Source organism: Anomaloglossus baeobatrachus, chromosome 10, assembly GCF_048569485.1.
Source record: "Anomaloglossus baeobatrachus isolate aAnoBae1 chromosome 10, aAnoBae1.hap1, whole genome shotgun sequence".
Taxonomy (NCBI): domain Eukaryota; kingdom Metazoa; phylum Chordata; class Amphibia; order Anura; family Aromobatidae; genus Anomaloglossus; species Anomaloglossus baeobatrachus.
Window position 1 is genome coordinate 172,938,862 of NC_134362.1, and position 72,089 is coordinate 173,010,950.

Sequence of the window (72,089 nt, forward strand, 5' to 3'; positions counted from 1 at the left end):
CAGCAAGAAGAACTTAAACGGCAATGGTGGCGCGAAGGGCAATTGAAGCGGTGACGGTGAGTACAGTTAGGTTTTTTAAAGGGTTAGTCCATGGCTCCAAATAAGTCCCACCCCACCCTAGAAATAGTGCCACTCTTGTTCCCGACTGTATTTGCTATGGCAGTCCAGCTTGAAAGAATAACTATTTTCTTCTTGGGCTTCTGATTCCGATAACCCATTTTCGAGCTTCGCAACGCCACCTTGTTCCGAGCCAAAATTCGAGCTATTTTTGCATGCTTTCATCATTTCCCAGCAATGTCTCCCTAACGGAACTGAACACATATCCCATTGCATCTCCTTCTGCCAGAAAGCAGAAGAACTTTGTGCTCTCTACACAATTTCTTTCAATATCGTATGCAGACTTCATGACCAATCAGAGGTCCACGTCTCAAGTCTTAAGGAGATGCAAACATCGTATGTGATACTTCTGCTGAGAATGTTATTCTTTGGCTTCAGCCTTTGGCAAGATAATTCAAGCTGACATGCAAGGGCTTACCTAGTCCTAATATACGATGCATACTAATTGCTGCCAAAGATATAATAAGCTTGCATTAACTTTAACTGTTTCTAAGCATAGGACGCCAATTTTTGATGACACCGTCCCCTCCGGTGGCCTATATAATGTTGAGTTGATTACGGGCTAGATATTTATCGGCAATTAATTGTACTTCAGAAAGTGTCACATATTAAGATTATTTATGGATGGGATTAACGGGATTCTGCTCTTATTTATCGGAACATTTACTGAAAAACAAAATATACCTCCAATTCTGTACTGGACACCAAACCCCAAAAATTCTAAAAGTCAGAAAATCTCTTCAACATACAGTGTCTTGCGAAAGTATTTGGCCTCCTTGAATTTTTCAACCTTTTCCCACATTTCAGGCTTCAAACATAAAGATAAAATTGTTAATGTTCTGGTAAAGAATCAACAACAAGTGGGACACAATTGTGAAGTTGAATGAAATTTATTGCTTATTTTAAATGTTTAAAAAAAATAATTAACTGAAAATTGGGGCGTGCAATATTATTCATCCCCTTTACTTTCAGTGCAGCAAACTCCAGAAGATCATTGAGGATCTCTGAATGATCCAATGTTGTCCTAAATGACTGATGATGATAAATATGAGCCCCTGTGTGTAATCAAGTCTCCGTATAAATGCACCTGCTCTGTGATAGTCTCAGTGTTCTGTTTACAGCACATAGAGCATCATGAAGACCAAGGAACACAACAGGCAGGTCGGTGATACTGTTGTGGAGAGGTTTAAAGCTGGATTTGGTTACAAAAAGATTTCCAAAACTTTAAACATCCCAAGAAGCACTGTGCAAGCGATCATATTGAAATGGAAGGAGTATCATAGCACTGCAAATCTACCAAGACCCGGCCGTCCATCCAACCTTTCATCTCAAACAAGGAGAAGACTGATCAGAGATGCAGCCAAGAGGCCCATGATCACTCTGGATGACCTGCAGAGATCTACAGCTGAGGTGGGAGAGTCTGTCCATAGCACAACAATCAGTCGTACACTGCACAAATCTGGAATTTATGGAAGAGTGGCAAGAAGAAAGCCATTTATCAAAGATATCCATAAAAAGTGTTGTTTACAGTTTGCCACAAGCCACCTGGGAGACACCAAACATGTGGAAGAAGGTGCTCTGGTCAGATGAAACCAAAATCGAACTTTTTGGGCACAATGCCAAATGATATGTTTGGCGTAAAAGCAACACAGCTCATCACCCTAAACACACCATCCCCACTGTCAAACATGGTGGTGGCAGCATTATGGTTTGGGCCTGCTTTTCTTCAGGTGATGGGAAGATGGATGGAGCCAAATACAAGACCATTCTTAAAGAAAACCTGTTGGAGTCTGCAAAAGATCTGAGACTGGGACGGAAATTTGTCTTCCAACAAGACAATGATGCCAAACATATAGCAAAATCTACAATGGAATGGTTCACAAATAAACGTATCCAGGTGTTAGAATGGCCAAGTCACAGTCCAGACCTGAACCCAATTGAGAATCTGTGGAAAGAGCTGAAAACTGCTGTTCACAAACGCCTCCATCCAACCTCACTCAGCTCCAGCTGTTTACAAAGGAAGAATGGGCTAGAATTTCAGTCTCTCGATGTGCAAAACTGATAGACACATACCCCAAGAGACTGCAGCTGTAATCACAGCAAATGGTGGTGCTACAAAGTATTAACTTAAAGGGGATGAATAATATTGCACGCCCCAATTTTCAGTTATTTATTTTTTAAAAAGTTTAAAATAAGCAATAAATTTCGTTAAACTTCACAATTGTGTCCCACTTGTTGATTTTTCCCCATAACATTACAATTTTTATCTTTATGTTTGAAGCCTGAAATGTGGAAAATGGTTGAAAAAATTCAAGGGGGCCGAATAGTTTCGCACTGTATATGCCCCAAATCATAATTGTATTTACACCTGTTTTTATTGACCTTTTTATAGTGTTTTGCACCTTCTTTTTTTATTGCAATGAATTCGTCTTTTCCTTTGCACCTTTTTTTTGTTTATTTTATGTATTTTCCTGTTTTGTTTGTTTTTTTTTTGTTTTGTTTTTTTTTAGCTCACCAGATTTGTCAGGGCTGAAGGAACTGGCGGGGACTCCGCCCAGGCTGGGGGTTCTAGTAATCGTGTCACCCCCAACCGGTTCACTTCATGAAAAAGGGGAAATGTCTGTAGGGGTGGTAGGAGAGTACCAGCTCCCAAGGGTGCTGCAGGGTTTGCCTCTGGGTTCTTATTCAGTCACAATAAGAGAGAAGCAGACTCAGGTGTCTTACTCAACGCCTCTGTGGCGCCCTGGACTAGCCAGGTCATCACAGGTAACACACACACACACCCACCCCCACTAGCATTAGCCAAACACAAAATCCTTGTTGCCTCCCTTCAGGGTCTGATGTCCACACCAGGTAGGGCGGAGCCAAGTGGTTGGCCCCACCCACCGAGGAGTTCACAGTCCTGGAGGTGGGAAAAAGTGACAGCTTTGTCCTGGAGGTTGAAGTGAGAGGAGTAAAGTGGAGAGTGTCTGGGTTTGTGGCCCAGGCACTGACAACAAGGTTGGCAGACGGTGGTGGCCGTCTGTAGGAGTGGTGAATCAATGCGGAACCGTAGGACCGGGGACGGCCGGTGGCCCACCGGTACCGACCCGGGAGAGAAGTAAAGCTAGCACACACAGGCAGGGCCATCAGACCCTGACTAGGCTTGGAGTCGCCGTCAACAGTCAAATCCGAGTGTGACAGGAACCCCAGGGGTTTCCTAACAGCCAAAGACCTGTTAGAAGTAAACCGTCCGCACCGTGAGGGTATACAGCTACCGCCTAAGGCTAGAGACCCAAGGGCCAGCGCCTGCGGGCAAACGGGCTCCTTCGGCATCCATACACCGGGGAGCGGGCTACCGTTGGAAACCCATCGTAGTCAAACAGTACACAAAGGTGCAGGGAAAGACAGCCGCAATCACCTGTCCGGGGAGAGACACTGCAACCGGCTGCGGGACCCGTCCATCCAGCCGTTTGGTTTACCGAGGACTTTGTGCATCTTTTACTGAGTGAGTACACCCGTGCCATCCGGCACCGCACCACGCTGTTCCTGCAACCCTGCACCTCACCAACCCTGCCTCCCCGTCACACCACCGGGCCCCGGGACCACCGACCCCTACCCACGGAGGGGGAAAACAACATCCCAGCTGCTCCCTACCATCGCTCCCGGGATCCCCGTCACCAGCAGCAGTGGTGCCCATCTTCACCACAACCCGTGAGTGGCGTCACGGACTAAATCCCCCAAACCAACCACCCTTTTCACTCACAGGCGAGGAGCGCCGCTCGAGCCACCGAGCAGCAGCCGCAGCAGCGCCGGACCCGAGTGTTAGAGAGCGCAGCAGCGGCGTCCTCCCCGCCCGCGACACCTCCACTTTATTTGATTTGCAAACATCTCCATATTTCGGGACAAGGCACGCTTTCTTCTTCGGACACATCCATTCCCTCACTACTCTCAAAATCCCGGCTGTCAACGTTTTCCATCGACTTCTTGGATTACATCTCCCTTTCCCTGTGGATACAGGTGTTCTGGCCATGCTGACCTCCCTCTTTCCAGGGAACTTCAGCAACATCAGTCCTCAAACCACAGGGCGGCCTTCTCTACTTCAGGAACCGACTAGCCTCCACTCCGCATTACTTTGCAGTCTCCTTCTTTCTCCACTCCTTTACTATCCCCCTTCTCCTTTCTATTCCCTCTTTCACCCGTGCCCTCCCCTAACTACCTTAAACTCCCCCTTCCCCTTCCTGCAACAAAGTATCGGGTTCCTGTGCCCTCTACTGATGAATTGAGTAACTCCATTCCAATCCACCTTTCTACCATAACAAGGGTCCAGATGTTTGGTGTTTGGCTCCTGTCACCCCCTTACAAGGGCTAAGGGTTTCCAGATTTTTTTGTCTAATTCATCATTTATCATTTTTAAGGAAATTGGTGGCAAAACGCGTTGTATCATAAAGTTACCCTCAAGGAATCTTTGGATTGTCTTTTCTCCATAGCTGTGATAAAAGAGATGGAATCTCTGAAACGCGTTGTATAATAAAGTCACCCTCAAGGAATCCTTGGATTGTCTTTTCTGCACTGTTCTAAAGAAATAGATGGAATCTCTGAAACGCGTTGTATAATAAAATTACCCTCAAGTAATCATTGGATTTTCTTTCTCCATGGCTCTGATGAAGGAGATGGAATCTCCGAAATGCATTTTATAATAAAATCACCCTCAAGGCATCATTGGATTGTCTTTTCTCCATGGCTCTGATGCCAGAGATGGAATCTCTGAAACGCGTTGTATAATAAAATTACTCTCATGGAAGCCTTGAATTGCCTTTTCTCCATGGCAATGTGGCGTTAACCCTTTCTGTCACTGTCTACAGTTAGCATCTGTGGCGCCCCTGACCTGGTCAGGCACCACTGAGTAGTGCACCCATGCTGGGACAGTGCTTCTAGGTAGTTCTAAAGGCCGGAAAGAAGTGTGTATGCACAGACACATAGCAACCATGTCTCCCACACCATTAGATGGGACCCTTGGGCAGTCTCCAGAGGGAGCTGGCCTTCAAATCTTGTGAAGGGGTGTAGTGGAGGGGCTGGGAGCTAAGGTGCAGAGGCTGACAGGAAAGGAGTGGTGCGAGCCAGTCTGGTAGTGATGAGCGGCGGTTGCTAGGAGACGCAGACACGCGCTCACTCTAGTCAGACCCTGCACGTGGAGTAGCCGTTAGCGGGGGAGAACGGTTACCAGCCAGTCAGTCAGAAAGACAGAGAGAGAGAGTCAGTCGAGTACGGGGACAGCTGGTGACTAGACACGTACGTGGAACAGGTCCCTAGAGTAGACTCAAGTTTAACTATCTGCTAAACCTGCCGGTGAGGGGAACTACCAGTCCCACATCAACCATACAGAGTCCGAGCCTCAGCAGCAACGCAGGGACCCATAAGGAGACAGAGCTTGAAGCTAACTCACCTGGTCCATGCTGCCGGCAAACGGTCCAAAAAGGGGAGAAAAGGCAGTAGCGACTTCCGTGGATAGACCCCATGGTACTTAAAGTCAGGGGTTATACGAAAAAAGAGTGCTAGGAATGCGAGTTAATGGTTACCCGTAGACCGGCCTGAAGGAGCTCCTGGTTTCAACCTGGTTTATCTCAGCATCACCCGGGTACCTCACAAAACAACTAAAGTGAATAAAGATCACTTGAAAGACTTTCTGGACTGAGACTGAGTTATTCTGAGACCCGCTACCTTACACACTCGAGCCCCTGGGGCCAGCCTCACTCACGGGAGGCCACACCATTAGACTGCAGACTCCATCAGCCCCAGATGCTCATTAAACCTGCAGTGGCAGTCACCCATATCCCCAACCGCAAGTCGTGAGTGGCGTCACGACACATATATACAAAAACCGACATACCTGTTTGCCTTGCCATATACTAAAGAAGACCCTGTGGCGTCCTTGAAGCTGGAGCGATATACCTGGGGCGACACACATCCACATGGGTCTACGGCAGCCATGCTTACATATGAATATAAGTGGTTGTGACTTCACAACCCCACATGGTGAATCTTCCAAGATTGTGTCACCCCTGTTGTCATACCCGGATAAGACCCTATATGCGCTCCTCTATCTTACAGTTTGCTTCAACCTAGGATCTTTAAAATGGCAGAATAAGTTATTGTTTAATTTTTTTCTCAGGATTACTACCATTGTTTATCTTACTGGAAAGAAAAATAGGAATAAATTAAAAATAATATCTAAAATCTATAAAAAGAGGTACAATAATATAAGTAATGGTTGTACTAGACTGCCGCCCCTGCAACCAGTTGTGACCCTCTCTGCTGCTGGTGTCAGTAACCACCAAGTTTTGTGCATCTACTCTGATGGGTAACTGCCAAGCTCTGTGCCACATTCCTAAACTGTAAAGGGGGCTTTACACGCTACGATATCGTTAATGTTTTATCGTCGGGGTCACGTTGTTAGTCATTAACAATATCGCAGCGTGTGATACTTACCAGCGACCTTAGGCGACCTCAAAAATGGTGAAAATCGTTCACCTTGGAGAGGTCGTCCCAAACTCAAAAATCGGTAAGGGCTGTTTAGCGTTGTGGTTCATCACTCATGCGTCAGCACACATCGCTATGTGTGACACCGCATGAGCGAGGAACGTCTCCTTACCTGCCGCCGGCCCCAATGCGGAAGTAAGGAGGTGGGCGGGATGTTTACATCACGCTCAGCTCCACCCCTCTGCTTTGATTGGCCGGCCACTGTGTGACGTTGCGGTGACGTCGCTGTGATGCCGAACGTCCCTCCCCCTTGAAGGAGGGATTGTTCGGCAGTCACAGCGCCGCCGCCGACCAGGTAAGTACGTGTGACGCTGTCGTAGCGATAATGTTCGCTACGGCAGCGATCACAAACAATCGCATGCGCGATGGGGGCGGGTAATTACACGCTCGCTATCGCTACAAATTGCTAGCGATATCGCTGCCGTGTAAAGCCCCCTTAAGAACCGAGTCTTGTGTTACCATTTGTTGTGTAACCACCAAATTCTGTACTTCAATTTTGAAGTGAAACCATCAAGTCTTGTATCATCTCTTGTAGTGTAACCATCAAGTTCTGCGCCACTGTTCACTATATACCATCAAACATGTTACCTCTTTCAGAAACTATTACCACAATGCTGAATACCCTCTAGTTCTGAAAACTTTTTCCAATTGAATTAGTTGTGTCCTGTGTAAATCTCTACATCACCTAAAAGGTTTGGTACTGTATTTGGAGGGTCAAGGAAACTCCAGCCCAACATCCTAGTTATGTAACACCCATGCCGACATCCCCACACTGTCCTGCCCCCTCACCCGGTGCGGATGTCAGTTCTTCCACCTGCTTATCCGACCTGCGATGGCTGTCTGGTCCCCGGTCCATGCTGCCGTCTCCAAGAACTTGTGTACATATCACAGGCTTCCTGGTTCTGCCCGAAGGGTGCACACGCAGCCACTCCCTTTTTCTTAAAGGGCCAGTGTACACTGACCCGGAAGTGCCTCTCAGGTCAGTGAGAGGTTGCAGGTACTTAGGGCACCATCCCCTTAAGTAAGGTGCCTGGGTAACGAGTTAGTTATGTTGCTAGTTCTCAGGTCCCTTAGTGTTGCTGCTGACATTTTGCTGAGTGCTGCTGCTGACATTGATTTATATTTCAGTGCTGTGCCAGTTTGCCGATCTGCTGCTGCTGCTACATCCACGCCAGCCGACTACCACAATACCTGTGACTGCAAGTATCCATGCCTGTTGCTGCTACCATATCTACCCATCCATCCTGGACAGATCTGTGTCGCCCAGGCAAGGGAGAACTCGGTCCCGGGCAGTTGCAAATGGGAATGTCACTCTGGTGGCCGTTTCCCGATCCCATGCCCTGGGGCTCCTTTTGTAAGAGGGAGAATTTACAGGGGAGATAAGAGTTAATGTTCATGTGACGCGGTTAGGGTGTAGAACCGCCACTGCTGAATGTGGGTACTCCCAAGGCTGGTGGTGGTTGCAGTAATGATGTTAGGCCCTCCGCAGGTAGGGCTGTGCCTGGAAGATGTGAAGGGAATAATGGAGACCACACCAGGTTGTAATGAACAGTCTCTACTCACTCAGACCCTTGGATTACTGGTTCAGGTCCCATGGAGTATCAGTGCCAATGTAGTGACCTAGGTTGCTCTGTCCCTGTTATTCTCTGTTGGTTGGGTCCCCGTACCGTGGAGCGTTTGGGGCCCGACTGTCCCTTTTGAGGTACAGTCTCTTTCTCCGTACGGCGGGCAGTGCGGACCCTGTGGGGTGGTAAGTGTCCGAACCCCAATCCTAGTTTACTGCTGATGCCCCCAGATTATTGGGTTCGTTGAAGTCCATGAAGGTGTCCTCACTGGGCAGGTAATTATCAAGCTGTGTAAAACTGGCGCTTGATCAAGGGCCCTGTGCCCTGTGCTTGCTCCGGTCCCAGCGGTACCTGTCCGTACCTGCCCTGGCGACCTCTCACCCGTGGCCCTGGGTCACCGTTGCACGGACCCAGATCAGGCACGTCCGCACACCTCTCTGTGTGCCACACTTCTATCCGACTCCTGACCCCTCCCACCAGGCTGGCTAATCCCAGGACTCGGTCCTACCCATAGGCGACCATCCCCTTACTTGGTTAACCCTGTATGCTTGGTATGGAGTGGAGAACTAGGATTTTGGTTGTGCTTTGGTTGTATCGGCACCGGTACTCCAGGTCCTCAAGAGGATGCATTCCTTGTAGTGCCCTGAGTGGCTCAGGGGTGCTACAGATCCACTACTCTACCTGCTGCTGCTTCTACTTAAAGACTGTACTATGTCTGTGGCGCCAACTGCAGGGGGACCGCAGATCTCCTGGGGCTGCCCTCTGCCGGCTGCTTACCTCCGGTGGTAGTAGAGAAGACTTGGCGGCCGTTCCAGTTTGCTCCCCCAGGCAAGTGAACGGTACCTTTGGTCCAGTGGACCCACTAATACAGTGCTATCGACTGTTAATCTATATACTGTAGATGCTGAACAAATCTCATCTATATTGAATAATGGTATTTTGCCCGGTATGGCCTATCAAGATCTCTTTTGCTGAAGAAAACAAGCAGAAAGGAAATTTCTATAAACTATACCATTAAAGCCACTAAAAGTAGAAAGTGCTTTATATGGGAAGTTGGTAGCTAAAAATGCAAAAAAAAAAAGACAGTCAGTAAACAGCTTGGGGGATACTTACTTAATAAGACATTCCAGGCTGGATTTATATGCACCCGAAGGCATGTTTGACATTAATAATTTTGCAGTTGGGACACAGCAATGATCAGCAGCTCTATGTATAAGGACAAAAATACAACTCAGCGTCTATTAATAAAACAATTGCAATAGTATAGTAGTATTATAGCTTACATGCCACTCCTTCGTGCTTCCAGCAGCTATTTTCAGAGATTGGGGTCTCTTGAGACTTCCTATAGTACAGTTAATAATGTCAATGATAAGTGAAAATATTCCATATTGGTGATTACCTCCGCAGCTCCAATATCCAAGGGAAAAGGTCCAGCCCAATCCAAAGTGTGACTTGTTGTTGATGCATTGGTCCTGAGGAAGAGGTTGTCACCTTGAAACGCGTAGACCTATGAAATAAAAGAATACTCATCTTCATCAACATTATACGTCTTCATTTGGCTGATGCGCAGCATTAACCCCTTTTCTGCCTTATCTTGTATAATAATGTCAATGAGACATTACTAGCAGAGATGAGTCAATTTCTTCAAGTAGAAATGAATTCTCTTTGAATTTTACAAAAAATTGGACTCCCTAGAACACAAATTTTCGCAATTTGCTCTGTATACAATTCACCTGTCCTGCCACTCCAACAGACTGGTCCTTATCTTTTGCCTTCTTGATCGCATGCATTCTCTTTGGCTTGCTTCACTTATGGCACATGCTTTGGTGGCACTGTGACGCCCTGGGCAAGCCAGGGGTCACAGGTCATAATACCACACGCACCCCACATTCCCTGCAGGAACACCAAGGTCAGAACACAAATCCTTGTTGCCTTCCTCCAGGAGCTGATGTCCACACCAGGGGGTGGGCCAGGCGGTTGGCTCCGCCCACCGAGGAGTTCACAGCCCTGGAGGCGGGAAAACCAGGCAGATTAAGTGGAGAGTTCAAAGTGAGAGGAAGGAGAAGGAAGACCGTGAGAGTAGTGACAGAGAAAGTGACAGTTGAAAAGCCTGAAGTTGGTCCGGGTGTGTGCCCCGGACTGAGACAGCAAGGTTGGCAGACGGCGGTGACCGTCTGCAGGAGAGGCTACTTGGAGGTTGCCGAAAGGACCGTGGACGGGTGGTGGCCCGGCGGTACCGGAGCGGTATACAAAGAGAAGCCAGCACCAGTGGCAGGGGCCTTTCGGATCCCGGCAAGGCTAGGAGTCGCCATAATTTGCCAAATCCGTCAGTGAAGGGGACCTCCGGGTCTCCCAGCAGCAAAGTCCCGATTGAAGGCAACAGTCCGACCGTGAAAGGTAGACACCGCCACCGCCAAGGCACCAGTTTCCCAGGGCCAGCGCCTGCGGGCAAGAGAGGGGCTCCTCCGGCTCATAACCAAGCTGGGGAACGGGTTACCGGTGGGAATCCATCGCTACCAAAGAACCGTACTTAGGTGCAGGGAAGTGACCGTCACCGCTAACTGCAGGGAACATCAGCACCGTAGCCGTCCGAGGGACCCGTCCAACCAGCCGTTTGTTTACCGTGAACTGTGTCATCATCCTTGGGCTGAGTGAGTACCTCCGTGCCATGCGGCACAGCGCTGCCCCTGCACCTCCACAGACCCCATAACCCGCCTGTCCACCATCCTGACCTCCCCATCATCGGGCTCCGGGACTACCAAAACCCCTACCCACGGAGGGGCAAACCAACATCTAGCTGCTCCATACCACCACTCCCGGGATCCCACAGAGCAGCGGTGGTGTCCACACAATCACCACAACCGTGGGTGGCGTCACGGACATTAATCAAATCCCCCACCAACAAATCAACCCCTTTCACTCACGGGCGAGAAGCGCCGCTCGAGTCCCCGGGATCCGGCCCATCGCTCGAGCCACCGAGCAGCAGCAGTAGCCGCAGAGCAGCGGCGGCCGGACCCGAGCAGTGGGAGAGCGCAGCGTTGACACCCTCCTCCCCGCCCGCGACAACTTGGCGTCACGAACAGGATCTTACCGCTCTGCCATTGGGTAGAGGTGCGCCTTGTGACCGCCGGAGGTGTCCGGCCAGAAAATTTCAGAAGCCACCATCTTTGGCGCGAAGAGTTCCCGCTCAAGCGTCTTCTTGAGTAGCAGAGGCGCGAAGGCCAAAACCCCGCCCCGATAGAGGAGGGGCCGGAAAGAGGCTAAGGGGGACGGAAACAAGATGTCTGCGCCCGACGGAGCCGCTGGAGGAGCGGTGGTCGCAGCCGCAGTGGCACCCGTGGATGGGAATGGGCCTGCCCAGGTCCCGGCCGTGCTGGTGGGAGGTGCCGCGGCCCCCGCTCTCGCTCAGGTGATGCCGTTCTCCTTGCCCTATGCGCCCGGAGCTACCTGGCTACCGCAGTATGACGGAAAACCTGATGCTTTACAGGTCTTCCGGAAAAAGCTTAATCCGCTTTTGGAATTGTACCCCCTGACTGATAAGCAACGTGCAGCGGTAGTGCTGGGCCAGCTAACCGGCGCGGCTGAGCAGGAAGCAGAGACCTGGGCCGAGGGGGACCGGCTCTCTGTAGCCACCATCTTTGAGAAGATACAGACTGCCTTTGAGACCCATACCGAAGCTGAGCTGAGGATGCAGTTTTACCAGTGCTGGCAACGGCCTGTGGATAGCATTCGGGACTACGCTTTACGCCTGCAAACCGCTCTTCGCACCCTAAAGCGGGTAGACACTATCAATGAGGCGGACAGCAACAAGATGTTAGTAGAGCAATTTGTGCAGGGGATGAGGTCCTCTGAGGATCGCAAACAGCTCCGGCTGTGGGCCCTGGAACACCCTGATGTGGACTTTGCTGTGTTAAAGGAACGGGCCATTAAAGCACTGCAACCCCCAGCTTCAGAAATCTCGGAGCCAGCCCCGTGGCCAATTGAGACAGCCCCCGTTGTGGTGGCCCCTGCTCCACCAGCCGCTCCAATGCCTACAGCTCCCAGCAGCACAATGGAAGAACTGGCAGCCCAGGTCCGCCACATGGACGGAGACCTCGCCAAGATTCTCGCTGCACTCCAACCTTTGACCAGATCCCAGCCTCCAACCAGGATACAGCTCGCCGACAGCCCTGAGGATGTTCCCTGGATGCAGCGGAGAAGTGCTAACAACTCACGGAACAGACCTCCAACCTGCTACAAGTGCAACAAGCCTGGCCATTACTTCCGACAGTGCCCGTTAAACGAGCAACCCCTGGGGCCACGGGCCAGTCCTCAGGAGTAGAACCCCGTGGCCCCCCAGACTGGCGGGACCGGTATATCGGTGCCCAGCCCATCATCCCCGTGGCTGTGGACGGCATACCGGTGATGGCTCTCTTGGACACTGGATCACAGGTAACCACCATACCATACACATTATACCAGCGGTATTGGGGGACAGACGAGCTGGCACCCTCAGATACTAGTATAACACTGAATGCTGCTGATGGACTCCCATTGACCCAAGTGGGGTATAAACAAGTGGCTATGACCGTGGGGCGAGCTGAACTGCAACACCAGGGTATGAATGTGATCATGAATGAACCCAGTGACCATAACCCGAAGATAGTGCTAGGAACCAATGTGATGGAGCACTGTATGGGTGATGTGTTGGCCCTACTGCAGCAGCTGGCCGCCACGGCGGCGGGGAGCCGACAGAGAGCTGTGCAGCGTGAGATCCGAGCCTTGATGTACCACCAGCATGTAAACTCAACAGGAGGAGAGATTGGTGGAGTGAGAGTGATGGATGCTGCTCCATTGATTGTACCCCCTAGGAGTGAGATGATGATTTGGTGTAGAGCGGCAGTAGGGCCTCAAGGGCGTGACTACCCTGCCATGATAGAGCCCATGCCCTCCGAACACTGGCCCACCGTAATGGCCGCCCGAGGGGTGGTAGATGTAAAGAAGGGGATAGTGCCCGTGAGGGTGCTGAACTGTGGGGAGGAAGAAGTCAGGCTTCCCCGGTATGCCACCCTTGCCAAGCTGCTCACCCTAGATCCCCACACGATCCACGAGGCAGCTCCCCCAGTCTCCCCACCTACTACCAGCACTCACCCGCCCCAAGGGGAGTTAAATGAGTGGCACCTACAGCTACACGTGGGCACTGACGATACCCCTACACATCACAAAGAAGGGGTGTACAGGGTGATGCGGGAGTATGAGCAAGTTTTCAGCAAACATCCATTAGACTTTGGGCAGATTAAAGGAGTCCAACACCACATCAAAGAGAGGTACAGGCCTATTCCCCCTACGCATTATCAATGCGCCAAAGATATGTTGAGGAACATGAAGGAGGCAGGGGTTATTCGGGACAGCTGTAGTCCCTGGGCTGCCCCGTTGGTGCTGGTCAAGAAGAAGGATGGCACCATGCGGATGTGTGTGGACTACCGGAAGATTAACCAGATAACGCATAAAGATGCGTATCCACTGCCCCGTATCGAAGAGTCTTTGGACGCATTGAGAACCGCAAATTACTTCTCCACCCTTGACCTCACCAGTGGATACTGGCAAGTGGCAGTGGCACCGGAGGACCGGGAGCAAACCGCCTTCACCACCCCAATGGGGCTCTGTGAATTCAATAGTATGCCGTTCGGGCTGTGCAACGCCCCTGGAACCTTCCAACGGCTGATGGAGTGCTGTCTGGGACATCTAAACTTCGAGACCGTCCTGTTATACTTGGATGATGTGATTGTGTACTCCCAGACGTATGAAGCCCATCTGGAGCACCTGGCCGAGGTGTTTGCGTCCCTTGCTAAATACGGGATGAAGTTGAAGCCCTCCAAGTGTCACCTGCTGAAACCTAGAGTGCAGTACCTGGGGCATGTGGTGAGTGCAGAAGGTGTCGCCCCCGACCCTGAGAAGATCACTGCCATCCAAGGCTGGCCGAGACCAACCACAGTGAGGGAAGAAAGGCAGTTTCTGGGTCTGGTGGGGTACTACCAGCGCTTTATCAAGGGGTACACGAAGATGGCTGCCCCCATGCAAGATCTCCTCGTGGGACAGACGAAAGGTGGTAGACCCATCGGAGCCCCACTGGTGTGGGAAGAAAGGCATGAGGAATCCTTCTGCCAGCTGAAAGCGACCTTGACCGGAGAAGAGGTCCTAGCGTACCCTGACTATGGCTGCCCATTCATCCTCTACACAGATGCCAGCAATGTGGGATTGGGGGCAGTCCTGTCCCAGGTCCAGGACGGGAAGGAAAAAGTGATTGCTTATGCTAGCCGAAAGCTCCGGCCAACTGAAAGGAACCCTGAGAACTACAGCTCCTTCAAACTCGAGCTCCTGGCACTGGTATGGGCTATCACCGAGCGGTTCCGCCACTACTTGGCCGCAGCAAAATTCACCGCTTTCACGGATAACAATCCGTTGACTCACCTGGACACGGCCAAGTTGGGCGCGTTGGAGCAGCGGTGGGTGGCCAGGCTAGCCAACTATGACTTCACAATCAAATACAGGGCTGGTCGTGTCAACATTAATGCTGATGCACTCTCTCGGATACCCCACTTGTCAGAAGAAGGGTGCGAGGATGACGACCTCGAAGAGATCGAGTTGCCTGCATTTCACCAGTCACCAACTGAGAAGGTACATGTCCACCAACAACGGGTGAATCTGGATCTACTGCCCAGTCAGGAGTGGCAGGAAGCTCAAAACCAGGTGCCTGCTGTCCGCCTCGTCAAGACCCTGGTGGAACAAGGCGCTGTTGGAATGGACCCTGCCGCCCCAGCTGAAGCCCAACGCTTGTGGAAAGAACGGAACCGGCTGTATCTACATCAAGGGAAGCTGTACCGTGAGCTGATCAACCCGAAGACTCATGAGAAAATCCGCCAGTTGGTTATTCCCCAAGCTGATGTGCCCACTGTTTTGCAGGCATACCATGATGGTGCCGGACACTTCGGATGGAAGAAGCTGGAGATGCTGTTGAGAGAGCGGTTCTATTGGAGTGGGATGCGGGAGTCTGTAGAGGCCTGGTGCCGAGAGTGCGGTCCTTGCACGCTGAGGAGGAAGGACGAGGCCAGCCAGAGGGCGCCCCTACACCCGATCATTACACATCAGCCGCTGGAGCTGGTCGCCCTGGCCCATGTCAAGCTCACCCCCAGCCGAAGTGGGTATGCCTACGCGTTGACCATAGTAGACCACTATTCAAGGTTCATGGTGGTTGTCCCAGTCAAGGACCTAACTGGTCGTACTGCCGCTAGAGCGTTCCAGGCTTATTTCTGCCGACCACATGGATACCCAGAAAAGGTGCTTACTGACCAAGGCCCGGCTTTTGAAGCAGAGGTGTTCCATGAGTTCTGCCAGTTGTACGGCTGTAAGACGATCCGGACCACCCCTTACCATGCCCAGACCAACGGCATGTGTGAGAAAATGAACCACTTGGTCCTGGGACTCCTCCAGACGTTACCGCTGGAAGAGCGGAACCTGTCGCCAGAGAAGCTACCCGACTTGGTCGATATGTATAACAACATCCCGTCCAGCTCAATGAAGTGCACACCAGCATATCTGATAAGGGCTCGCCTGGAAATGGGATTGGAGGCCCCAGAAGCACTCCCTTCGACAGCTGAATGGGAAACTCGGCGGAGGGTACAATACCGGCAGATTCAAGAATATGGAGAGAGGGGAGCCAGCATGATCTGAAATTGGCATGCATAATATAAAAAGTGAAAATTCACAGATTTATTCCAACTGTACTACAATAAAAAAAAAAATGAGATTTTTAGCAAATAATTGATCAATTTTTTGAGCCACCCCTGCCAACGTCACGGCAAATCTCAATAGGGGGGTCCTACTCTACATTCTGTATTTCATGTGCCATGCGGCCTCCTAGATAAAGTTAAAAGCAGAACCATAATAGAGCACACATACCTGTAACCTGTATATAACCGCTTCTATGTTGCAAAAAAGGCACTTGTGGATAGAGACCAGCCCAGGTCCCAGCATGTGGAGCAAGCTCTGCACCATACCAGGACTATATCAGAACTGATCCTCCCAGTGCCAAACAGCAACCATTGATAAAGGCGAACCAGATCCAAGATGGTGCTTAATTAGCATTGCCTGTGGAAAGGGGTGAGGTAACTGAATCTGAACAGCCACCAACAGGAGGAATACATAGCAAACCAAAATCAGGCATGCAGAATATGTTGAGAAGAACTTGAGTCGGAGTCGGGAACTGCAGGAGCAGCGCTTCAATCAAAAGGCGTCTGCTGGCCCTTTTCAGCCCGGAGATGTCGTACTGAAGCGGAAGAGAAGAACCCACAAGCTGGATGATCAGTGGGAACAAAACCCGTACGTCATACAGCCCACAGGATGGGAAGATGGGAAGGCCTACCAAATCAGTCGTGACCAAGGGGGCACTTTGGCCACGGTTTCCCGGGACCATCTGAAAAGGTGCCCACCAGCCTTAAGAGCGGCGGCTGAAGTACCGGTTCCCCTACCAGCAGAGAAGGCAAAAGAGGTGATCCACACTGCGATGGGAGACTTCCCAGCGGACTGGCCTACACAGAACGGTGCGGTGATTCTTCCAGTGATACTGTTCCCACAACCCGTGGATGAAGAAGTGATGGAAGTGGTCAACCGTGAGTCAGTGCCAGTGCCCAGGGATGAACCTGTACCCAGCTCTCCTATGCCTCCGCCTGCCCCACACGATAGCAGGGAGGAGGAACGGATTGTTCCCTCTACCCCACTGCCTAGCCCTACTTACACCGGACCCCGAAGGTCCACCCGTCCCAACATAGGTAGACCCCCACTTAGGTACAGGGAAACCGTCCTTTAAAAGGGGGGAGGAAGTCTGTGTGTGTTTTGAAAGTTTTGAAAAAGTTTGCAAATGAAAGTTGAAAGATGATAAGTGAAATGGAACCGAGGATTTACCTGATTCAACCGTGATTTGGAAAACCGGCCGTTGCCGGCATTGTTGTCCCCGTGGGGACCATCCACAAAAAGTTGTTTGCATAGAGAACTTTCTATGGACAAGCCCGTGAACTTGCAGGGCAACCACAGACGTTAAGTGGCATGTAAATAAAATATGTTTGTTGCAGCACCGTTACCGCCTCCGGAGAGGCAGGTTGGAGGGAGGGCCCGCAGCAGAGCCGGCTGGGGCCCAGCCACCACCGGAACCGGTGGCTACCCTCTGGAGGGGAAGGACAGATCCCGCTCGGGTAACTTGGTTCAGGACTGGGGTCAAGGGGTGCTGCCTGTTCTTAGAGGCAGCATCAGGGCCAGGTTACTTGGGTGGGAGAGAGCGGCAGCCGCAACCGTTTGTACCGTAACGTTTAAACAAAGTGCCTCCCGTTGTGGGATGATGTTTTTCTATTTGTATATGTTACCTTTTTTTATCTTTTTCAGAAAAAAAAAAAAAAAGGAAAATAAAACCGGTGTTGGACGGGCAGCCCGAGGACGGTCTGCGTTTTGCTAAGGGGGAATGTGACGCCCTGGGCAAGCCAGGGGTCACAGGTCATAACACCACATGCACCCCACATTCCCTGCAGGAACACCAAGGTTAGAACACAAAAAACCCTTGTTGCCTTCCTCCAGGGGCTGGTGTCCACACCAGGGGGTGGGCCAGGCGGTTGGCTCCGCCCACTGAGGACTTCACAGCCCTGGAGGCGGGAAAACCAGGCAGATTAAGTGGAGAGTTCAAAGTGAGAGGAAGGAGAAGGAAGACAGTGAGAGTAGTGACAGAGAAAGTGACAGTTGAAAAGCCTGAAGTTGGTCCGGGTGTGTGCCCCAGACTGAGACAGCAAGGTTGGCAGACGGCGGTGACCGTCTGCAGGAGAGGCTACTTGGAGGTTGCCGAAAGGACCGTGGACGGGTGGTGGCCCGGCGGTACCGGAGCGGTATACAAAGAGAAGCCAGCACCAGTGGCAGGGGCCTTTCGGATCCCGGCAAGGCTAGGAGTCGCCATAATTTGCCAAATCCGTCAGTGAAGGGGACCTCCGGGTCTCCCAGCAGCAAAGTCCCGATTGAAGGCAACAGTCCGACCGTGAAGGGGAGACTCCGCCACCGCCAAGGCACCAGTTTCCCAGGGCCAGCGCCTGCGGGCAAGAGAGGGGCTCCTCCGGCTCATATCCAAGCTGGGGAGTGGGTTACCGGTGGGAATCCATCGCTACCAAAGAACCGTACTTAGGTGCAGGGAAGTGACCGTCACCGCTAACTGCAGGGAACATCAGCACCGTAGCTGTCCGAGGGACCCGTCCAACCAGCCGTTTGTTTACCGTGAACTGTGTCATCATCCTTGGGCTGAGTGAGTACCTCCGTGCCGTGCGGCACAGCGCTGCCCCTGTGTCCCTGCACCTCCACAGGCCCCATAACCCGCCTGTCCACCATCCTGACCTCCCCATCATCGGGCCCCGGGACTACCAAAACCCCTACCCACGGAGGGGCAAACCAACATCTAGCTGCTCCATACCACCACTCCTGGGATCCCACAGAGCAGCGGTGGTGTCCACACAATCACCACAACCGTGGGTGGCGTCACGGACATTAATCAAATCCCCCACCAACAAATCAACCCCTTTCACTCACGGGCGAGAAGCGCCGCTCGAGTCCCCGGGATCCGGCCTATCGCTCGAGCCACCAAGCAGCAGCAGTAGCCGCAGAGCAGCGGCGGCCGGACCCGAGCAGTGGGAGAGCGCAGCGTTGACACCCTCCTCCCCGCCCGCGACAGCACACCACATGGTGACATCAGAGGCACAGGAAGCTCCAATGTAGAGTGAAGCAGGTCGATAAGGATGGATACGTCAAAGGAAAGTAAAAAAAAAAGGCATGGAGAACCAAATGGCAGATTGTGGAGGTGTCAGGACCTCCAATATATATTATGCTCCGGGATCTGAAGAGAGGCCAGTACATAGTAAGAAACATTCAAAATTTCAACATTACTAGCAGATAGGAGTCAGTTTCTTTGAGTAGAATTGAATTCTCCTTGAATTTTACAAAAACTTTACAACGATTTGCATTCCCTAGAATACAATTTTTATCAATTTGCTTTGTATACAATTCACCTGTCCTGCCACCCCAACAGCATACCATGATCTGGTTCTTATCTTTTTGCCTTCCTCAATTGCAAGTGTGACGCCCTGGACTAACCAGGTAGTCACAGATAGAGCCCCGCACAACACCAGTCCCCTAACAAGATGTCAACAGCCAACCATTTAAACCCTAGTCACCTCCCTCAGGGCTGGATGGACACACCAGGGGGTGGAGCCAGGTGGTTGGCCACGCCCACCGACGAGTTCAGAGAGCCTGAGTTTTAGTCTGACAGTGCAGTTTGAGAGTTCAGTGGAGGAGGACAGGCCTGTGTGACAGGCCTGTAGCAGACTGACAGGTGCCAGGGTTGGAGCCAGGGCACCTTTGGCTAAGAGGCATATGGAGGCCTCTGCCTGCAGGAGCCGGGAAGACGGCTCGGTAGAACCGTGGTGGACCGGAACAGGGTAGTGGCCCGCCGGTACCGACCCGGGGAACCGACTGGAAACCGGAGCACAAAGGGGGGTACTCAGACCCTGAAGCTAGGTCCAGAAGCTACTGGGAGCTAGCTAATTCACTGATTGAGGCAAGGACTATAGGTCCTTTCCCACCCGAAGTCCCGACTGAAGACAACAGCCCATCAAGGGGGATAGAAAGCCACCGCTCAGGCAGAAAGATCCCACGGGCCAGCGTCTGCAGGCAAAGGGCTCCTCCAACATACACAAACCGGGGAGTGGACTCATATATTGCAAGTTCAGGTAGTCCATCAACATTCAAACAAGTGCAGGAGAAAGGCAGAGACCACCAACCGGGTGGCGGACCAGACCACTGCCGGCTGCGGGCACCAACCACCATCATCTTGGTTTACCAAAGACTTGTGTGTGTTACTAATCATGAGTACATCAGTGCCCTCTGGCCGCGCACCTCCCTGCACCGCCCAACTACTCCCCCTGGGGCCACCATCCCTACCCACGGAGGGGTTAACATCTTGCTGCGCAACATCTCCCCCGGGTGCCCCGTAACTGCAGCGGTGGTGTCCACCTTCACCACAACCCATGGGTGGCGTCACGAACTTAACCACGGCTCTGACCGTACACCAATGTCCCCTAAACAGCCAGCCCCTTTCCGATGGAAGTGACCACAGGACCCTTGGGTCTGGACACGCTCGAGCCACCCACCAGCGAGCCCGGATCCGAGCTGCTCGGTCACGGCCGAGCCTGGGGCAGTACACATGCATGATCTTTGGCTTGCTTCACTTATGGCACATGCTTCAGTGGCACACTACATGGTGACATCAGAGGCACAGGAAGCCCCAATGTAGAGTGAAGCAGGTCGATAAGGATACACACATCAAAGGAAGGAAAAAGAGAGACATGGAGGACCAAATGTCAGGTTGTGGAGGTGGCAAAACCTCCTATGTTTATTATACTCTGGGGTTTGGAGAGAGGCTAGTGTATAGTAAAAATCATTGAATTTGTATATAATAACTTAGATACAAATCGAATTTCCCCATTAAATTTACAGATTTTTCCAAATTTAAATCTCGGCAGATTACATCACCTTTAATTAATATTCCTCAATACAAGGTTGCACGAGGATTTGCGGCACCTATTACACTTGAGAGAAACTGACCTAGGAATATAACAGTCTACAACTGCTTTTCCTTCACATACAAGTCAACTATGTGCAGGATCTGTTCTTATTCTCATGCCATCTACTTATTGAATAAGTAACATTTTTTTTATTGGCATTCTACCAGCACTATAGGTGTTGGAACTTCTTTTACCCTCACTTTAGTATGCATTGTTCCTTCCATTGACAAATGGCTTGCCGCACCAAACTGAAAGCATTCCTCTCTTCTATTCCTATATGAACATTGACAAACAGGAGATCTGGAGCAGAGAAACAAAGACCTACCCCACGTTCGATAATCTGTATGACCACTCTGCTGCTAGAGGTGTTTAACACTTAATAATAGGCAGTGAACTACAGAATAGCCAGAAGAAAGACAGTATATGCCTGGATATACTTTGACAGACAGCAGAGAAGGAGCAGAGAAATAAAGATCTACCCCCACATTCTGTAATCTGTCTGAACTTTCAGCTGCTTGTGAAGAATTACACTTGGCAATAGGCAATGGCAAACAATTTAACCAACAGGGAGACAGCCATTGCCTATATACACTTTGAGTGACAGGAGGGCAGGAACAGATAGACAACTGAGTTCCACAGACAGGCTCGGGTGTCAACCAGCTGTGTTCTCATTAGGGATTGGGCTGTCAGGAGTTAATTTCTGCTACCTACTGATAGGTCTACCACAACATGTGATCCAAGAGCCAATCACAATCACTCCTCTCTTATTTAAGATGGAGCAGCCTGTCTTTCTATGCTGACTCTAGCTTTACCTACACCGGTCCATGTGCTGCTGTATTGCTATGTGCGTGGAATTGTTGTGAAGTTCTCCTGTCATCTTGTTGTTTCCTGCCTGCTTTTATTTTCCTCCTTATCCCTGTTTGTCGAATACCTGTGTGTGAGTGTGCTGTGCAATCGAGTTTTGGTTTTACCTGTTTGTCCTTATCTGTGGGTTTAATCACTCCTGTCACGGCCCTGCCCTGGGGTGAAGGAGAGGAGGTATTAGATCAGGCCTGTTTGGGATCAGGGGTAGGAAGGCGGCCCAGACATCATCACCATTAAGTGTATCTCTGGGATTAGGGACAACTAGAGCCCCACTAGCCTGAGGGCCAGTTTAGAATCTCCCAGGTTATCCTACCTATCACACCCCATGATAAAGTAATGGACAGCAAGTTAGTCAGAAGAGAGGCAGCCAATATACACTTTGACAGAAAAGAGAGGAGGAGCAGAATGAAAAAAAGCCCTCTTCCCATTTCCTGTTATTCATCTGACTTCTTTGCTCCCAGTGTGTTGTAACGGGGTATGTAATGATGGGACAGGTGACCCTAGGCTGGCCCTCAGACTACAGTTTCTGCGCTGTCCCTTATCTCAGAGGTAGATTTGATGGTAATCAGGTCCAAGCCCCCAGCATGACCCTAATTGCTTTTTGAGCCCGGATCTTACTCCCTGTCTCTTATACCCTTGGGGCGGGGTGGAAAACACACAGATGAAACCCTACAAAACGACACAGACAAGGGAGAATGGAAACTCGTACCAACACTTAAAACACACAGGAGAGAAATTCCCACTAAGGACACCATCTGCAAGGAGTTTTTATGTTCTCCCCATGTTTGCGGGGGTTTCCTCCCACATTGCAAAGACATACAGATAGGGACTTTAGATTGTGAGCCCCAATGGGGACAGTATTCCTGATTTATGTAAAGCGCTGCGGAATATGTTAGCGCTATATACAAAAAAGATTTGATATGATTTTTGATTTTTGATATGTGTACTGGGAATAATGGAAAAAGGAGAGCAGTAACGCACAACAGGGGAATGCTTACACCACTAAGAAGCGCAATACGGATCACCATAAACTGGAAAATCATGAAGACCGGGATCGCTGGAGCTTATGCTGAAGCTATGATCGGCACATACAGGAAAGAAGCCGTGCTTTAAATGGGGAGGAGACAGCTCCACAAGGCAATTAGCACCCTGAGCTCTTAGGTCCTGCTCACTAGTCTGCAGGAATTAACTCCTGCAGAGCTGAAGACCAGTGAATCTGAACCAGCCGACGCCCGGCTCAGGCTAAAAAACACAGGAGCCTCAGGTTGCTTGTCAGGCTCTGTGGTCTGCAGGTGTGTGATGGATTACCCTTGACAATAGGCAGTGAGCATCAAGTTAAATAGAAAGGATTGACACTTTGAAGGCATTTTTTTCTTAGAAAACATAATTTTTTAAATAAAATGGTTTTTAAACTACCTATTTATCTCATAATCTATCAAACAAGATCAAGTGGGCTTTTTATATTATTTATTGTTGTTTTCTCCTTTGTATCTAATCCTGGCTTTTGATTGGTCATTACGGTTACCACTTTTAGTCACGGTAAAGTGTTTTTTATTTCGGAGGCGCCTGGAACTTAATGGGTTATCAGCAAAGGACACGTGCACAGTGGAGTATGAAGAGCAGCGACACTGCGAGGTAGATAAGTCTATGAAAAATAAACGATCCAGCGCGCCTTTCGTTACCCCACTAATGTCTTTCCATAGAATCATTGCCTCAATGTCAGAAGCATTGTATTTCTTGGAATGCATTATTTTGATGTCACATTCTCATGTCAAATCTACAGGGCTTTAAAAGGCACTTAAGATACCGGGAGCCGAATGATTCCTCGGAGCTGTGCAGCGCCAGATATTACCCACTTGAAATTAAGCTATGTGTCTCGCTTCATTAAAATGATTCATCTTCACATTTAGATGCACAGGTTAATTGCAATTTATTACGCTGACATATACGTCGAACGGCTCAGAAGTGTAACCCGGCAGATATTCACTTACCACAAACAGACAAGCTGTCAGATATTTTTATATTAGTTAAAGCTCTATATCAAATCAGCTTAGCGATGGGAACAAGGCTTGATGTCTTGTAGATAAAACAAGGAGAGGAAATTGCGACGTGTATGATATTAGTATAACATTACATTACCGCCATCGCGGCTGTAATTGTGTCGCGCGGATACTTCCTTCACCTTCCTTCACAAATGCTGCTGACTTGGCCGTAAGCTGCTGTATTTGATAGATATATGCTCGTTGTGCCTCTAAAAATACCAATATATATATTTTTTACAGAAATAATTAGAACAAACAGGCTATTTAGTCACCCGTGAGGAATTTTGGAGGTAATTTAGCATTTTTTTTGTACTTTGTGATTCTACTGGGAAAATGTTGTTTTTGCTGTTTTTGGTATCATTAATTCTTGTTAGGGCTTTTTTTTATTATTTTATTTTGTAGGAATATAATTAAAGGAACAGTAGGTTGGGGATTTTTCTAGAAAAGAGGATTGTACAAAGTAAAAAATAAAGTTATAAAACTAAAACAAAATAAGTAAAGACACTCCCAGCATCCACATTCTATGAACAAGTCTTTGTTCCAAAAGTGAAATCCCACACCCAAAGGGAGGTAATTTAGCATTATTTTTTTGTACTTTGTGACTCTACTGGGAAAATGTTGTTTTTGCTGTTTTTGGTATCATTAATTCTTGTTAGGGCTTTTTTTTATTATTTTATTTTGTAGGAATATAATTAAAGGAACAGTAGGTTGGGGATTTTTCTAGAAAAGAGGATTGTACAAAGTAAAAAATAAAGTTATAAAACTAAAACAAAATAAGTAAAGACACTCCCAGCATCCACATTCTATGAACAAGTCTTTGTTCCAAAAGTGAAATCCCACACCCAAAGGGAGGTAATTTAGCTTTTTTTTTTTTGTACTTTGTGATTCTACTGGGAAAATGTTATTTCTGCTGTTTTTGGTATCATTAATTCTTGTTAGGGCTTTTATTTTGTAAAGATATAATTAAAAGGATTTTTCTAGTGAAGAAGAAAAAATAAAATTACAAAAGTATAAATGTAGGTGTTCCTTAAATAATAGCAAATAGTAGAATGCATAACTTCATAATAAGTAAAGACACTCCCAGCATCCACCCAGCTTAGCCTCATTCCATGAACAAGTCTTTGTTCCAAAAGTGAAATCCCACACCCTAAGGGAGGTAATTTCGCATTTTATTATTTTTTGTACTTTGTGATTCTACTGAGAAAATGTTGTTTTTGCTATTTTTTGTATCATTAATTCTTGTTAGGGCTTTTTTTTATTTTTTTTATTTTGTAAGGCTATAATTAAAGGGAGAGTAGGATGGGGATTTTTCGAGTGAATCATGCAAAGTAAAAAATAAAATTATAAAAGTATAATTTTAGGTGATCCTTACATAATAGCAAATAGTAGAATGCATAACTTCATAATAAGTAAAGACACTCCCAGCATCCACCCAGCTTAGCCTCATTCCATGAACAAGTCTTTGTTCCAAAAGTGAAATCCCACACCCTGAGGCTATGTGCCCACGCTAGAATGTCCCTGCGGATTTTTTTGCCTGAAAATCCGCGACTTTCGCTGCAAATCCGCACCCGCGGATTTGCCGCGGATTTGCCGCGGATTTACCGCGGATTTACCGCGGATTTTGATGCGGATTTTATTTTTCTTTTTTTCCCCATTCAAAACCAAAAATCCGCACCAAATCTGCACCAAACAATTGACATGCTGCAGATTTTTCCGGATCAAAATCCGCGGCAAATCCGCAGCGGAAAAATCCGCAGCATGGGCACAGCATTTCCAAAATGCCATTGAAATGGCTTGGAAGTGCTGCTGCAGATTTTCAGCAAATCCGCGGCAAATCCGCGGCAAAATCCGCGGCAAATCCGCGGCAAATCCTGTAGCGTGGGCACATAGCCTGAGGGAGGTAATTTAGCATTTTATATTTTTACTTTGTGATATTTTTACTTAGGGATTCTACTGGGATTTTTTTATTTTTTTTGCTGTTTTTGGTATCATTAATTCTTGTTAGGGATTTTTTTAATTATTTTATTTCGTAGGGATATAATTAAAGGGACAGTACGTTGGGGATTTTTCTAGTGAAAGAAAGGATTGTGCAAAGTAAAAAATAAAATTATAAAAGTAAAAAAAAAAATAAGTAAAGACACTCCCTGCATCCACATTCCATGAACAAGTCTTTGTTCCAAAAGTGAAATCCCACACCCTAAGGGAGATAATTTAGCATTTTATTTTTTTTGTACTTTTGTGATTCCACTGGGAAAATGTTGTTTTTGCTGTTTTTTTGTATCATTAATTCTTGTTATAGCTTTTTTTTATTTTGTAAGGATATAATTAAAGGGAGAGTAGGTTGGGGATTTTTCTAGTGAAGAAGAGGATCGTGCAAAGTAAAAAAATAAAATTATAAAAGCATAATAGCAAATAATAGAATGCATAGCTTCATAGTAAGTAAAGACACTCCCAGCATCCATCCAACTTAGCCTCATTCCATGAACAAGTCTTCGCTCCAAAAGTGAAATCCCACACCCTAAGGGAGGTAATTTAGCATTTTATATTTTTACTTTGTGATTCTACTGGGAAAATGTTGTTTTTGCTGTTTTTGGTATAATTAATTCTTGTTAGGGCTTTTTTTATTATTTTATTTTGTAGGGATACAATTAAAGGGACAGTAGGTTGGGGATTTTTCTAGTGAAGAGGAGGAGTGTGCAAAGTAAAAAATAAAATTATAACAGTAAAAAAAAAATAAGTAAAGATACTCCCAGCATCCACCCAGCTTAGCCATATTCCATGAACAAGTCTTTGCTTTAGGGTATGTGCGCACGTTGCTTTTTACCTGCTTTTTACCTGCTTTTTTGCTGCTTTTTCTTCTGCGCTGTTTAATGCCAAAATGGATGTGTTCTTCTATTCAAGCAAAGTCTATGGGAATTTGGGTTTCTTGTTCACACTATGTTGTTCAAAATGCTGCCTTTTTGTGGCAGAACTTTGGTCAAAAACTCAGCTTTTCAAAGAAGCAACATGTCAATTGTTTTTGCCATTTGGGTTTTGCACTGCAAAGCTGAGTTTTTGACCAAAGTTCTGCCACAAAAAGGCAGCATTTTGAACAACATAGTGTGAACAAGAAACCCAAATTCCCATAGACTTTGCTTGAATAGAAGAACACATCCATTTTGGCATTAAACAGCGCAGAAGAAAAAGCAGCAAAAAAGCAGGTAAAAAGAAGGTAAAAAGCAACGTGCGCACATACCCTTAAAAGGAAAATCCCACACCCTAAGGAAGGTAGTTTAGCATTTATTTTTTTTTTTAATTTGTGATTCTACTGGGAAAATGTTGTTTTTGCTGTTTTTGGTATGAATAATCCTTGTTAGGGCTTTGCTTTATTTTGCAAGGATTTAATTCAAGGGAGAATAGTTTGAGGGTTTTTCTAGTGAAGGAGAAGATTGTGTAAAGCAAAAAAATAAAATTAAAAACATAAAAAAATCATTTTATTTTAAGGATAATTTGCTAATTTTGAGGTTTAGGTTGATGTTTGCTGTTGATGTAGTTCTTACTCCAATTAAAAGTTTCTGGGATTCATTCATTCTACGGCGCCAGCTGAGAGTTAAGGAAATGCACAGACATATCCAAAATGATTTTAATGAGCATCAGATCTTTTATACTCCTCAAAACTATAAGCATACCATGTATAAATTTAGGTGTTCCTTACATAATAGCAAATAGTAGAATACATAACTTCATAATAAGTAAATACACGCCCAGCATCCAGCCAGATTAGCCACGTTCCATGAACAAGTTTTTGTTCCAAAAGTGAAATACCACACCCTAAGGGAGGTAATTTAGCATTTTATTTTTTTCACTTTGTGATTGTACTGGGAAAATGTAGTTTTTGCTATTTTTTTGTATCAATAATTCTTGTTAGGGCTTTTTTTATTTTGTAAGGATATAATTAAAGGGAGAGTAGGTTGGGGATTTTTCTAGTGAAGGAGAGGATCGTGCAAAGTAACAAATAAAATTATAACAGTAAAAAAAAGATCTTTTTTAAGGACAATTTGATGATTTTGAGGTTTAGGTTGATGTTTGCTATTGATGTAGTTCTTGCTCCAATTAAAAGTTTCTGGGTCTCATTCTACGGCACCGGTGAGCATGAAAAAAATATACAGGCATGTGATTACCAAAGCTCTCGAAATGTTTTAATGAGAATCAGATCTTTTATACGCCTCAGAAATATAGGCGTACCGTGCATAAATTTAGGCATTCCTTATATGATAGCAAATAGTAGAATACATAACTGCATAATAGGTTATCACACTCCCAGCATCCACCCAGCAAAGCCACATCCCGTGAACAAGTTTTCGTTCAAAAAGTTAAATCCCACACTCTAAGGATGGTAATTTAGCATTTTTTTTTACTTTATGATTCTATAATATGATTGTTTGGTATCATTAATTCTTGTTAGAGCTTTTTTACATTTTATTTTGTAGGGATGTAACATGTTGGGGATTTTTCTAGTAAAGGAGAGGATCGTGCAAAGTAAAAAATAAAATTATAAAAGTAAAAAAGGTAGGTGTTCCTTACATAATAGCAAATAGTAGAATGCATAACTTCATATTAAATAAAGAGTGACACTCCCAGCATCCAGCCAGCTTAGCCACATTCCATGAACAAGTCTTTGTTCCAAAAGTGAAATCTCACATACTAACGGAGGTAATTTAGCATTTTATTTTTTGTACTTTGTGATTCTACTGGGAAAATGTTATTTTTGCTGTTTTTGGTATCATTAATTCTTGTTAGGGCTTTTTATTATTATTTTATTTTGTAGGGATATAATTAAAGGGGCAGTAGGTTCCGGATTTTTCTAGTGAAGGAGAGGATCATGCATAGTAAAAAATAAAATTGTAAACATGGTTTAGGTTGATGTTTGCTATGGATGAAGTAGTTCTTACTCCAATTAAAAAGTTTCTGGGATTCATTCTACTGGTGAGAATGAAAGAAATAAACAGGCATATGATTTACAAAGCTCTTAAAATGATTTTAATGAGCATCCGATCTTTTATACTCCTCAGAATATAGACTATTATAAGAACATCATCCCATAGACTATTATGGGAGCACAGTCCCATAGACTATTATGGGAGCACAGTCCCATAGACTATTATAGGAACACAGTCTCATAGACTATTATGGGAGCACAGTCCCATAGACTATTATAGGAACACAGTCTCATAGACTATTATGGGAGCACAGTCCCATAGATTATTGTGAGAACACAGTCCCATAGACTTTTATGGGAGCACAGTCCCATAGACTATTATGGGAACACAGTCCCATAGACTATTCTGGGTCCGTGTTCTATGTGTGAAAAACTGATGTCTGAATGAGCCCTGACTTGGTTCCAGCAACATCCTCCTGAGGAACCATTCACAATCAAAATGCAAAATTGGTACCAGAGGCCCCCTATCGTGTGTCACATATAATATTGGTGTCTTTGCGCCACCTAAGGATATCCACTTTTTCATCCCTTATGGCTGATACAAGCTTTAGATTTGCACCAGCATAAAATCCAACGTTCGAATGCTCAATGAAAACACGTCTTGTGATCGCGGTGCCGGCTCCTTGACTCCCCGGTGTCAGTGCCCGGGAATGTGATGTCTCTGTTTCGGAGCAGAACGCTGTATATGTTCTTGATAGTATGGCTGTGACTGTCTCCAGGACTGTATCACTGATTTAAGATGACAGATTACGTCCCCTACTGACTTCAAGTAAGATTCTGGCAAACATTAGACTTGACAGTGTGGATAACACAGGTACCCTCCTCATCCAGATGGGATTGTGTCAATTAAGGACTAACATGGGTTCCATGTACCTGTAATTAACATTTTACACTCCACGAATTCCATGCATTGTTTATCAATCAGTCTGAGAAAATGATGAAATTATAAAAACAGAAGTCACGGTGTATTATTGGAAGAATTAATTTTAAGGAAAAAATAAATCCTGATGTATGTAAAACGCTGTGGAATTAATAGCGCTATATAAATGAATAAAATTATTATTATTATTATTATTTTTCAGATTGATCAATTTTAATTCTTAAAGCAAAGATTGGAGCAGTTTAATCCTGATTAATGGGCACAAAAGTAAACTCATAATAAAAACAGCATCCATATCTAAAAAATAAAAAAATAAACACCACCCATATCTAAAAAAAAAAATAAATAAAAAATAAACACCATCCACATCATAAAAAATAAAAAAATAAACTCAATTTGTGATGCCCCTGGACTTCAGGTCGTCACAGGGTACTGCCCTCCCGAGCAGTATTCCACCTCCCTCTTGGTTTTGGGTCCCTACTTAAGTGGTGTTGCCTACAACAGCAAATCAAATCCTAAAGACACCCTGCACCACACCCACCAGGCACACCAGTGGACGGCTTGAGTGGAATTGAGTTACCCACCTGGGGGTCAGGGAGGGGAGGTGAGGAGTGTAGTGAGTTGAGGAGTAGAGTGGAAGGAGGAAGGTTGGGAAGTAGCCCTCAAGTTGAGAGGAGCTCAGAGGAATTCGGGATCGGTGGCTCCTGAAGGAACTGTCTAGGTTGCAGATGGTGGTCTGGGCGTCGGAGAGGAGTGGTCTGGGCAGAGGAGTCGGACCCCTGGTCACAGGAGATTGTGGCAAGTTGCTCGGACCTTTTAATAAGGACAGCCGTCAGCCCTACACTTTCACTGGTCCCGGACCGAGGGCACGAAGGGGTACACGGACCCTAGGTCGGGGAATAGCTTCAGGCAACCCGACAATTCACCTGAGGAGAACGGAGCCTTTATGATTCGTTCCCACCCGCTCCAGAATTGGGGCACTAGCGCATCGAGGGGGATAGGACTTTCCAACTCAAAACGGTCCAGAAAATCCCAAGCGTGAGCCCTGAGAGCAAGCTCCCATACTTAGCCATAGTAGGGAGCGAGGCCGGGCTAGTTCTACACTACCGGGCCATCAAGTTGAAGTCAAACTAAGTGCCAGGAGGCAGGTCATGGATCACCAGGCAGCACCACTTGGGGACGGGACCTGGACGAGCTCCCCTCAGCGGCAGCGGTACCCAGAGACTTGGTCTACCCGGTTGTCAGTGTCTGCTTATGAACTGAGTGAGTACAAGAGTGACCCCTGCACCCCACAGCACCCCTTACCGAGCCCCGGGACATCCCCCGTACCCGTGGAGGGTTACAACACCAAGCTGCCCTACTTCATCGCCCTGGGTACTCCCAACGGCAGCGGCGGTACTCCCCAAATTACCGTGCAGTACGGGTGGCGTCACAAACTATACATCACCTCCCCTGTAAATACCCCCTTTCATTCGAGTGGCTGCATGACCCCTGGGTCCGGAGACCCTCGAGCCACAGCGAACCCGGATCCGAGCAGGTTGGCTGCTTCCATGGGGGCGGCACACATTCATATCTACAAAAAAATAAAAATAAAAAATAAACCCCATCCACATCTAAAAAATAAAATAAAAAAAAAAAACCCCATCCACATCTAAAAAAAATAAAAAAATAAAAAAATAAATGCCATCCGTATCTAAAAAAAAATAAAAAAATAAACACCATACATATCTAAAAAAAATAAAAAAACATAAAAAATAAACACCATATCTAAAAAAAACTAAAAAAAACACCATCCATATCTAAAAAACCCTAAAAAAATAAAAAAAACGCCATCCATATCTAAAAAAAAATAAAATAAACGCCATGCATATCTAAAAAAAAACAAAAAAACCCCAAAACACCATACATAGCTAAGAAAAATAAAAAATAAACACCATCCATATCTAAAAAAATTAAATAAAATAAACACCATTCATATCTAAAAAAAAATAAAAAAAATAAAATAAACGCCATGCATATCTAAAAAAAACAAAAAAAAAACAAAACACCATACATAGCTAAGAAAAATAAAAAATAAACACCATCCATATCTAAAAAAATGAAATAAAATAAACACCATTCATATCTAAAAAAAATAAACACCATCCATATCTAAAAAAAAATAAAAAAATAAAATAAACGCCATGCATATCTAAAAAAAAAACAAAAAAAAAACCAAAACACCATACATAGCTAAGAAAAATAAAAAATAAACACCACCCATATCTAAAAAAATGAAAAAAAAAACACCATTCATATCTAAAAAAAATAAAAATAAAAATAATCACCAATCCATATCTAAAAAAAAAATATAAAATAAACTCCATCCATATCTTAAAAAAATAAAAAACAAAAAAATAAATAAAGACCATCCATATCTTAAAAGGAAATAAAAAACAAACAAAAAAACACTATCCATATCTAAAAATAATAAAAATACAAAAAAATAAACATCATCCATATGTAAAGAAATAAATAAATAAAAAAACAAACACCATCCATACTTTAAAATAAAATAAAAAGAGTGTTAAAAAACTGTTCCAATTTTTACTATTTTCTGCACAATCTGTAGATCACAGAAAAAAGGCAAATTTTACAGTCTCTTAAAAGGAATCAGGTTTTTGCTATTTAATCTGAGAGCAGCATACTGTAGATGTGTCACATATTAGGCTGTGTTGTATTTTGAAAACAATCAGAGTTTAATCAGCAGCAGATTATCATTTCCTGACTAGTTGTGACATGTAGGCTAATCTGTGTGACCCCGCCCCCACTACTGATTGGAAGACTGCTGACAGTGACACAGGAAGCAGCCAATCTGACACATTCAGAATTTTTAGATTTAGTCATGTAGCAGAGCTGAGAGAACTGCCCCGCCCACACCAGGCTCTCTATAGACACTGTACATAGATAGTGAGGTGTCAATCATAGCAGGGGGCGTGCCTGGCTTCTGTGTGCGTGACATTATAGTCTGAGCAAACACAAAATACATACAGCTGCACTCTAAAATGCTAACAATGAATTAGGGAAAACAAAAAGTATGAAACGAAACGAAAAGAGCAATCCTAAACCCTGCTGGATATAGAAACATAGCAAAAAAACAATAGATTGGACTGTGACAATACTATTCACTACTTACAGATAGTATAGAGGAAAGGGTAGTGAGACGAGCCGGGGTCAGGAAACAGGAGGACACGTCAGGACACGGAAAGTAAGCAGAAATGCAGTCAAGTCACAGGCCGAGGGTCAGAATTCCAGGAGAGTACGTATCAGATTCAGGGAGCAGACAGAGACGTGGTCAGGTAATGGTCCGAGGTCAGAAGCCAGGAGGGTAGAGAGAAGTCAATGAATGGTCCGGGGTCATGAAACCTATATGAGAACATAAGCACAAACACAAGTGTGGCGCCCCTGACTTGGTCAGGCACCACAGAGTATTGCACCCATGCGGGAGCAATGCTTCCAGGTAATCTCCAAAGGCCAGGATGAGGTGCACACACAAACATATAGTGACCAGGCCTCCCACATTACCAGAGGGGACCCTTGGGTAGCCAGAAGGGGTTAACTTTCAATTCCCAGCTGGGGGTGTGTTCAGGGGCTGGTTGCTAGGAAGCAGGGCAGAGAGAGAGGAAGAGGAGAGTCTAGAGGGAGAAGTTGAAGTGTGTGGAAGGGAGCAGAGGAGCTCTCGTGTCAGACAGGTCCTGAGGAGTGCAGTAGCTGAAAGCGGGGGAGAAAGGAGTACCGTGGGTCGGCCTGAAAATCATCCAGAGAGAAGGGTGGCTGAGTACGGAGATCCCGGTATCTGAGCACACAAGGGGAACTAGGTCCCCAGTACAGGCAGCAGATCATCCAGAGCTGCTTAACCTACAGGTGGGGGGGGGTACTTCATGCCCTCACCACGACTACACAGAGCTTGAGCCAAGCAGCAATCACCAGGCCCATAAGGGGACAGGGCCAGAAGCCATCCCACCAAGGCCACGCTGCCGGCAGACGAGCCAGAGAGAGGGGAGCAGGGTGGTAACAGCTTCCCTGGAGGGGTCCTACCACGCTTCAAGCAAAGGATCCTCCTAAAACAGAAAGAGTGCAAGGAAGGCGAGTGGACAGCTACCCTCAGAACGGCCTCCTGGAATTCCTGGTTCAACCTGGTTATCACAGTGTCGCCCGGGCATCTCACCGTGACCTCCAAACAGTGAGTAAACACGTTGAAAGACTTCTTGGACTGTGTTTGAGTCATTCTGCGACCTGTGGTCCCACACACATACACCGGGGCCTGGGGCTTGCCTCACTCTCAGGGGGCTAATATACTGACTGCACCCACCATCAGCCCCAGGCATCCCTTAATCTGCAGTGGCGGTCCCCGCTGACCGCAATACTGAGAGTGGCGTCACGACAATCCTAAAAGAAGGTTCCCTACCTGTGACCAGACTGTTCCATCCACGTGGAGTCCCTGAAGGTACTGCACCGACACATACTAGCGGGGCTTCACACAAGCCAAGAGCACAACTGCAGAACTAGAGAGAACGATTGGCGAGGTTCTGGGAGAGCATGCTCAGTAATGAAGTAGAGCATTTACCAGGAAGGTGGAACAGGCAGCTCCCAGAACCAGCATGGAAACCTGTGCTGTCAAACAACCTGTCAGCTTGTGCTCAAACATAAAGGCTGGGGAAAGAGAGCACAAATAGGGTCTTACCAGATATTAAAGGAAATGTACACTCACCTTATGGGGCTGTGCGGGTCACAACCACCAAACATAGCATACAGAAAATGGCGGCTACTGCAGCCCCACGTTGATGAGTCTCCAATGCTGGAAAGGAGAAGGGGTTAATGCCGCGCTGTCGCCAAAAAGGATGAAACAATTATTGATTTAGTAGTAAATATTTTATTCCATAGGTCTACACGTTTCAAGGATCAAAACCTCTTCTTCAGGACCTAAAAAGAAGAAAAATCAACAATACCTGTGTGCAAGGTGCCCTGCATCTGATAACACCTGAATTCTATATTTCAACCCTTGCAGCATGCTGTCTTCATATTACATAGCAAAAACCTGCTGACAGATTCTTTTTTAAATTAGAGGTACATTACTAAGGTTGCTTCTTTTTACTAACCCTTTGCAATTTAACCCTTTTATAAGCAAAACCCTTTTAAGAAATGAATCAGAACAGAATGTTAGTGGTAGAAACTGGGTTAAAAGTTGGACCCAATCGTGCAGGGAATCCACCATCGCTTTTATTCTACGGACTTTGGTCTCATTGGCTCCCATAAAAATAAATCATAGGGTGAACACATACTTCATACTTTGACTAATTGGTTATATCGGAAGGGAAAATAAGCAATTCATATATCAAGGATTGCAGCTGGACGCACAGCTGATGATAGAATAATTGTTTTCCGTCAAGGAAACAAAAAAAAAAAAGGACTAGTAATAAAATTTTACAAGTTAGCTGCCAACGAGAATAAAGTACGGAGCACTATACGAAATGAATTGGGTGCCGTAACTGAATCTTCTCTCAGGACAATAAGTCTAATGTAGAGCCAAGGTCTGAGGAGGTCGCAAGGAGGGAACACTGCGGGGCCTTCTCTAAGGAGAAAGACAATCTTCCCTCCCCTGTCAAGATCACTTGCAGTCATAATACGTCTGAAGATGTGCCCTGAAAATGTATTAGTGAGCCAACGTTATGAATGGAGGCGCACATAACCCGGGATCATTAGGAAATCTCCGAGGATCGTCAAATTAACCATTTGGAACTAGAAAAAAAAAAAACATAAAAAAAATATTTTTTTCCTTATATCGCTGTTGAGATTTTTTTTTTCCGCCATACTGAACATAAGGCAAATATTTTTAGAAGGATCCTATTTTTTGGAAGCGACCCCATAATGACCTAGCCCCATCTCACTGAATTTTGTATTGTATTTTGTGCTAGCTGTAGCACCCGGCGTTGCCCGGGATAGTACCTGTATCTCTGTCTCTCTCCCAGTCACTGTCTTTTTGTCACTATCTGCCTGTCTCTGTCTGTGTCTTTCTTTCTCTGTCTGTTTCTATCTCTGTCTGTATTTGTATCAGTCTATCTGTATCTATCTTTGTGTCTGTCTGTCTCTCTCTATCTCGGTTTGCCTCTATGTGTGTGTCTGTCTGTCTCTATTTCCCTGTCTGTCTCTTTCCCTGTCTGCCTCTTTCTCTGTCTGTCTCTTTCCAGGTCTGTTTCTTTCCAGGTCTGTTTCTTTCCAGGTCTGTCTCTTTCCCCGTCTGTCTCTTTCCCCGTCTGTCTCTTTCCCCGTCTGTCTCTTTCCCCGTCTGTCTCTTTCCCCGTCTGTCTCTTTCCAGGGCTGTCTCTTTCCAGGGCTGTCTCTTTGCCCGTCTGTCTCTGTCTCTTTCTGTCTCTCTCCATCCCTGTGTCTGTCTGTCTCTCTCTCTGTCTCTGTGTGTCTGTCTCTCTTTTTTTCTTTCTTTCTTTCTTTCTTTCTTTCTTTCTTTCTTTCTTTCTTTCTTTCTTTCTTTCTTTCTTTCCTTCTTTTTTTCTTTCTTTCTTTCTTTCTTTCTTTCGTTCTTTCTTTCTTTCTTTCCAGGGCTGTCCCTTTGCCCGGTCTGTCTCTGTCTGTCTCTTTCCACGTCTGTCTCTGTCTGTGTCTCTGTCTGTCTCTATCCATCTCACCACCGACATCTTATTACCTCACACATCTTCTGATACTAACAGTTTATTTTGTTCCTATAGCAACCACTGACAGTTGCTATTAATAGCTTGTAGCTCCCACCTCCATTCAGTTTAATGGAAGCAGGATTTTGGAGAGTAACTGTAAAGCGCAAGGTAAAATTTTCCCATCAAAACATAGTCTATGACGTTCCCTGAGTCACATGGAGTGTCTGTGGAAAATTTCGTGATTGTACATGTGACGGTGCAAATTCCTTTAGCGGACATACACACACACACACACACACACACACACACACATACAAACATATACTGAGCTTTATATATTAGATTGTATATATTTTGTATTAATTTTGTATTAATTTTGTATTGTATTTGATGCTGTATATAGATTATATATTGTGTTTCATTAGTAGGTCTGTAGCTATTAATGTTTTTTGCTTTTTTTTTTTTTCCTGCACTGAAAATTATGAAACTTTTCAAATCACTTTATTATGAGATTTGTGTTCATTTTTGTAAATAAAAAAATTGCATGTGAATGGATTTTCCCCAGTTTATTTCTCTGTCTTTAGCATTTGGAGTACAGATGATGGCAGTGACGGGCCAGCTGAACACCGGTGACACCGGTGACCAGCTGACTCACTAACTTTACGGAGAAAGTGTTGCAGTAAATTGTTCTGATAAGCATAAGACTCAGACGAGGAGACAGGAGCGGACCCATCACTGCCATCAATTGTACTCCACGTGAGCATGCTAAACACTCAGAGGAGGAGACAGAAGCTGACTCATTAATGTCATCATTTGTACTCCAAATGAGCATGCTGAACACTCAAAGGAGGAGACAGCAGCTGACCATCACTGTCATCATCTGTACTCCAAATGAACACACTCAACACTCAGAGGAGAATTCAAGAGCTGACCCATCATTGTCATCATCTGTACTCTAAATGAGTATGCACCACACTCAGACTAATAGACAAGAGCTATTCAAAGCAAGAAGGCCTGCGGAGACACCATCACATGTTTCTCAACGCTGGCAGGAAACTAGCCAGGTCTTTCACCGGGAAGGAACAACCACGGGAAGGGCAGTCTCCAGTCAAGGAGACCACCTATGCCAAACATGGTATCCATCCACAGACAGCCGTTTCGGGGTATTTGCCCCTCATCAGTGTGGAGTAGGAATCTGGCTAGTGGGACATTGCCTAGTAAAAGACTATGTGAGCAAAGATGGTTGACCTTAGGGAGATCAACATCCACCACTGCGGAGACACCATCACGTGTTTCTCAACGCAGTGATTCTAGAGCAATGCCCCCTGGGAAATATTCAAAGCAAAAAGGCCTGCGGAGACACCATCACATGTTTCTCAATGCTGGCAGGAAACTAGCCAGGTCTTTCACCGGGAAGGAACAACCACGGGAAGGGCAGTCTCCAGTCAAGGAGACCACCTATGCCAAACATGGTATCCATCCACAGACAGCCGTTTCGGGGTATTTGCCCCTCATCAGTGTGGATCAGGAATCTGGCTAGTGGGACATTGCCTAGTAAAAGACTACCAGCGTTGAGAAATGTCCCACTAGCCAGATTCCTACTCCACACTGATGAATCACTGCATTGAGAAACACGTGATGGTGTCTCCGCAGTGGTGGATGTTGATCTCCCTAAGGTCAACCATCTTTGCTCACATAGTCTTTTACTAGGCAATGTCGCACTAGCCAGATTCCTACTCCACACTGATGAGGGGCAAATACCCCGAAACGGCTGTCTGTGGATGGATACCATGTTTGGCATAGGTGGTCTCCTTGACTGGAGACTGCCCTTCCCGTGGTTGTTCCTTCCCGGTGAAAGACCTGGCTAGTTTCCTGCCAGCGTTGAGAAACATGTGATGGTGTCTCCGCAGGCCTTCTTGCTTTGAATATTTCCCAGGGGGCATTGCTCTAGAATCACTGCGTTGAGAAACACGTGATGGTGTCTCCGCAGTGGGTATGGTTACCCGATGTTTACCTTAGTTACCAGCGCACACCGCTTAGCTTAGCGTGTGCAGGGAGCAGGAGCCGGCACTGGCAGCGTGAGAGCTGCGGAGGCTGGTAACGAAAGTAAATATCGGGTAACCACCTTGGTTACCCGATGTTTACCTTGGTTACAGCTTACCGCAGGCTGTCAGACGCCGGCTCCTGCTCCCTGCACATTCAGGATTGTTGCTCTCTCGCTGTGACACACACAGCAATGTGTGCTTATCAGCGGGAGAGCAACAATAAAAAAACGAACCAGGGCTGTGTGTAACGAGCAGCGATCTCACAGCAGGGGCCAGATCGCTGCTCAGTGTCACACACAGCGAGATCGCTAATGAGGTCACAAAAAACGTGGCTCAGCAGCGATCTCAGTAGCGATCTCGCTGTGTGTGAAGTACCCCTAACCCTACAACCCAAGGACAGCTCCCTTAACCCTACAGCCCAAGGACAGCTCCCTTAACCCTACAGCCCAAGGACAACTCCCTTAGCCCTACAATCCAGGGACTGTGCCCTTAACCCTAGAACCCAGGGACATGGCTTGTAGCCCTACAACTCAGGAACAGCTCCATTAGCCCTACCACCCAGGGACTATGCCCATAGCCTTACAACCCATGGATAACACCCTTAGCCCTACTATCCCGGGACAATGCCTTTAGCCTTACCACCCAGGGATAGCTCTCTTCACCCTATAATCCAAGGACTATGCCTGTAGCCTTAGAACCCAGAGACAGCATCTTTAGTACCACAAATCAGGGACAGCGCCCTTAGCCCTTCAACCCAGGGACAGCTCCTTTAGCCCTACAACCCAGAGATAGTGCTCTTAGCCCCACAATCTAGGTATAGCCCTACAACTCAGGGACAACTCACTTAAACCCTCAATCCAGATAAAAAGCCCTTAGCCCAACATCCCAGGGACCACTTTTGGGTAACTCTAGTATCCAGAGATAGTTTTGTATAGCCCTACAACCCAGGGACACCTGTTGTATAACCCTACTACCCAGACACAGATTTCGTATAGCCCTGCTGGCCAGGGACAGGTGACGTATAGCCCAAGGACGGCTCTTGTGCAGCTCTTTTACCCAGGGATAGCTGTCGTATAGCCCTACTATCCACAGACAGCTTTTATATAGCCCTTCTAGTCAGGAACAGCTGTTGCGTAGCCCTTCCAGCCAGGGACAGGTCTTGTACACTCCTAAAACCCAGAGCCAGCTCTTGTACAGCCCTAAAACCTAGAGCCAGCTCTTGTAGAGCCCTAAAACCCAGGGCCAGCTCTTTTATACAGTCATATGAAAAAGTTTGGGCACCCCTGTTAATGTTAACCTTTTTTCTTTATAACAATTTGGGTTTTTGCAACAGCTTCTTCAGTTTCATATATCTAATAACTGATGGACTGAGTAATATTTCTGGATTGAAATGAGGTTTATTGTACTAACAGAAAATGTGCAATCCGCATTTAAACAAAATTTGACCGGTGCAAAAGTATGGGCACCCTTATCAATTTCTTGATTTGAACACTCCTAACTACTTTTTACTGACTTACTAAAGCACTAAATTGGTTTTGTAACCTCATTGAGCTTTGAACTTCATAGGCAGGTGAATCCAATCATGAGAAAAGGTATTTAAGGTGGCCACTTGCAAGTTGTTCTCCTATTTGAATCTCCTATGAAGAGTGGCATCATGGGCTCCTCAAAACAACTCTCAAATGATCTGAAAACAAAGATTATTCAACATAGTTGTTCAGGGGAAGGATACAAAAAGTTGTCTCATAGATTTAAACTGTCAGTTTCCACTGTGAGGAACATAGTAAGGAAATGGAAGAACACAGGTACAGTTCTTGTAGAGCCCAGAAGTGGCAGGCCAAGAAAAATATCAGAAAGGCAGAGAAGAAGAATAGTGAAAACAGTCAAGGACAATCCACAGACCACCTCCAAAGACCTGCAGCATCATCTTGCTGCAGATGGTGTCAATGTGCATCGGTCAACAATACAGTGCACGTTGCACAAGGAGAAGCTGTATGGGAGAGTGATGCGAAAGAAGCCGTTTCTGCAAGCACGCCACAAACAGAGTCGCCTGAGGTATGCAAAAGCACATTTGGACAAGCCAGTTACATTTTGAAAGAAGGTCCTGTGGACTGATGAAACAAAGATTGAGTTATTTGGTCATACAAAAAGGCATTATGTATGGAGGCAAAAAAACACCACATTCCAAGAAAAGCACTTGCTACCCACAGTAAAATTTGGTGCAGGTTCTATCATGCTTTGGGGCTGTGTGGCCAATGCCGGCACCGGGAATCTTGTTAAAGTTGAGGGTCGCATGGATTCAACTCAGTATCAGCAGATTCTTGCCAATAATGTGCAAGAATCAGTGTCGAAGTCGAAGTTACGCAGGGGATGGATATTTCAGCAAGACAATGATCCAAAACACCGCTCCAAATCTACTCAGGCATTCATGCAGAGGAACAATTACAATGTTCTGGAATGGCCATCCCAGTCCCCAGACCTAAATATCATTAAACATCTGTGGGATGATTTGAAGCGGCTGTCCATGCTCGACGACCATCAAACTTAACTGAACTGGAATTGTTTTGTAAACAGGAATGGTCAAATATACCTTCATCCAGTATCCAGGAACTCATTAAAAGCTACAGGAAGCTGTACTTGAGGCTGTTATTTTTGCAAAAGGAGGATCTACAAAATATTAATGTCACTTTTATGTTGAGGTGCCCATACATTTGCACTGGTCAAATTTTGTTTAAATGCGGATTGCACATTTTCTGTTAGTACAATAAACCTCATTTCAATCTAGAAATATTACTCAGTCCATGAGTTACTAGATATATGAAACTGAAATAGATGCTGCAAAAACCCAAATTGTTATAAAGAAAAAAGGTTAACATTAATAGGGGTGCCCAAACTTTTTCATATGACTGTAGTTCTACAACCCAGGGACAGCTCTCATACAGCCCTACAACTCAGGGACAGCTTTGGTATAGACCTAATACCTAGGGACAGCTCTTGCACAGCCCTCTTCTGCCCAGGGACAGGTGTCGTATAGCTCTTTTACCCAGAGACAGCTTTCATATAACTCTTCTACCCAGTGACAGGTCTCATATAGCTCTTCTACCCAGGGACAGCTCTCGTAAAGTCCTCCTACCTAGGGACAGCTCTCGTATAGCTCTACTACCCAGGAACAGCTCTCATATAGTGTGGTGCCCCTGAGGCTTCCGTCGCCACAGGAACATTGCACCCCAGCCAGAGGTGTGATGTCCCATCCTGGGTAAGGAAAGGAGTAAACGTCGGTCCACAGGCAAATCTGCACTACACCCATTGTTAGGCATATTTTGGGACCAGGGACAGTGGCAGCCACCCCCATGCTGTATGATGGGGGGGGCATAAGACCCATCCCTTCTCCCATTGGGTGGGGCCTAGCAACTGGGGAGGTGGGAGGAGCCAGCCGAGAGCAGAGTAGAAAGAGGAAGGTCAAGTGTAGTCAGTCTGCGGGAGGCAGAGGAGCTAGAGAGAAGTCTGAAGTTGAAGTTAGAGTGAGAAGTGAGAGTAAGGAGGAGAGCTGAGAGGAGTAAGAAGAGTAGTGTTCTAGTCAGTCAGGAGCAAGAAGGAGAAAGTGACGCTTCCTGGTGAAGACCCTGGGACCCAGCTAGGTCCAGGTGACACCACAACCGAGAAATACAGAAGGGATTCCAGGGCCACTGAACTGCTTTCAAGCGCAGGGCCTGTTCCACAGGAAGATCAGGTGGAGGGATCAAGCTGCAGACAGGGTACGGTCCCTTGAAACTGGAGGAAGAGAAGTCAATTCCAAAAGTGAAAACCGAGGTCCAGGGTGGCTGCAAGCGCCCAGGGCCACAGCCCACAGCAGAACCTCTGGGAAGAGGGTGAAGTTCCAGCTAGGCTAGCCCCTTATCCGGAGGCTGTAGTGGAGGCCAAGCCAGGTTCATCCAGCAAAGGCAAGGCTTAGAAGACAGCTGAAGAGAGGAACACAATACAAGGGTGCACCGGCTTTTATTCCCAGATCTACCCGGGATCAGCGTAGGTCCCTGACAGTGGGTCCCAGCCATCCAAAGGCACAGTGCGCCATAAACCAGGAATTGTGAGTAAACAACTTGAAACTGCACCCTTGGTGTTGCCTCTGTTATTTCTTCTGCACTGCATAGACTTCCATCATTGCATAGACTTCCATCACTGCATAGACTGTAATAAACACCAACTGTTGCCCCGGGGTACCACTCCACCTGTGGGGAGCAGGACCATCCAAGCTGCCATTCCACCAGCCCTGGAGGCTCCATACAGCAGCGGCGGCTTAATAGCCGCAAACCACAGGTGGCGTCATGAATAATATAAACTTTAAGCACCCCAACACTGAAGCCTTATTAATTGACTCCCGCCAAGGTCACGGAGTCGGGCCCCGCCACTACTGACTACCCCCGGACTAGTCCAGCCCGGCACCGGGTGTCCCATAGCCCTGGGGTGGGCGAGTCAATAGCCCTTCTAGTAAGGGACAGCTCTTGTATAGCCTTATTACCCAGGGACAGCTCTTGTATAGCCCTACTACCCAGGAACAGCTCTCATTTAGCCCTTCTACCCAGGGACAGCTCTCGTTTGACCCTTCTACCCAGGAACAGCTCTCATTTAGCCCTTCTACCCAGGGACAGCTCTCTGTTAGCTTTTCTACCCAGGGATAGCTCTCTGTTAGCTTTTCTACCCAGGGACAGCTCTCTGTTAGCTTTTCTACCCAGGGATAGCTCTCTGTTAGCTTTTCTACCCAGGGATAGCTCTCTGTTAGCTTTTCTACCCAGGGACAGCTCTCTGTTAGCTTTTCTACCCAGGGATAGCTCTCTGTTAGCTGTTCTACCCAGGGACAGCTCTCTGTTAGCTTTTCTACCCAGGGATAGCTCTCTGTTAGCTTTTCTACCCAGGGATAGCTCTCTGTTAGCTTTTCTACCCAGGGACAGCTCTCTGTTAGCTTTTCTACCCAGGGATAGCTCTCTGTTAGCTTTTCTACCCAGGGACAGCTCTCGGTTAGCTTTTTTGTACCCAGGGACAGCTCTTGTTTAGCTCCTGGCCAGTTTCTGCATTGCAGTTCACGCTTGTACCTACTTGCATGGAGATCGGCCCTTACAATTACAAGTGGGCCTTTGAAGGCAGCCATAATACTGATATGGCCCTCGGTGAAAATGAGTTTGACACCACTGACCTATAGTTCCAGTTTTACTAATAGAGTGAAGTGCCATATAGTGTACGCCCTCTTTGACCTCTAAATGTCTTAAAATGGTGAATTGTTAAGGGTTTTTATAAAAGGAACGACTTCTTCAGGCAAATTAAACAAAGGATATATGCACGAATATTGCAGTATGTAGATTTTTATACATACAGACTAATGACGAGTCACTGCGGCTGCTAAGAATCCCCTCTCTTTCACATTGATTGAATCAAAATAATTCGTATGAAATGGAAATGACGGTGCTGAAATCTGAGGAATAATATAGAAACCGCAGAATGTGGGATATATGCAGCAAATCAGAAGTGCTCTGCAAGCATGTAAACATTATAAATTATATACAGTGAGAGGTCTGGTTACTACACGAGATGTGAATCAGCCATGCACACACCACTCATCAAGTAAAGAGCACCACAAATTAACTTTAATGTTTATTGTGCCAGGCTTGGAACCAGTAGTTTAAAGTTCTGGATAATGTCCATCACACTCAGAGCGAGCACAACATTTAACTGCTTTCATGCCAGTAGAAATAAGAGGATATGTGCTGTCTAAAATAAAGGGAGCAAAGTTGCTAGACTCTTGCACAGAAGCTTCACACTAAGGCCAGCTTAAAGGGATGGTCCGACACCTAAAATGCATTTACTAATCACGTTTGTAATGTTTATCATACAATTCCCTACACTTCTCCGTATCTACCATATTTTTCACTTTATAAGACGCACTGGATTATAAGACGCACTGCACATTTAGAGGTGGAAAATAGGAAAAAAAAATGTTAAAATGGGTGTCCATCTTATAATATCTCACCAGGAGGAGCAGCAATGGTGGAGCAGCTCAGGAGGGTCACAGGAGGCAGAGTCGGCGATGCTACGGGCTCGGAGGAGGGGGTGTCGTGGCTCTGGAGGGGCAGTGGATGGAGCAGAGCGGCAGCAGGCATCATTGATCTGCTGGCGTGCTGCGGGCTCCACTGACCTGCTGGCAGTTGATGCGATGGACTTCAAGAAAATGGTCGTGGAGGCGGTGCGTGCACAGATTGGCCTCTGCAGCCATTTTTTGAAGTCCATCCCATCATTTCCAATAGAGCCCACAGCACGACAGCAGATCAATGGAACCTGCCACCACGATACCCCCGGGCCCGCAGTTATCTCTGACCCTCTTTCCTGGGACCCTCCTGAGCCGCTCCACCGCAGTCAAACATCACTTGGGAACACTGTAAATGTGGAACCGTTATTGCACTGCTGGAGATATGACACACATCCAGGAGAGGTAAGACATGAGATGATTTAATTCAAGGCGTTTCGAAGTTTAACCTCACCGGTGACAATACCTCATCTGAGCCCTCAGTATTGCCAACCCTACCTCCTGTGACCCTGCTCCACCACTGCTGCCCCTGTAAAGCATATCCAGATTATAAGATGCACCCCCATTTCTCCCACAGTTTGGGGGGAAAATAGTGCATCTTATAATCCGGAAAATATGCTAATTCCTAAAGGTGTTTTTTACTTCACTTCCTGTGATATTTGGTTTAAGCATCATGTCACAGGAGGCTCCTTCTTTAAAAAATGCAGCAGTTCTCCATTTCAATCAGGAAAAAAAGGAATCGAGTTCATGAGATTTCTCGATTTTTTTTTTCCTATTTGTACGGAGTTGGACTCCCAGACTGGAGAAGCCTCAGCATTAAGTTCAAGGCCTATCAAAAATTGAAAGGAGGGATTGCAATGCACCCTGGAGAACACATAGAGGAGGGCCTCAGAAAACATTTTTTCCCCATTTTTAAGGAGTGGTACTTCTAGACTGGTGAAGCCCTTGCACTAAGTTCAAGGTCTATCAAAAATTGAAAGGATTGATTGCAATACACCCTGGAATACACGTAGAGGAGGGCCTCAGAAAACATTTTTTCCGATTTGTAAGGAGTTGGATTCCTAGACTAGTGAAGCCTATATACACTAATCGCAAGGCCAATCAAAAAGTGAAAGGAGAGATTGCAATACACAATAGAATACACATAGAGGATGGCCTCAGAAAACATTTTTTCCCATTTGTAAGGAGTGAGACTCCTAGATTGGAGAAACCTATACACTGATTGCAAGGCCTATCAAAAAAAGTAAAGTGGGGATTGCAATACACCCTGGAATACACATAGAGGATGGCCTCAGAAAACATTTTTTATCCATTCGGATGGAATGGAACTCCTAGACTGAAGAAGCCTCAGCACTAAGTGCAAGGCCTATCAAAACATGAAAGGAGGGATTGCAATACACCCTGGAATACACATAGAGGATTGCCTCAGAAAACATTTTTTCCCCATTTCCTAGACTCGTAAAGCATATGCACTACAGTATGTGCAAGGACTACCAAAAATTATAAGGATAATAGTGCTAAAAAACAGAAGCGCTGATAGGGTTTTACCAGATAAGTACAGGTTAGTATATAGATAAATACACTCACCAAAAATGGTTGTGAAGGGTCACAACCACCGTAGATAGCATAGGATAATGGCGGCTGCCGCGGCCCCACGTGCAGAAGTCTTCAGTGTAGGAGGAGAAAAAGGGGTTAAACCCGCGCAATCCGCCAAATAAGATGTAGAGATGTTGATAGTTTAATCACTCTTTTATTCCATAGGTCTACGCGTTTCAAGGTGCAGGGACCTCTTCCTCAGGACCAGAAAATCAACAACTGTCTACTGTGGAGACCTTTACCAGTGAAAACTCATGAACCATGGGGGGAAACTTCTCCGACCTATTCTGGAGGAAAGAACACCACAAGTTATTTGTTCATTTTTTTCACACAAGAGGTACATTTGAACCTCTCTCCCATTGTAAGAATGCAATTATTATTTTTTTTTACACGGAGTTGAGGTGAATCTGAAGCTTTCAGGCAGCAGTCACTGCTCCATCCCTGCTTAAGTTGATTCCAGGTGTTTTTAGTACAGCCGGGGGCATAATAATGAAAAGGCGCATTACACCTGTAAAATGAAAATGCCAACAGGCTGATGAATCTCAAAATGAACAAGGCCTGGATTAGACCGGACTTCTCAACCCTAGCGGATGACATTAGTGGAGCATAAAGCCAATTCAATTTATGTTTTTTGGTGTATTCCTATGCGCCCTTTCCCACCCTAAAAAGGTATATGGTTCATGGTTTATTATATTTCTTGTAATGCTCCTCCTCCTTCTCCTCCACCATATCTTCATGGTTATCATGCGGCCCTCGCTCCAACTTTTTACAGGGCCATCATACTCATAAATTTACTCACTACAGACTTGAGCCAAATCAGAGTCTCGCAGGCCACATTCATACCTCCTTCCATGCTTAAGATCATTTTGTAGGTTTTTAGTAAAGTTGGGGGCATAATAACGGAAAATGCTAACAGGCTGACTGTTCTCAAAATGAACAATTCTTAGATTGGCCTACACTTGTCAACCCTAGCGGATAGACCAGATGACGTGTTGCGGCCGGCTGATCACAATAATGCCAATAGCCAACATGGCTTGCGGCATTACCATGACACATGTGTAGTGGCTGAAAAAAAAAGCCATGAAGAAAGTGATGCGGCGATTCGAGCATGGCGCCCAAGTACCAGGATATTCTATTGAGTTTTGAACTCCAATGCTCGATTGAGTACCGAGCACGAGCAATGCCGAGTACGCTCGCCCACCGCTATATGCAACAACTCCTATATGTTAGCCCTCAATGGAGATTTTTTTCCGAAATCCAATTTGTTTCATCACCAAATGGGTTAACCCACCCGCAACACATTCCCTTGTCGAAACAGACATATACTGTTTATCTTGATAATCCCTGTGTAATAAAACGAGGTTACGGCTGCCGGTAAGTCAAGTTCTGCACGTCTCTCCGCCATCCCCGCACTACCACCGCCTGACTAATCTCTCAAATGATTCCCAGTGTCTTTCATGAAATGAAAGCAGGAGATTTAGTCACAGGAAATGCTTAGAAAAAGGGTCATCTCCATGACATCTCCCACTAAATGGACACTGCTAGACTCAACAGATAGTAATTACCCTATCGATCAGATTCTAAATGGATAAGTTAGCCGGCATACCAAATTATCTGAGTGCGCCTGTGTTTGCAGATGGCTGCCTGAATTAACTGCTTTTCAGCTTTAGGCCATTGAACGCTTGGGATTTTTTTTTTAATACTATTTTTAAAATACCTTTACAGAATGGATTGACAAGTCCAAGTGGGGAGCCGGAGCTTTTCTGGGCATTTATTGAATATTTTATTAATCTGGCAATGGATCTAGACTAAAATTCCTCCAATTTAACTGATCAGATGATGAGAAATAAAAAAATAATAAAAAAAATATAAAATGTATATTATTTCCCAAAATTTGATATTTTCAGACTTCTAAAAATGTTTTACCCTTAATTTTTTTTTGCAAAGGGTTCAACATTTTACTATAAAAAGAGTGGCACTACTCACAACAAAATATATCCCAGAAAAAAGGCGGCCATCCTGACCTACACCAGGTCACCATACCAATGCCTGACAGGATACAGCCAACCCCCTCTACTGCATCCTGTGGTGCACTGGTATTGTGACTGTTACAACAGTCTAGGAGGGGAACCACAGGACCGTGCACCGGACTCCCCCGAGGGAGCTAACCATGAGCTAACCCCTATACAGGGACTGTCGGGCGCAACCCCAGAGGGCCTAATTGCATGGCAGCTGGGACCAACGGAGCAGACTCAGGCGGACTGGATAGCGTTCCTTTCAGGTCTCCAGGTGAGGTGCTAGTGGGTCCAGAACAGGAACAGACTGGCAGGGTCAGGTGGAGATTGAAGCTGGCAGGCACAGGTGGTAGCTGGTTGGCAGAGGAGACTCGCAGGAGGGATGGCTGTTTGGCAGAGGAGACTCGCAGGAGGGATGGGAAGATGGACGCTCTCAGACTGGCACATGGGGTCTACAGGCAGAGACAGCATTAACACTGTTCTGAGTACAGGGGAACATGAACAACTAGTGTACCGCCCCCGTGTCAGCAGCCGAGCTGCTCATATCCGGGTTCTCTGTGGCTCGAGGGTCTCTGGACCTGGGGGTCGTGCGGCCCACTCAAATGAAGGGGGTATTTACAGGGGGAGATTAATGTATAGTTCGTGACGCCACACGTGGTGTGCGGTAATGTGCGGAGTACCGCTGCTCCCGCTGGGAGTACCCGGGTGATGAAGTGGTGCAGCAAGATGTTGTAACCCTCCACGGGTAGGGGAATGCTCTGGGGCTCGGTGATGGGGGTACCGTGGGGTGCAGGGTTAACTCTCGTACTCACTCAGTCCATTAAGCAGACACTGACAACTGGTAAACCAAGTCTCTGGACACCGCTGCCGCTGAGGGGAGCTCATCTGGATCCCGTCCGTAATGGTGCTGCCTGGCGATCCGTGACCTGCCTCCTGGCACTTAGTTAGACTTCTACTTGGTGACCCGGTAGTGTGAAACTAGCCGAGCTCTGCTCCCTACTATGGTAAGTATGGAAGCTTGCTCTCAGGGCTCACGCTCACGCTTGGGATTTTCTGGACCGTTGTAGTTTGGAAAGTCTTATCCCCTCGTTGTGCTAAAGACGTAGAGGCCAAAGGGAACCAGGGATGTGTCGGATATATTATTTTCCCACACTGGACAACCCCTCTAACAGTAACCTGTCAACTTGAAGTTGCAATGTACCCTATGGATATAATAATGTAAAGCAGGAGGAGAAGGGCAGATCTAGATATTGGTTTGTAGAAAAACCTTTAGTGTACAGTTCCTTGGAAAAGTATTCATGCCCCCATGAACTTTTCCACATTTTTTTCATCTTAAACCCACAATTAAATGTATTTTATTGGGATTTTATGTGATTTACCAACACTAAGTAGCAAGTATTTGTGAAGTGTAAAGGAAATGAAACACGGTTTTCTAAATATTTTCAAAATTTAAATCTGAAAATTAGGACGTGCATTTGTATTCAGATCCCCATTCAGATAAATTATAGTAACAAATTTCCTCCAGAATTAGTAATCGAAGTCAACATGTGTGTAATTTATTCTCAGTGTAACTACAGCTGTTTTGTGAAGGCCTCAGAGGTTTGAGAACATTAGAGATCAAGCCGCTTCATGAAAACCAAGGAGCACATCAGACAGGTCAGGGATAAAGTTGTAGAGAAGAGTAAAGCAGGGTTAGGATATGAAAAAAAAAAAATAACGAAGCACTGATCAATTCATCGTCCAAAAATGGAAGTAGTACGGCACAACTGAAACCTACCAAGACATAGCCATCTGCTAAAACTGACATCCTAAGCAAGGAGAGCACTAATTAGAGAAGCAGCCAAGAAGACTATGGTTACACTGGAGGAGCTGCAGATATCTACAGCTCGGGCGGAGAATCTGTCCAGAGGAAACTATTAGTTGTAGACTCTACAAATCTGACCTTTAAGAGTGGCAAGTAGAAAGCCATTTTTGAAGGCAAGTCATAAAAAGTTCTGTTTGCAGTTTTGTAAAAAGCCATGTCAGGAACACAGCAAACATGTGGAAGAAGGGGCTGTGGTCAAAGTTCTCTCTATTCATTTTATAGCTACCAAATATTAGAAATACATTGCTCAAAATCTAATGCATGGATCACATAGTGCATTTTTTTTATTAGTTGGGCTTAATGGAGTATTCAGTACATGGTCTTGAGTTCTTTTTAGATAACAGTTGACAATATAGCTAATGTAAAAAAATAAATATAAAAAGTAGAAATTACAGTGGTTTGATGAATGTACAAGAATGTGGGAGGCTCTTGATAAAAGAATTGTTCCACAGGCATGGAGTCACTCTCGGGCAAGGGAATGCCCGGCGCACAGGGGTTACGATGGGGATGGAAAGTCTAGGAAACCGTAGGGAGAGGGGAGGTAGGCAACTTCCTGACACAAATTTGTGTCTGAACCCTGAGCTACCTAACATCCCTATATGGGTCCTTCCCCCTGTTGCCATCATGTGCCTAGTCCCTAGCTGTCCCTAACTCACCCTGGATAGTGCCGATGAGTGCATTAGACTTCACCACTGCAATAATAAGACACAGTCATGGGAACATAGAGAAAAAAGGATAAACACCAGCTCCAAGATTGCACACACCAGGGCATCAAATGACAGAACTTCAGCAGACTCCAGAGACATCCTCCCTCCACAGTGGTCAGTTCAGAATGCATTCTATAACTGGCATCAGATGATGGAACATGTGACTATTTAAAGGGAATGGGAGTGGACACAAACCGGCTGCACCTGAGTTTAGAGGAACAAGGAACTACCAGCAAGGAAAGAGTTCTTAAAACTTTATGGCCCAAAAGAGCAAGTACATTTCAAACCCAGAGTTTCACAAGGCAATGTGAACTTCAGATCCCAGTTTGGGCAAAGGTCTCCCAACTATGGGAGACATTCGTGACACATGGAGAAAACAAGGATTCACTAATGGTTCACTGCCTTCATATTACGAATGGTTACCCTACTGCTCACTCTGGACCCCTTGCCGAATTCTTGGATCTTGTGATATAATATACTATTGGTCAAATTTCATATTGGTGGCCTTTTCGAACTTGACTGGTTAATAGTTTTCTTATAGTAGTAAGCAGTTTGGATGATGAAAGATATTTTTGACGAGACTTTGCTATTTTTGACTGACGAAGCCTTTACCGCAGTTGTTTATTTGCCGTAAGTCTCTGTTCTTATGGTTCATTCCTGAGGGATCGAAATTGGTAGCAAAAGTTCTCCAAATACATCTCACTTTTCTCCCTGGCTTCCTTCTCTGTGATAATTGGAATACTGTTGTGGATATTATCCAAAACTCCACTTAATGCATTTGGAGAATAACCTCATTCACTTCTGTCCAATACATCCTACGATTAGGCTGAAAATGTCCGCCTGTCACTGGCTGCCTACGGCTTCCATACATCTTTACTTTGTGGCTTTTGGTTATTATAGATGAGGAGCACTTTGACCCTGAAATTTTATTTTACATTGACTTTTAGATTTGCTAGATGTGATTTCTATAGATTAATGATTTTCGATAGAGTACAGTACAGGTTTGGGCCTTTCAATAGGAGAAATAAATACAAGTAACCTAGAAGGGAAATTAAATATATTGTGGGCAAGTCAGTTATATTCTTGTAAAGTGGAAATGATCCAGCTATTAATATGAGATATCTGAGATGCACAATATCCTTTGGCTTGAAGCCCAGCAGAAGGATCATCATTGGTAGTAACAGCCTCACATCCACCAAGAGTCATGTATCAGTTGTACTGGGTTAATTCTGGTGCTTTCGAATATACAATATATAAAAGTCAAGCAAACTCCACGAAGATCAACGCAGCCAGTTCAACCAATATTTCATTGAACCTACCTATTTAAGCTAGTAGTTCTTGAGGAACCTCTATCCCAATGACCAGTATGATCTAAATGTCTCTTGTTTTGCTATAGACAAGATGGCTTTTGCCATCAATATAAAAAATAAATCACAACCAAAGCTAAAAATCATTCCCTTTGACTTCTGTATTAGGACTGACCTCACCTCCTAATTTATTTCAGTTGTACTCAGTTCTTCTCTGTTAGAAGGGCCTTGCAGACAGTTTTGAAGGAACTTAATAGAAAGCTTGTTCCAAACATCTTGGAGAGCTAATCACAAATCTAACCACGTATCCATCATGCAACACCATTAGGGAGGCATCCCTTGACAGAAAGGTTGTTCCAAACATCATGGAGAACTAACCACAGATCTAACCACTTATCCATCAGACATCTGATCTGGTTGGCTGCAAATTTATTTTGGAGCAGGACAATGACCCCAAACATCCAGCCAATATCTTTAAGAACTATCCAGAGCATAAATTAAAATAAGGAGTCCTGAAAGTGATGAACTGTTATCTCTCATCATCAAATCTGTCTGGAAATACATGAAGAGACAGAAGGATTCGCAAAAGCCTCATAGACAAAAGATCTGTGGTTAGTTCTTTAAGATGTTTAGAAAACTATTCCTTGAACTGGTTGGGTACTGCTGGTCACCAGCTGACCTTCAGACACCCAGATAAGTTCTATGTCGGGTTTTACCTATTTGAGCATATTCTGATAAGGGGAGTTTGGTTTTACATGATCCAAAAGATAGTGCTCAAGGCAATGCCTGGATGCCTACATTTTTCTCTTCATAGATTTTTATTCTAATCTTGGAGTCTGTTCTAGGGGTCTTACTTATGGTCATATTTGGGGTCATATTTAAGCCCCTGGTCTTGGTCTAATTGTGCCCTGAATGGAAGTTATGGAACCCTTACGGATAAGCTGTAATCAATAGGTCAACATGACAGCAAACAATGAGGGGTATTTTTCATGTAATGTGTGGCCATGCCATGTTCTTCAGAGTAAGAAAGTCTTTAAAACAGTGTAAGGCAACAGGGTTGAACAAGGCTACTTTTTCCAGGACGTCAAGGAGAGTGCTGTATATCAGTGACTGTTGTCACCAGAGGAGTCTTTGCTGGTGGTGGTGTTACCGTGAGGGTCGATGTGTCTAGTCAGTACAGAACAGCCTAATTTGATCTTCATGGGTGACAATACTCCAGTTCATCAAGGTTGTATCATAATGGGACGTCTGCTGGAGATTGGGGCTCCTCAAATGGAGCAGACGGCACTTTCTCCAGACCTGACTCCCATAGAAAACCTTTGGGATCAGCTAAGTTGCCATGTAGAGGCCGTAACTCTGTACTTCAGAACTTTGATGACCTGAGGGCCACCCTTCATGATGAGTGGGATGCCATGCCCCCCAGACAATAACTCCACTTGTGACCAGCAGGATACAACCTTATCAAACTGTAATTGATGTGGGGTGTGGGGGGGAACCCACCACTATCAGTGGCTTTTGTTTCAATAAATTGTTTGAGATGAGGAAATCACCATTGCTGCTTCTACTTACATGATAAAATATCACTATAGCGTGAACTTTTTTTACATAAATTTCACCCAAAATCCAAATATCCTTAACTTTTTGTGAGCAGTGTATATGCCTTTACTCTTTTATCATGTTTGACCTTGTACAGTTAGGTCCAGAAATATTTGGACAGTGACACAATTTTCGCGAGTTGGGCTCTGCATGCCACCACATTGGATTTGAAATGAAACCTCTACAACAGAATTCAAGTGCAGTTTGTAACGTTTAATTTGAAGGTTTGAACAAAAATATCTGATAGAAATTGTAGGAATTGTACACATTTCTTTACAAACACTCCACATTTTAGGAGGTCAAAAGTAATTGGACAAATAAACCAAACCCAAACAAAATATTTTTATTTTCAATATTTTGTTGCGAATCCTTTGGAGGCAATCACTGCCTTAAGTCTGGAACCCATGGACATCACCAAACGCTGGGTTTCCTCCTTCTTAATTCTTTGCCAGGCCTTTACAGCCGCAGCCTTCAGGTCTTGCTTGTTTGTGGGTCTTTCCGTCTTAAGTCTGGATTTGAGCAAGTGAATTGCATGCTCAATTGGGTTAAGATCTGGTGATTGACTTGGCCATTGCAGAATGTTCCACTTTTTTGCACTCATGAACTCCTGGGTAGCTTTGGCTGTATGCTTGGGGTCATTGTCCATCTGTACTATGAAGCGCCGTCCGATCAACTTTGCGGCATTTGGCTGAATCTGGGCTGAAAGTATATCCCGGTACACTTCAGAATTCATCCAGCTACTCTTGTCTGCTGTTATGTCATCAATAAACACAAGTGACCCAGTGCCATTGAAAGCCATGCATGCCCATGCCATCACGTTGCCTCCACCATGTTTTACAGAGGATGTGGTGTGCCTTGGATCATGTGCCGTTCCCTTTCTTCTCCAAACTTTTTTCTTCCCATCATTCTGGTACAGGTTGATCTTTGTCTCATCTGTCCATAGAATACTTTTCCAGAACTGAGCTGGCTTCATGAGGTGTTTTTCAGCAAATTTAACTCTGGCCTGTCTATTTTTGGAATTGATGAATGGTTTGCATCTAGATGTGAACCCTTTGTATTTACTTTCATGAAGTCTTCTCTTTACTGTTGACTTAGGGACACTACTACCTACTTCACTGAGAGTGTTCTGGACTTCAGTTGATGTTGTGAACGGGTTCTTCTTCACCAAAGAAAGTATGCAACGATCATCCACCACTGTTGTCATCCGTGGACGCCCAGGCCTTTTTGAGTTCCCAAGCTCACCAGTCAATTCCTTTTTTCTCAGAATGTACCCGACTGTTGATTTTGCTACTCCAAGCATGTCTGCTATCTCTCTGATGGATTTTTTCTTTTTTTTCAGCCTCAGGATGTTCTGCTTCACCTCAATTGAGAGTTCCTTAGACCGCATGTTGTCTGGTCACAGCAACAGCTTCCAAATGCAAAACCACACACCTGTAATCAACCCCAGACCTTTTAACTACTTCATTGATTACAGGTTAACGAGGGAGACGCCTTCAGAGTTAATTGCAGCCCTTGGAGTCCCTTGTCCAATTACTTTTGGTCCCTTTAAAAAGAGGAGGCTATGCATTACAGAGCTATGATTCCTAAACCCTTTCTCCGATTTGGATGTGAAAACTCTCATATTGCAGCTGGGAGTGTGCACTTTCAGCCCATATTATATATATAATTGTATTTCTGAACATGTTTTTGTAAACAGCTAAAATAACAAAACTTGTGTTGTGGCGCCCCTGACCTGGTCAGGCACCACTGAGTACTGTACCCATGCTGGGGACAGTACAAAACAGGTAATCCAGAAGGCTGACCGAGGTGTGACTACACAGGCGCATAGTGATCAGGTCTCACACATTTACCTTTGAGAGGACCCCTGGGGATCCCAGGAGGGGGCGAAGCCTCCATCTCCACTCGAGGGGTGTGGTAGAGAGCCTGGTTGCTAGGTGACGTAGGCAAGAACAGGAGAGGAGGGAAGAGTGAGCCGAGGACAGTTGAGTGGTGAAGTTCAGGGAGGGCAGAAGCAGACCCTGTAGCTCTACACAATTCTGACAACGTACGCGCAGAGACTACCGACGGGGGAGAACGGTCACCTGGGAGTGCTGCCCGAAATCCACACACAGCTAAAGAGAGAGCAACGGAGTGGAAAGTAAGGAGACTGTCAGGGAGATACCAGGCCCAAACGGGTAGCAGGTCCCAGTGCAGGGATAGATCTACCTTTCCTTGCCAAACCTGCATGAGGGGGCATTTTACACCCCCAAGACAACACCACAGAGTCCGCAGCCACGTAGCCAAAGTTAGGGCCCATAGCTCACAGGAGGCAAGCAGCCGGAGTGACCTGGTCCAGGCTACAAGCAAACGGGCCAAAAAAGAAGGGGAGAGAGGCACCAGCAACTTCCCTGGGCGACCCCAGCAGGGCTTCAAGCAGGGGTTACCCCAAAACACAACGGGCTAAGGAAGGCGAGTTGGTAGTCACCCTCATCAGTCAGCCTGAAGGACACCTGGTTCCAGCCTGGTTCATCCCAGCTACGCCCGGGTTACTCACCCTGCCACCATCAGTGAGTAAAACCCCTGAAAGACATCCTGCTTGTGCGTGTGAGTCATTCTGCGACTTGTAGTTCCACACATCTACACGGGACCCTGGGGCATGCCTCACTCTCAGGAGGCTATTACAACTGACTGCACCTACCATCAGCTCCAGGCACCCCCTAACCTGCAGTGGCGGTCTCCACTGACCGCAATTCTGAGAGTGGCGTCACGACAATCAAAATAGAAGATTCCCTACCTGTGACAAGATCCAGCCGCGTGGAGTCCCTGAAGGTAATGCACCGCTGCACCGACACCGAACCTCGGGGCCCCACACATGTGGCGTCACGAACAGGATAAGGACTAGACCTGTTCAGACAGGTGACCATGTGCCTGGGCGGTCCGCTTGGAAAATTGGAAGCGCCGCCATATTGCCACCATGAAAAGCGCGCTGAAAAACAACAGCAGCCCGCGCTGGGAGAAGTTACCGCCCACGAAGAGGTGTGGCTACCCAGAGATCCCCTGAGGAGTCCTGTCCTCGCAAGTGATGAGAGCGGAGGCGTTCAGAGACGTCGGGAAGGAAAGGGAGCCAGAAGCCTGCTGCTGGAAAAGGCAGAGCAGAAACTGATAAGCCTGCTGTTGGAAGAAGAGTTCAAGGCAGTGAAGGAACTGGCACTGACACTGCAAGGAAGAGTCGGAAGCCTGCTGCTGAGAAAAGATCTGCAGAGCGGCGACGACGTGGTGAAGATGGCGTCTGAAGATAGGAGCCCAGAGCCGGGATCCGCTGCCTGGTGGTCCTGGGAGCTTGCCCAGTTTAGTAACCGACTGGAAGCGAGGATCGTGCAGCAGATCCGAGAGGGACGTGCGGAGCTGCAGGAGATGGCTGCGGCGGTTCAGGCCTACGAGAGGGGAACCGCACGACGAGTGCCAGACCGAGCGGCGACGACTCAGACCCCGATGATGTTACCGATGGTTGAGTCCGGTGTTGCCCCTGTCAGCGCGAGTGCCCCGACCCCTGCTGCCATGCCCGCGGTCCCTGGGGAGATGCCCGGCGCGGCGACGCTGAATCAGGCCGCAGCCACGCCAGGTGCGGCCCGCCGAGCCCAGGCCGCCGCAACGATGCCCAGCCCGGCCCGCAAAGATCCGGCTGCCACCTCGACCCTCCTCCACGCCGCAGGTGTGACGCTGACCCAGGCCGCCGCCATGCTAGGCCCGGCCCGCCAAGACCCCACCGCAGCAGCGACGCTCGTCCGCGCCACAAGTGAGGTGCTGAACCAGGCCGCAGCCACGTCAGGTGCGGCCCGCCAAGGACCAGCTGCAGCTGCGACGCCAATCCAGGCCGCAGAAGCGCCCAGCCCGGCCCGCACAGATCCCATCGCAGCTGCGACGCCAATCCATGCCGCCGCAGCGATGCCCTGCTCGGCCCGCCAAGACCAGGCCGCTGCCACGCCAGGCTTGGCCCGCCAAGACCAGGCCGCTGCCACGCCAGGCTCGGCCCGCCAAGACCAGGCCGCTGCCACGCCAGGCTCGGCCCGCCAAGACAAGACTGTACCATTATTTACCCCGGCCTGCAAGGCCAGGGCAGACACCGCTCCCCAGCCCAAGGAAGTCCCTGCTAGGAAGTCCCTGCTGGGGGAGGACCCCGAATACTGGAAGCTGAAGGCTGATCTAGAGGCTCACTTCCCAAAGGAGATGGTGGACCGGTATCTGCTCCCTCCGCATACTCACCGGAAGACTCCTGCAGCATTCATGCCAAAGGGTCCCCCGCCCTGGCCTGCTGATGAGAATCCATCCCTGGCGCTGCCACAAGAGGAGTGCCCAGAAGAACTAAGGGGGAGGGGAGGCCAGGAAGCTGAGAAGCTGACCCCAGAGCCATCAGCAGTGGATGCAGCACCAGTCCAAGAGCCAGAGATGCTGCCGTACTCCCGCTGGGATGAAGAGAGCCCGACATCCTCCGCTGAGGAAGATTTGTCCAGATACCTCACCTGGGAGTCTGCAAGCAGTGAAGTAGCAACCCAGCAGAATCCAGCCCGCAAGACACGGCGCCGCAGCAGAACAAAGTTTTCCCCTGCACAGCAATCTCCAGATAGGAAAGACGAAGTAACAGCCAGAGACTTAGAGGAAAAGCGGTCCTTGAGAAGGGCTAAATCGCAGGTCAGAGGCCCACTTTGTCGAGGAGTTGTAGAAGACTTTAGTTTAAAATCAGGATATGGCTTCATAGTTGCGCCTGGTATGAAAGAAGGCATATTTGTGAATAGAAGGGATGTAAGAGCACATTTACCTAGAGGACATCCAGGAAGAAACCTACAGATAGGAGACTCAGTAGAATTTACAAAACACCAAGGAGAACGCGGATGGTACGCACTAGATGTCACCCCATGTACCAGCAATCCCTACAGTAAACCTGCTGTCTCAACACTACAAGATGAGGACACAGAAGAAGAGGAAAGAAAAGACAAAGAACCCATTGATGAAACCACTACAGATGATGACGACAGGTGCCACAGCCCTACAGGCCCAAGCCCTGGTGAGGAGGAAGAAGGAGCAAAGTTCATGTAAAGTAAAGTACAGAAGTTACAAGTTTTGACAAGTTTTGCAACGTTTACATGTTTAAGTATGTGCCCACATGAACTAATGTGAGAAACCTCTTTTTTGCACTTTGAAAAATGAACCTTAAGGCTATGAACTGGCTATAGCCACAAACTCTCGCAGTGTTTATAGTTACCCCAGAGGTACAACCACTACCAGGGAGCACGCCTGTTTATGGGGCCTGGCTCTCCACCACAAAGAGGGTACCTGGTCAGCACCAACTGTGGAGGCCGCCTCTACATCCTGCCAGAAGAGGCTGAAGGCGCGGCTCCACCAGGCCAGGTATACCCTGAAACCACCAGACCATGAAAGCCGCCTCTACATCCTGCCAGAAGTGGCTGAAGGCGCGGCCAACGGGAGAGGCAGATGGGAAGAAAGGTCTGGGGAAGCTGATGGCCCAGACCTGGTTACCAAAAGAAACCGGTGACCTGCCGCCTGAGAGGGTTTAGGGTGGGTTAACGGACTTGTGGGTGGAAGGTGGTGATGTATGGTACCTGATGGTTTTAAAACGTTTTACCATGTTTTACTGTTTTACGCATTTTAAAATGTTGTCTTGCAGCCCGAGGACGTGCTGGTGATAACTAAGGGGGAATGTGGCGCCCCTGACCTGGTCAGGCACCACTGAGTACTGTACCCATGCTGGGGACAGTACAAAACAGGTAATCCAGAAGGCTGACCGAGGTGTGACTACACAGGCGCATAGTGATCAGGTCTCACACATTTACCTTTGAGAGGACCCCTGGGGATCCCAGGAGGGGGCGAAGCCTCCATCTCCACTCGAGGGGTGGAGGGGGCGAAGCCTCCATCTCCACTCGAGGGGTGTGGTAGAGAGCCTGGTTGCTAGGTGACGTAGGCAAGAACAGGAGAGGAGGGAAGAGTGAGCCGAGGACAGTTGAGTGGTGAAGTTCAGGGAGGGCAGAAGCAGACCCTGTAGCTCTACACAATTCTGACAACGTACGCGCAGTGACTACCGACGGGGGAGAACGGTCACCTGGGAGTGCTGCCCGAAATCCACACACAGCTAAAGAGAGAGCAACGGAGTGGAAAGTAAGGAGACTGTCAGGGAGATACCAGGCCCAAACGGGTAGCAGGTCCCAGTGCAGGGATAGATCTACCTTTCCTTGCCAAACCTGCATGAGGGGGCATTTTACACCCCCAAGACAACACCACAGAGTCCGCAGCCACGTAGCCAAAGTTAGGGCCCATAGCTCACAGGAGGCAAGCAGCCGGAGTGACCTGGTCCAGGCTACAAGCAAACGGGCCAAAAAAGAAGGGGAGAGAGGCACCAGCAACTTCCCTGGGCGACCCCAGCAGGGCTTCAAGCAGGGGTTACCCCAAAACACAACGGGCTAAGGAAGGCGAGTTGGTAGTCACCCTCATCAGTCAGCCTGAAGGACACCTGGTTCCAGCCTGGTTCATCCCAGCTACGCCCGGGTTACTCACCCTGCCACCATCAGTGAGTAAAACCCCTGAAAGACATCCTGCTTGTGCGTGTGAGTCATTCTGCGACTTGTAGTTCCACACATCTACACGGGACCCTGGGGCATGCCTCACTCTCAGGAGGCTATTACAACTGACTGCACCTACCATCAGCTCCAGGCACCCCCTAACCTGCAGTGGCGGTCTCCACTGACTGCAATTCTGAGAGTGGCGTCACGACAATCAAAATAGAAGATTCCCTACCTGTGACAAGATCCAGCCGCGTGGAGTCCCTGAAGGTAATGCACCGCTGCACCGACACCGAACCTCGGGGCCCCACAGTGTCACTGTCCAAATATTTCTGGACCTAACTGTATATTTCTACAGAAATTATATTTTCTATATAAAATGTCAGCAAAGAACATCAGACACATTTGATTTGTCCTACTCTTGTGTCAGCAAATTTCCTGAGACGTCTTCAAGAAGGTTCCTGCTGTATTTTAAATGAATCCAGTAAAGCTTTCACTCTGTTTATGGCATGTGTGATAGTATAACCAGGAGGTCATGACAGTCAGTGTGACGTGGGTCAGTTCAGAGAGACCCTGAGATAAAGTCTTAAGATGTTCTGTTCTGCTCAGCTCCATGTGACCCAGTACAGTTCATGTCATCTCGTCGTGCCTGAGGTGCTGAGTGTAAGCGAGGTTGAAATCTTATCTCACTACTCTAAGGATGATACGAGGATTAAGAATTATGTATTTGTGGCGCCTCTGAGGCTTCAGTCGCCACAGGGCACTGCACCTCACCAGAGGTGCAGTATTCTTCCCGGGCAAGGAGGAGGTAATTTCCGGAAAACCACCACAGATCACCAAAACACAGAGCTAGTTACCCTCTCACCGGGACTGGGCTATGGTAGAGACTTGGGGAGTGGCCATCACTAATGTAGTGGACCCTCTGCTCACTAGTTCAGGAACCTGGAGGGGAGGAGCTTGACATGGGGGAGCAAGGCGACACACTCACGCGAGCAGTTAGTCAGCAACCATGAAACAAGTGAGACGTAGGAGGACACAGATGCTGAGGGAAAAGCTGTGCCGTAGCTCCATCAGGACCGAGCGCCCACAGAACAGGGTGCGGAGCCCTAGCCTGGTAGGCACTGCAAGTCCTACCAGTAGAATTCGCCGGGCAGAGGATTTCAAGTTTTCTGACCCACACACAGTGCCCGGGGCATAGCAGCATATATAGCGAGGAGTTGTGACCATAGGACGGCCTCATCTACGGACTTGCGCTGCCTGCTACACGGGATGGGAAAGAAACCATTCATAGCTTCAAGCCATAGGGACTCACACAACACGGCACAGGGAAGAAGGACTCACTGACAGAAACACCGGTTCTGACCTCCAAACTATCCGGGATCCCATGACAACGGAGTCCGGCAGTCAAATGCGGTGACATCTCAGTGAGTAAAGAACTTTAACTGCAACCCCTGTGTCGTCCCTCCCTTCCATTTCCTTAGCTGCGCAGCAGCCAGTGTGGACTACTACTCCCAACCTCCCTGTGGGCCCGAGCTCTGTCTGTGGAGAGCTGTACCAACCTAGCTGCACTACCACTGGCCCTCAGAGGAAACTCCTTGCAGCGGCAGCTCCCATATCATAGCCGCACACCACAGGTGGCGTCACAAATAACCACTCCCATCATCCCCATCTCCCCTTTTATTGACATCAACAGGGTCACGGAACCGGGCCAGGCTACTGTGACATCCCAAACTGACACTGGCCCGGTGATGAGTAACCCTCCCCAAGACCCCGTGGGCGCGTCAATTTTTCTTTCCTAAATGTTTTATGGCCTCTGTTATGATTTCTGTATGGACAGAAGTGTATGAGTTGGCCTCCACCAAGCCAGGGCGTAATGGCAGCCAATGGTCCCTGTGGTCCCTCTGACTGGCAGGTTGTCTTCAACAGAATAAAAGAAGTGGAAGTTGTGGATGAGGTGCAGTATGAGCCCGTCTCAATTAGCAATGTGCAGGCCTCAGGTGCAACCGAAAAACTCACTTGTACTGGAGCAATTGACAAGATGATTATTACAATATGTTAGGCTATGGGTTAAACTAGATGGAATTAAAGCGGACCAACCACCAAGTATTTCATATATAAACTAAAGCCAGTGCTATACTGGCGCTATCATGCTGATTCTAAACATACTTTTAGTTGTGAGATCAGATGTATACTTTCTGAAATATAGGCAAGTAAAGTTTGTGAAATGCACTGTTATTTGATTGATAGCAGCTACAGAATATCTAATAGGTAGGTCGATTTTTGCTAGTTATTCCCTCCCCTGTCTGCCTGCCTGCCTGTCATTCCTCCCCCCTGTCTGTGTTATTACAATGGAAGGAGGAAGGACAGGCAACAAACAGGGGTGGGAATAACTACCAAAATCTGACCCACCTTTTAGATATTCTGTAGCTGCTATCAATCAAATAACAGTTCATTTCACAAAATTTACTTACCTATATATCAGAAAGTATACATCCGATCTCACAGCTAAAGGTATATACAGAATCAGCAGGATAGCGCCAGTATAACACTGGCTTTAGTTTAGATATGAAAATCCTGGTGGTTGGTCCTCTTTAAGTCAACTTCAACCTTAAAAAATCTACAGCTCTCCACAGTTATTTGGTACACAGAGTCGGCCGCCCTTAATGGTGTGATGATCCCAGCTGTTTTCCAGCAATGTGTAGCACCTGTCCTAACTCCCGTTGGTTATAGCGCTATTTCTGCACTAAAACGTCTCTTAGCTTGGACCTTGGCATCCATGGCCCCACAGGCTTACAGAGGAAGTACTTCAGCTCTCTTCCCACAGCTGGCAACTCAGGATTGTATCAAGGCATCCTTCTTCTGATCCTTAACCCATGTCGTCTGGCAGTTAGGCCCTTTTTGGACCTTGCAGGACACTATGTTCCACGCGGCTGCCCAGATTTCGCTGGAATCCCAACAGCGACTATAACAAAAGCACTGGCTGGCCTCCTTGATCTCCAGCATCACTCAATCTTAGTGTCATGCGATGTTCAGCTCTGCACACACCTGCTCTCATGACGTCGTCAAACTTTGTTCACACTACAGAGTATGACAAGCAACCTGGGGCTTCTGGATTGTTCAGCCGGAGCCGGGCGTCGGTTGGTTCAGACTCACTGGTCTTCAGCTCTGCAGGAATTAATTCCTGCAGACTGCTGAGTGGGACATAAGTGCTCAGGTTGCTGATTGCCAAGTGTAGCGGTCACTTCCCTGTTTAAAGCACTGCCTCCTCCCAGCAGGTGCCGATGATAGTTTCAGTTTTTACTCCAGTGTACCGCCCCGCGGGCTCGGCTGCAACCGCTGGGCTGCTCGGATCCATGCTCGTACTGCGGGTGGTGGCTCGAGCCTCTCACGGACCCGGGGGTCACGTCGCTCTACAGCGGAGTTGGCGCTACACGCAGGGGTTTGGGTGTTTGGTTTTGGATGATAGTTCGTGACGCCACCCACGGGTTGTGGTGATTATGGACACCACCGCTGCGATGAGGGTATGGGAGTCCCGGGAGCGATGTAATGGTGCAGCTAGGTGTTGACCCCTCCGTGGGTAGGGGATGTTTTTCCCAGGCCCGGTAGGCGAGGGCGGGGTGCAGGGTGAAGTGTTGTGGTGCAGCGCGGTGCAGTGCCTGATGGCACTGGTGTACTCACTCTGACACAAGACACTGGAGTCTCTGATAAACCAAACGGAGTGATGAATGGGGCCCGCAGCCAGCTGCAGCTTCTTCCAGACTAGGTTGGTGATGTCCACCTTTCTCCTGCACCTCTGTGTGTAAATGTTTTGACTCCTGTGCCTAGACACCGGTAGTCCACTCCCCGACTGATATCTGCTGGAGGAGCCCGTTTGCCCGCAGATGCTGGCCATTTGGGTCTCTATGCCTTGGCGGTGGCTTTACCCTGTATGGTTGGGCTGTTGTCTTCTAAAGGGACTTGTGTGGGGTAGGTCCTTGAGTCCAGCCCGCAATCAGTTGATTCGACTCAGCCCTGTCGGTTCAGGGCTTTGTACTGGGTGTGAGTACCCTGCCTGGTGCTCCGGTATCCAGTTGGCTCCCCGGTTCGGTTCCGGCAGGCCACTACCCTGTCCCGGTCCCTTACGGGTCCACCGGTCGTATTCCCGGTCTCCTGCAGGCGGTCACCACCGTCTGCCTCCTTGCCAATGGTGACTGGGCTCCAACCCAGCCACCAGAGTAGTTTTTGGCAGGCCTGAGCACAGGTCTGCTTCAGGACTCAACCTCCCTCCTTCACTGTCGAAACTACTCTGCACTTCAAGTTGAACTTGACTACTTAGGTTCCCGCCTCCAGGCCTGTGAACTCCTCAGTGGGCGGAGCCAACTGCCTGGCTCCACCCCCCCTGGTGTAGACATCAAACCTGGAGGGTGGTGACAAGGGTTTTAGTTCAGCTGGTGTTACCTAACCGGGAGGGGGGTGTGGTGTTGTGTGTGACTACCTGGGACGACCTGGATAGTCCAGGGCGTCACACCAGCAATACCGGTCTTGCTGATTTTCCTGTTTATGGTGATCCGTGCTGCGCTTCTGAGTGGTGTGAGCATTCCCCAGTTGTGTGTTACTTTTTCCCCTTTTGCGTTGCCCCCAGTACACATATTGTCTCTCCTGTGAGTTTTGAGTGCTGTGTGTACGAGTTTCCGTTCTCCCTTATTAGTGTCCTTTTGTGGGGTTTTATCTTTGTGTTTTCCGACACGCCCCGAGGATGTGGGAGAAGGTTAGTAAGATCAGGGTCCGGACAGGAGTTAGGTTATGCTGGAGCCTTGAACCCGATTACCATCAATCCTACCTCTGAGATAAGGAACAGCGCAGAGTCACAAGTCTTAGGGCCAGCCTAGGGGCCCCTGTCCTGCCTCCATTTACCCTGGGACACCTAGGGGATCAAAATTTCTTCTCTTGAGCTTGGTAGTTCCTCTGTAGGGGCTGCTACCCACCAGGCTTCACAGTAGCCCTTACTCTAATTACATCTGGGTGTGTAAAAAAATGGCTGAAGGGCTTGCTTCTCACACCATCAGGCTTCACAGATATTTGTGACGCCTGACTTTGCATGGCGCCACATTTTCTTCAAAATTTGACAAGAAACAACAACAGCCATCGGCACTGATCGCCATCTCAATCAAAAACTAAGCAATACCTATAAATGTGCATGTACTGGAGGTCAATTTCTTTGTTATCAGTTCCCAACTGAAACCAGATTAGTCAAACTTTAGGTTTAGAAACTTTAGAGGCTAGATTTTTATACCCATAGTCAACGTTTGACAGTCTACAGGCAAGACTCATATATACATATCAAAGAAGCCAGTTTCTCTTGTTGGAGATTTATTTGGGGTCTTTACATTAAAGAGGGTTTTCCTTTGGAAGCCTAGGGTTACTAGCTTGGTGGAGGTCTGATTTTAGTGTGGAAGCGAGAGGTTGCTTCCAGGATACAACAGGTCGAGAACAAGGAATGAGACTAGACTATGGCTGAGTGCAAACCCTTTTTCTGTATAAAAACAATTTAGGGAGTGGGAAATTCAACACGGGATCAAGGTCAGGATTTATTTCAGACAAATGTACATACACCGGGCTCATAAAGCCAGGATCTATGTGCTAATCTAACAACGCTTTCCAATATCTCAGGAACTACCGGAAAACAATTTACCTAACAGGAAAACCCAAACAATGTTGGAACCGAACTTATAAACTAACGAGAAGTGTAAATTACTGAGTGCAACCAGCACCTATCTCTGGACTAGCACAAAGATTAACAACCTTATCTATACCACCATTCCCCTCCCTCTCCCCTCATTACATGTGCACATTAACAGATCACCTGGGGTTAAACACTTGTTAACAGCAGTACCACAGTAGCTCAAGTTCAGTCCTGTGTAAATGACTGCAGCGTAGCTTAACCAGTTTGGCGCCAAAACCACTAACACGTGTGTGCACATTTGCTCACAAAAATAGAAAAAATATGCACGGGGCCTGAGCTCAGGACTTACAGTACCGATGGATGGATCCAGGGGAGTATCAAGTCTGGGGAGGTTCTGGCAGCTTTCAGAACTGCAGCAAGTTTAAAAGTGACTGACAGTCACCGGAACGGATTACCTTAGGAACAGATCAGCTGGTGGAATGGCTGAGGAAACCAGGGGTACCGGTCTGATCACAGTTCTCTCTCTCTCACTGGCACCAGTGTCTGAATGCTGGCACTTAGCTGCGTGGCTTCTATTCACATGGCAATCAGCAGGCTGTCTCTAATAAGCTAGGTATCGCAGACCAGACCAGGGAAAAGTAGCCACCACACTTCAGGATTTTAGGAAACTCGCTGGACTTTCACACAAAGCAGAGGACTGCATGAGCCAGAGAAACATCATATGACCTCAGATTCAGCCACGTGAGCTTCTCCATAATGCATTTCAGCTACCAAATTACATGCTATAGCACAGCCAATCAAAAAAGACTACTATAGCCTGTATAAAAGCTGAGGCAGGGAATGCAGCAGCCATTATGTAGTGAATCCGTATAGTGAGAGGACGTTAAAGCTTATATATCAAGAAAGGGCTTTAAAATATTGAATAAACATTACAGATTGTGTGCAGTGAAAACAGCTACCATCCATTTACCCAAAGACATATACGTAGAGGTCAGGGCTCAAGGTTGGCATAGTAGGGGCTTTTAACAGATAATTTTTAATGGGTGGCTACATTTACTGTGGTTTAAAGGGGTATTATAAAGGTTGCAACAAGTGATTGTCCAGGTTGAACTTACATAACTCTCTTATGGTAGCCAGCTCAAAATCACAGGTTTCATCTAGTACTTTGAGAACAATCCAAGCGCCGCAGGCTGCAGACCCTTGGAACACCGTCTCCCTATTGATCGCCCCTTCCAGTACAGCTTGGTTGTGTACAAAAGAGCTACGGGAAACATTCTGCTGTGGTTATGAAAGTAAACTGGCTTTGAACGACGTACACTTTCCAGTCTCACCCTCTAACCGTCAAGTATAGGCCTTCGTCTCCAATGTTCAGTGGAAACAAACACCCAGTAAACCAAAATTGAATGTGTCTAGGGTTTTATGATAATAGTAACGCAATACTTAAAATGTCATTTAGTCAGTAACTGTTCTTATCATATTCTTTGTACGTAGCATAGAAGGAACCTTTCAAAGAGGTGTGTGGGCAGGAGAATGGCGAGGCTGGCACGGACCGGCCTCTTTTCTTTATATCTGGTAGCTGTAAGAAAGGAGCAGTCCAACACTTTGGCCGATACTATATTTTAGTTACTTCATTATTACAGCCTCGTGAAAGAAACCTGGAATGAATTCGAGGGTAATGTCTACCATGCCGTGCTTATATATCAAAGCTAATGAGAGGGAAGGTGAATGAGTTACTATTCATGCCAACATGGTAATTATCCACTGGTCAATTACTATATATACCCTTCGAATTGTGAGATCAAAAGTTGTAAGGGACTATGAAGGTCAGAAAACCCATTTTTGTAAAAATTGTCAGCTAATGGTGACGGATCCATCATGTCTGTCTCTGGAGGACCTGGTACATCTTTACGTTGCATGGATTGTCTCTGAAGGATCTGGCACATCCTTATGTTACATGGATTGTCTCTGAAGAGTCTGGAACATCCTTACTTTACATGGATTGAATCTGTAGAACCTGGTATGTCCTTATGTTACATGGATTGTCTCTGGAGAACTTAGCACATGCTTATGATACATGGACTAGCATTAGCACTAGTGTCTCTGGAGGACCTGGAAATCCTTACATTACATTGATTATCTCTGGAGGATCTGGTTCATTCTTATGATACATGGATTGTCTCTGGATGACCTTATATGCCCTCATATTACATGGATTGTCTATGTAGAACCTGATATGTCATTATGTTGCATGGATTGTCTCAGGAGGACCTGGCACTTTCTTATGTTACATAGATTGTCTCTGGAGGACCAGGCATAGCCTTATGTTGCATGGATTGTTTCTGGAGGACCTGGCATAGTCTTATGTTGCATGGATTGTCTCTGGAGGACCAGGCATAGCCTTATGTTGCATGGATTGTTTCTGGAGAACCTGGTAAATCGTTGCGTTACATGGATTGTCTCTGAAGGACCTGGTTCATCCTTACTTTACATAGATTGTCTCTGGAGAACCTGGTACGTTCTTAGGTTACATGGATCATCTCTGAAAGACCTGAACATCCTTATGATACATGGATTCTATCTGGATGACCTGATACATCCTCATGTTACATGGATTTGTGATGCCCTGGAGTAGCCAGGTAGTCACAGGTAGTCCCTTGCACAAACACCTGCCCCTAAAAAGGTACCAGCAGCCAACCTTAAAACCCTGAGTCACCCCTCTCAGGTTCTGACGTTCACACCCGAGGGCGGAGCCAGGAAGTTGGCCACACCCACCGAGGAGTTCAGATGGCCTGAGGCGGGAAAACACAGAGAGATCTGCTTTGGAGGTGAAAGGGAGAGGAGAGGAGTAGGGAGAGAGTTAGGAGAAGACATCTGTCAGGGATCTGGGTCGGAGCCCCAATACCCTGTGGCCAGGAAGCAGATGGTGGTGGCCGCCTGCAGGAGCTGGGATTACAGACGGTGGAACCGTAAGGGACGGGTACCGGGTAGTGGCCCGCCGGTACCGAACCGGGGAACCGATTGGAAACCGGAGCGCCAGGAGGGGTACTCAGACCCAGTACGAAGCTCAGAAACCTCTGGACTGAGTCGAATTCACTGATTGAGGTCTGGACTTTAGGTCCTTTCCCACCCAAGACCCGACTGAAGATAACAGCCCAACCATAGGGATAGAAAGCCACCGCCCAGGCATCGAGATCCCACGGGCCAGCGTCTGCGGGCAAAGGAGCTCTACCGGCACACACAAAGCTGCGGAGTGGACTACCGTTGCTCAGGCATAGGAGTCACAATTCTACCAAAAGTGAGGTGCAGGAGAAAGGCGGAAACCACCAACCTGAAAAGGGGAGAATCACAGCCGGCTGCGGGCACCGTCCACCATCTTGTTTGGTTTACCAGAGACTCCAGTGTGTTAGTAATAATGAGTACAACAGTGCCCTTGGGCCGCACACCGTACCGACATGGCAGCACGCATCCATCATTCCCCCTCCTCAGCACCCTCGGGCCCCCTGGGACCACCATTCCTCCTACCTACGGAGGGGTCAACACCAAGCTGCGCAACACCGTTCCCGGGAGCCTAGTCAACGGCAGCGGTGGTGCCCATCCATTCACCATAACCCGTGGGTGGCGTCACGAACTTAATTCTCAACGCAACCGTGGCCTCGGCCGTGGATCTCCCCCTACCGAACACCACCCCTCACGTAGCGCCAGCATTCCCTTCAGAGCAACGTGACCCCCTGAGTCCGGGAGGAGCTCGAGCCACCCACCGACGAGCCCGGATCCGAGGGGCTCGGCAGCCGGCCGAGCCCCGGGGCAGTACAGATTTTCTCTGGAAAACCTGGCATGTCCTTATGTTACATGGATTGTGTCAGGAGGATCTGGTGCATTCTTATATTACATAGATTGTCTCTGGAGGACCTAACATATCCTTATGTTACATGGATTGTTTCTGGAGTACCTGGCACATCCTTATGTTACATGGATTGTCTCTGGAGGACCTGGCAAATCGTTGTATTACATGTATTGTCTCTGAAGGACCTGGTAAATCCTTATTTTACATGGATTGCCTCTGAAGGACCTGGCACACCCTTATGTTATATGGATTGTCTGTGGAGGACCTGGCACATTCTTGAGTTACATGGACTGCCTCTGCTGGACGTAGTACATCCTTACATTAAATATGCTGCTTCTGGAGAATCTGGCACTTCCTTGGGCTACATAGGCTTCTTCTGGAGATCTGATACATTACTGTGGCTAAGATCGGAGTAACCCTCTAACCTTACAGCTCCTTTTGAGCCTGCATGTACACATTCTTCCTACTCATTAAAGTGGGAATGTGGCCGATCTAGACCCCTTTCTGTTTAGAGGCCACATAGAAGGCGAGTATAGTATTTCTCATGTGAAGCAAAACACATAGAAACCAAGAAACATTTTAAGGAACTAAAATATCTACTTAAGGAGAACCAATCATTATGTGAAAAGATGCCAATTTTTGTTTTTATTCCTGTTGATCCCCTGGGTACTTTTTTATTCTTAAAAATCAGCTATACTTTCCATGATAATTTTTAAGGTCTGTACATGGAGCAGCACTTACAAGATCCTCTGGGGTGTGCCTCCTGTGAGCCGTGCCCCCTTGATATATCCACCATATAAAAAGGCCCATATCTTTGGAACTGTATTGTGGATTTTTAAAAAGAAAAAATTGGAATACTCAGGGGATCAGTAGGAATAAAATAAGAGCAAAAACTGGCCACTTTCACCTGTTGACATGTCATCTTTTAAAAATGGCTTAAATTATACTGCCAATTGTCCCAACTTTGGAGAGACAGTTGTGCAAACTCAACAGAAAAGAGGAGTAACTATGCCCAAAAGTGGCATGCCTGTGCATTTTGGAGGTGTTCATGGGTGTGTGAAGGGACATGGTTTACATTTGATATTGTAAATGTTGATATGAAAGTTTATAGGGCGATAGTGATTGGGAACTAGTTGTATCTTAGTCAAATTTGGAAAATTTGTAGAAATCATATACAAATTTGTACCAAATGTTAGGAAACTCGCAGGACTTTTACACAAAACAGAAGAAAACACATATGACCTCAGATTCAGTTATGTGAGCTTCCCCATAACGGTGTTCAGCTACCAAACTACATGCTATAGAACAAACATTCAGAAAGGACTGTTACAGCCTCTATAAAAGCAGAGGCAGGGAATGCAGCAGCCACTTTGTAGTGAATCTGGATAGTGAAAGGATGTCACAGCTTAAATAATGAGAGAGGGCATTAAAAATTGAATAAACATTACAGATTGTGTGTGTGTGACCGTACAGCTGTGAAAACATCTACCATCAATTAATAATAATAATAATAATAATAATATTTATTAATTTATATACCGCTATTAATTCCACAGTGCTTTACAATCTAAATTCCCTATCAGTATATTTTTAATTGTGGGAGGAAAACGGAGAACCCGGAGGAAACCCACGCAAACACCGGGAGAACATACAAACTCCTTGCAGATGGTGTCCTTGGTGGTGTCCTTTACCCAAAGATATATATGTTGAGGTCATGGCTCAAGATCTTTTTGCATTTTTCACATTGTAGGGGGTTTTTAACAGTTGATTTTTAAAGATGGCTCATATTATACTTGCCAAGTGTCCCAACCTTGGAGAGAAAGGTGATGCAAATTCAACAGAAAAGTGGAGAAACCTAGCAAAACCATTCCCGAAGCCATGACTATTATAGCCTCTATAAAAGCAGATGCAGGGAATGCAGCAGCCACTTTGTAGTGAATCTGGATGGTGAAAGCGTTCAGTGGATAACAAAAGAGGGCATTAAAATATTGAGTATGCATTATAGATTGTGTGTGTGACTGGACAGTAGTGAAAACAGCTACCATCCATTTACCCAAAGACATATACTGTATGTCGAGGTCATGGCTCAAGATATTTCTGCAAGGTTTGCATTGTAGGGGTTTTTAACAGTAAATTTTAAAGATGTCTCATATTATACTGCCAAGTGTCCCAACTTTGTAGAGAAAGTCATGCAAACTCAACAGAAAAGAGGAGAAACTTAGCAAAATCATGCATGTGTCACACTAGGTGCGGAGAAGTACCAAGCGCATGATGAAAGGGTTGGGTAACCATGTGTCTAGGGAAAGGGAAGATGGTGACCATTGACCAAACCTACTGCTGGTCCCTGGGGTCCCTCACCACCCTAGATAAATTCCGCACCTATGCGCCGAGCTGGATAACTGACCATAGGTATCCCTAGTGCTGGGCCCTAAATAGGAAACGGGTGGGATGAGCTCTTCGTCAACCCCACTAAACACTATAGACAACACAAGGAGGACACAGGGGGGAAATCATGAACTAGTTATCATTAGATGACTCGGGTAGAAGTTTAGCAGAGTTTTCAGCAATGATAGGAG